This window comes from Gossypium hirsutum, chromosome A13 (assembly GCF_007990345.1).
Source record: "Gossypium hirsutum isolate 1008001.06 chromosome A13, Gossypium_hirsutum_v2.1, whole genome shotgun sequence".
In the NCBI taxonomy this organism is placed as follows: domain Eukaryota; kingdom Viridiplantae; phylum Streptophyta; class Magnoliopsida; order Malvales; family Malvaceae; genus Gossypium; species Gossypium hirsutum.
The window spans coordinates 15,100,608-15,172,696 of NC_053436.1; the positions used below are offsets into that span (position 1 = coordinate 15,100,608).

Below are 72,089 nucleotides of genomic sequence, written 5' to 3' on the forward strand. Positions count from 1 at the left end.
AGTTTGAATGAATTGAAGTAAAGATGTTATGAACTAGTTAACAATATTTGTACTAAAACAGTTTTTGGTAAGTAGCAGTAGTTTGACTTTGAAAATTCACCATAAATTGTAGAAATTGAGTTAAGGGCTGGAAAAAAAATGAGATTAAATCCTAATGAGTCTAGTTTCATATAGAGGAGACGGTGCATGCAATTGGATTTTATGTTATGAGATATTTAAATTGTGGTGAGACAGAGTCTGAATGACTTCGAGTTCCCCTGTTCTGATTTTAGAAAATCATTAAAAATTGCAAAAAAATAATTATGAGTCATACTGTATATTTATGGATTCCTCATTGGGTCTATTTTTAACAGAAACAAACGGCATGATTATTTGAACTTTTTACAGAGAGAAATTTGGTTCGTAGTGCACAGGGGTCAAAGTAGCCAAACCCTGAAACAGGGGAGGATTTAACTAATAAAATGTACTAATTGGACCAACCAAAAATTATAAAAAAAATTGGTAAGTAGATATATGAGTATAAATTCAGGGAAAATTTACGGATTTGGGTTTCGAGTTTTATAACTCGAGATACGAATTATTTAGCAACTATGACGCAGTTGGACAGCTTGTCTGAAAAGTATGATATAAATTATCTAAATTTGGTTAAGTGCTCAAATAAGTTTAGTAGTGCCTTGTGCTCGACTCCGGCAACGGTCTCGGTAAGAGGCGTTACATTTATTATTGAAATTAAAATTTATTGTTAAAATATGAAATTGAAATGAATGTTTAAATAAGTAGAACGCAAGATAGAGTACAATTGTTTTATAGTAAATGATGAATTGACGGATAAGACCATGGTTGGACAATGACAATGTTTATATATAAGACCATAGCTGGGCTATGATTTATATGTAAGACCATAGCTGGGCTATGGCAATAATGTAAAGGATGAATTGACGGATAAAACCATAATTGGGTTATGGCACTATGAATGTAAGACCATGGTGGACCATGGCAATGTTTATATGTAAGACCATAACTGGGCTATAACACTCTGATGATAAGACCATAACTGGGTTATGGCACTATGAATGTAAGACCTTGACTGAGCCATGGTAATGTATATGTAAGACCATAACTGGACTATGGCACAAAGAAAACGATGTACTCATATTCGTAAGTTGTTCCTCGATTTAGTAAGAATTGGTCAAATACCTATGTGAATGAATTGAAAGATATATTTATTATTAATGATACTGATTTGAAAAAAGTGTGTTCATTGACTTATGTTGTATTTGATAGGGAGAATGTATGATTTATTTAAATTTAATTTATTATATTAAGTTCGGAAAGGTAAGTGTTTAATCTATTGAACTTACTAAGCTTCATTAAGCTTACTCGTGTTGTTTTATGTTCTTGTAGATTAACGTGTAATCAGGAGATCAAATCAACACATCAAGCCACACTAACCAGTTTAATCCGGTAGTTTTTGAAATGTAAATTTTGGTTTATATGGCAAGTATAAGGTTGGATTGGCAATGAAATAGTTTGATTGTGGTTGTGAATCTTAAATATTTGTATGTGTGTAATTAGTAGTAGAATTTGATAAATCAATGAAATGAGTTAAATGGGTAAGTATAAATAATTGATATATATGTAATGTTATATTATATTAGAACATGTATTGGTTGGTTTTAATTGCTTGGTTGGGATATATTAGTGTGTTTAAATGTTGTGTGTAGGTTGATGTCAAAAAGGGTGAGAAAGTGGCCTTAAAATGGCCTATTTTCATCCACATGGGCAGAGATACGGGCGTATGTCTCAGCCGTATGTGACACACGGCCATGCACATGGGCGTGTAGTCTGGCCGTGTGTCCCCTGCACCTTAAAATTTTGAAACAAAATGCTCAGATTTTAGCACATGGGCTTGTGGCTTGGCCGTGTGACCTCTGTACTTTATACACGACCTAGCTCACGGGTGTGTGGTTGACCGTGTGACCCAAGTTAGAGAATTAAACGGGTAAGGACATGGTCGTGTGCCTCACATCGAATTCCCACACGGCCTGAGATACGAACGTGTCTCCTGGCCGTGTGAGGCACACAGGTGTGTGTCCCCTGCTCCTAAGAAAAATTTTAAGATTTAAAAAAAAAAAAGTTCCCTGAGTGTCTGGTTTAGTCCCGATTCACTTCTAAAGTGTATTTTGGGCCTTGCGGGCCCATCTAAAGGGCAATATGGGTGTTATATGATTGATTCTTGATTTGTATAATAAAGGCAATGAAATATTCGTAATTAGTCTATAAAGTCCGGTAATGCTTCGTAACTCTGTTTCGGCGTCCGATAAGTGTTAAAAGTGTTACATTTATCGTCGAGTTTCATCAATTTATGCAATAATTAAATTACTCGCTTAATTTACTCTTAAACCTATAGTGGAAACAACAACTCTAATTTTGATTTGAGATGAAAAAAATCAAAATTTTCAAAACTCCCTTGATTAAACTTGTTCTAGTAAAATTTGAGTCTAAGTTTCATATTAAATTTCATGCTTAAATTAAAATTTTTTAATACTTGTTATACCTACACCATAGACCTCCTTTGTCAGCATAGTTAACCGTTATAAAAATCTGGTGACATACAATGTCACAATAGCTTTGTCAAGAGAATTCAATCTCGTGGCCTTGCCTAAATGGCACATTTAACAACCCACACAATCTACAAAAGATATAATAGGAATGATCATTGACAACATCCATAATCCATCACATTTGACAAATAATATTTTAAATCGAATTGGTATAGATATCGGATCGATTCAAAATTTTACTTGCATGATAAGTACAAATACCTTGATAAATTCAATGGTTGGATTGTTAAAATATTAATTACGAAAGAGTTTTAAACTATTTAAATTTTACACTGATGCAAGTGGATATACTTGTTTGAGTGAAAAGTAGAAAAAAGAAATGAGAGAGTGAAAAAATGAAAAGAAATAATTTAATTAATTAATAACTCAAACTCAAATAAACTTATATATTTTTTAAAAATTGGTATTCGTTTGCACTCTTAATTAATTATTTTTATTTTGAACAATCTTATTATAAATTCTGATAATGTAAACTCTTTTTAATACAATATTTAAAACTACCCATAGTCCACCCTCAACCAATAAATAGGCGCTTCAGCACATTCAAACTCATGTACTCTAATATTGACAATAATACTATTTTTTTTTCAATGAAGAAAAACTCTTTCAAATAAAAAATTCTTTGCAATGTTTATTTCTACTAGTGCTAGCATACGTCACTAACATATGAACTAACGAAATAATAAAAGAGTCATATACAAAAATACAAATTAAGATTTGCATATTTTATTACCAAAAATAATTTTTAAAATTTTATAATAAAACAATTTAAAATTAAAAAAAAATTGCATTTGTTATTTATTTTTGAAATATAACTTACTAAATAACACATCTTAAAATAATTGCATGAATAAATAATTTAAACTCCAAATTATTTATACTACAATTTGCAGTAGCATCCACAGATTTAATATTCCATTGGCCTCTTGGAAGATGTTGGGAGGCAAAAACTCAAATTTGAAATTTTAAAAAAGGTTTAATTATGCTCCCAGTCCTTATAATTTTTGAACTTTTAAAATTTAATTTTTTATGTTTTTAATTTTAAAAATTTTAATATATCTACTTGTTTGATTTAAAAATAGAATCTAATTGAACACTTGTCAACTACTATTTTCTTTGAAAGGTAAATTCATTAATTCATTCAATGAATGGAACTATACAATTTAGAGGGGGAAAATAACAAATACTTGTCGTAAATGGTAAAGGACAAGCTCCATCAACACAACAAAGGCTCTAGCCTTAGCATCAATTGAACATCATGATACGTTGACAATTGGCTTTGTCACAACTCAAGCACGACATATCTGGAGTGATTGTAAACACTTAATACGATAAGGAAATCAACCTTGGATGGTCCAAAGCATCGAGCAAAAATCAACAAAAGAATCGATCATTCACCAAACTGGAGAGGACGACAACAAAATCATCGCTAAAATCACTTGTAAAACTAAGGTTACATGCATAAGTAAGACTAAAAAGCGTGCTACAAAAGCAGATTAAAACTTCTAAAACTAAAAACCTATTAAACAATGGAAAAACAAATAAAAAAATATATAAAACTTAAAACAACACGGGTCTAATCGACTCGTGAAGTCATTTATTATTCTGAAATACTCTCAAATCAGAAACATATTAAGAAGCTGGCGAAGAACCACCCACTTTTCAAGAAAAATTACTGGTGGCTAGTGGAGTTTTAACAAACGACAGGTGCTATTGTCTGTCCATCACAACTTGTGAAAACAACAAAGATTCTCACAAAATAGATTTACAAATTGAAAAGAGAGAAGCATATGGAGCGAATAAGAAAAAGAAAGAAAAAGTTGGTGGAAGGGAGAAAAAGACAAACGATAGACAGCCCGAAGATTGACACCGCCGCTGGACAAAACAAAAGATAAGAATCAAATGGCTTAGAGAAGAAAAGAGAAACTTTTTTAAGGTTTTTAGGTTTTGAAATTTTAAACATCGAGTTCGAGTTTCAAATTTATGCGTCTTTTCAACTACTATTTAATGAAACACTTATTTTTTATATATCTATAATGTATATATGTATAAGTTTAGAAATTTTTTTGAATAAATAAAGATATCCATTTTTTATCATATTATTAAATTTACATTTAAAAATAATCATCATAAATTAAAACAGTTGAAAAACTAGGTTACAATAGTTTTATTAAAAAGTATTGTATAATCATAATATAATCTAGAGAATAGATGGAGATAATTATACTGAAAAATAGATTAGGATAGTTATATTAAAAAAATTAATTGTGATAATTATAATATAATATAATATATATTTATATTTAGACTTAATAGCTAAAAAATTGTATACGATAATTATTTTAAATTATAATAAATTGAAAGGTTGAAAAAAATAAATAGATTATGGTAGTTTTATTTTTAAAAACAAATTGTGATGATTATAATATTATTTAAAATTATTATTTAAGAATTATATAAATATTTTTTTAAAGGTTAATTTTATTTAAAAAGTTGTGATAATTATGTTTTATTGATACAAAATAGAGTTATAATTTGAAAATTGCATAAACATAAAAAAAGAATCTATTAATTAGAGTTATATATCAATTAAAATTAAAATTTAAGCTTATAAATAGTATTTAGTAGTTATACATATTCAATAATATATATATTTTAAAATTATTAGTAAAAAAATAAATATTTTTAGCATTAATAATTTAGAAGTATGCATTAAATCAATAGTTTTTTGAAGAGAAAATATCGAATCATATTTGAACGATAATAACATCGGAGAATCGTATTTGAACAACAATGACAAAAGAAAAATCAAGACAAAAAAATGTAATTGATAACACTAGTAATGAAATTTCCTTAAATTTGAATTTTTGACATTTTAATATTAATTAACTTCTATTCAATTTAAATACATGATATTTTGATATTAAATGTTCATATTTAAAAATCAAAGTTCAATTGATGACATGAATCCAAGTTTAATAAAAGTCATTTTCTAGTGATATCGATTTGTATTTAATTTTTAAATCAAACAAGTAAAGAGATTAATTCCTAAAACTAAAATAAATAAAAAAAAGATTAAATTTTAAAAGTTACATGGACATGAAGCATAATTAAACATTATAAAAAATTGTACAAGGGAGCAATTTAGGCATTAAGAACTTTTTTGTTTTGAAACCTAATACAAATATAATGCAAACATAAGTATAATACGAGCCGATTACAAAGTAGAATTTAACCAATATAAAGTATAATGGACAAAACTCATTCATGCCATGCGCATGTGTTGGGATTGAACATCCACACCAGAGTTGTTGAAATTGGACAAAATAAATTGAGAATCACTTAGTATACAATTCAAACAAAAGATTTGAACCAACCTCTAAACAAATTGCTTAAAAGTGATACAACATCAAAAATTGATAGAAAAAATTATATTTGAATTGGTCAAATCGGTAAATAATTTTTTAATTAATTTTTATGAATATTATTAATTATTATTGCACCGACAATTAAATCGAAACCTAAGAATTTAACTAGTTTAACTAGTCATAGTGCGTCCTGTCAAATGTGTCATCATAATACGGAGGATTTACTTCATGTCCTTAGGGATTGCCCTGCTGCTAAGGATGTTTGGATGCGGATTGTTCTTGTAAGTCGTCCAATTCTTTTCTAGTAGTCTCTTACATTGGGTGGGGACAAATTTGTGTTCTTTTGTGTGGATGTCAAGTGTTGGGGTCCTCTAGTCTACTCTCTTTTGGTTTAATTGTTTGGCGTATATGGAAGAATAAAAACCTTTTTAGCTTTCAAAAAATAACATGGAGTTTTATGAAAACTATTCAGATATCATTGAGTTGGGCAAAACAGTATAACTCAGTCTATGCATGGGATCCGTCTAAGAGGCTTGATTTGGATCCTAAATGTCCTTTGACAAGGAATTGGGTGCACCTTATACTGATGGGTCTATTAAGAGAGTGGCTTTGTTTTTTTGGGGGAGGTTATATGTAGACAAAATGAAGAATAGATCATTGGATATAATCATTATTTGGGGAATTGTTTAGTTTTTTAAGCTAAACTTTAGGGAGTCATTGATGGTTTGACAATTATTCAAAAAAGGGGCATAAGAATATTTCGGTACACATGAATAGCTTGGAGTTCGTTAAAATGTTACAGACTAACCATTTGAAAAAGTCACTAAGAAGAATTCATTTAAATTTACAAACTGTTGAATAGTAGTGTTTCAAACATATTCCAATAATTAAGAATAAAGTTAGTGATAGAGTTATTAAGACAATTTCAGACAAAAGTACAGAGATACAAGTGCTAGATTTGGAATTGATAAAGTAGTTGAATTTTTTATTATAATTATTTAGTACACCAAAAAAATTATTACTTTATATAATACAATTATAGACGATGAGAACACCATAGTCAAAATTTAACCAACAAACAATGTGTTGGTTGCGGTTCCTGCTGACATGTCACCGCCTTACATTATTCGTGTCTACATCATTGGCTGATTCTAAATCAAGTTGAAGAATATTTTAAAAAATCTAGGAAATGACGTGCGACATTTTTGGTTGCTATCTTTTTTTAGTCTTTTAGTTACCAATACGACGACGTCATCAAGCACTTTCTTGAATAAATTATTTAAAGGAGTTGCTCCCCGCCCCACACAACTAACCAATTTTGATTAATCACTACTAATCATCTTTTTGTTTTCCTTTTTGCCAACCACACATTCATCATTATTTTTATTTTCTTTGAGTAAGACACCACATTTATTTTTATGTTTATTTATAAAGTTGAAAATTCAATCCGGGTTTTAAGTACATCGTAAATCTTATCATTAAATTGTTCACACAATATATGTAATAAGTATAGACTGAAAAAATAACTTCTCAAACACTACAAGTGTCATTATCATTTGAGTGTTTAGACTCAAAAAAGTATACATGTGACCTAAGTGTATAGTAAAAAAATTTTAATATAAAAAGAAAAATCATGTGGCAGTCTTTCAACTTTGGCTTGTGTTGGGAAAATATCTATTTGTAAAGTTAATAGCACCTTAAATATAAATAAATTTAAATTAAGGATTATTATTTAATATATTGGTAATGGAGTTTTTTTTAACTTTATAAATCCATTAATGTGTCATTCAGTGTCTTGTTTATCATTTTTTAAAAGGATAATATTTTGTTTAGTTGGCCGTAGAAATTTTTAATTTCACAAGTAGGGTTAATATTTTGTCACGTATTTTTAAGTTGTATTTAAAATATTTTAAAATCAATAGTATGACATGTGATAAAATTTTAACTTCGATTGTGGATATATCAAACAAGTACCTTTTTAAAAGGAAAAATATATGATACATTGCAATCAGAGTTTTTAAACTTCATAAGTAGGGTTAAGAGGTTGACAAGTGTACTATTGGAATATAGTAAGCTATTTTAAGAAAAAGAGACAAGTGACAACAATGTGCTTTTTATTTATTTATTTCATAAACAACCTTAAAAAATTGACATATGTCTGATTTTAAATATTTTATTGTACCCTTATAGGAAACTTGTCAACACTTTGACATTGTTTATGAAGTCTAAAAACTCTACTAACAATATACTAAATAATAGAATAAATTATATTAGCAGGATCTTGAAATATATAGTTTTTAGGCACTAATAATAAAATATCACATCGTCAATTTTTACGAATATAAAAATCTTATTATACATTCATCCATACTTAATATCTTTTTTAATTTAATTTAACTTCAATTAAATTACTTAACAAATTAAAATTTTAATAAATAAATAAACTTGTTTTCTTCTTTTATAATTTTTAAATCATTTTAATTTTTTAGAATTTAATCTTTTTTATTTCCTTTCTTTCAAATCAGGTTTTATTTTTATGCAAATAAATTTTTTTAATTTTTTTAAATTTTAGGCAGATAATTTTTTTAAAATTTTTAATCAAATTTCAAATTTTGATAAAATCATGGTGGCTATAATTTTCCAAATTTTGATTTTTACTAGTGTTTTTATTTTTTTAGATTTTTAATAGTTGATTTTAGGTTTTTTTTTTCAATTTGTGCTTATGATTTTTATGGGTTTTTTAATTTTTAATTATTGATTTAAGCATTTTCAAATTTTATTTATTTTTGGTTATGCTTTTTCCCGGCATATAGTTTCAATACTTTTCTCCCTAAAATTTAAATTAATTAGAAATAATATCATATTTGATTAAGTGTAGAATAATATTAGTACTTAAAAATTATATATTATAAAATTATTTTAATATAAATTATTTTCATTATTTATATATATACATAATAAATTTTTAAGTTCGCTTGTGGAGTAAAAAATTTCCATAAAAATGAAAGGTTTTATTTTCAAACTAATATTGTGAAGTCAAACCAGAATAACTCCAAATAATACCAACATATTATAAGATTTAAACCCGAATAAAGAGACACACAACACACATGGTTTACGTAAAACAAGAGTTAAACAGGAAACATCAAATTTTGGGTCTCATTCTTTGCAGACACTAATGGATTAATGTTTAGCCATTCTCAATTTGAAATGGGCCATTCATTATATAAGGACTAGAGTGAATATGCAATGAGAGCCTAATTTGAAAGGAGGGCCTCCATTCTCACCCAACACTTGCAAGCCTTGACTTTGGAGCTTAGATTTTTTTTTTAATTTCGATTCAATTAATTCAATTCGATTCTACCATAAAGTGATAATACTTCGATCTTGAAATGATTCAAATTTGAAGTGATTAAAATTAGAAATGATTTTAACCTGTTATGACCTAATTCAAAAAACCCAAGCCTCAAATAGGGCAAATGGTTAATTTGGTTAATTTAGTTTTTTTTTCTTAATTTAATCGATCATCATATATAATAGTCAAATTGAATGACTTGTATGATATAAACCGACATGCTATTTTTTTGAACAATCTCATTATAAGTTTTGATCAAATATGCTCTTTTTGATACAATATCTAGAACTACCCATAATCCCTCCTCGACATATAAGTAGGAGGATAATATGCTTCAGTACACTCAAGCCCACATCCTCTTATATTGACAACAATATCTCTACTAATAAAATTAAGACTCAATCGACAATAGTATAACTATATTTAAAATAATAAAAGATATAAATATTTAGACAGCTTAACCGATTTATATATTATAAGATATAATAAATACATTTAAAATAATAAAAAATATTAAAATAAAAGTCGACCAAGTTAATCTTTGGTTATGAAATCCAATAATTGATAAATTGATCGATAATCAAATAAACCAACTTTATAATCAATTTAAATGCTAAAACTACCTAAATTAAAATTGACTTAATCAAATTAGTTGGTTCAATTGATTTTAATCGAATAATTGATTTATACTCTTCCATTAATTTAAATAAAAAATTTATCAAAACATAAAATAATTTAAATTTAAAATTAACTTAGAAGAAAAATAATCTAAAACTAAAATTAAATCCAAAATATCAAAACTTTCAAAATTCAATTTGATTCTCCAAAACTATTATACTCCATGTGTTTCATAGGTCTAGGGAATTACATATAAAAGTTGACAAGTCTACTTCTAGTAAACTAGTATGAGGAATTACATTTTGGGGTAGTGGACTAAAAGAGTTAGTGAGTACCGGACGACCTGAAAATTATTATTAAGAGGGAAATTCAAAGTTCAAACTATCAAAATTAAGGTCAAGGAAAAATCTATATTTGCCCTTTTCCACAATTTTTACTTCCTGCCGTGTGCATTTTTAGGTTTGAATTAGATTTTCTCTTTACTCCCAACATCTTTTGCAACCATTCCCAATCTTTCACCCGAAGCTCCGACCGTATGTTGCACTTGATCGACTCTTCCTGTTGTCCATTGCATTCTTGCAATCCAACGAGTGTTACAAACAGACCCTAAACACCAATTTACTGATCAAGAACAACAAATTTATCGAATTTAATTACTCTAAAATCAATTTTTGATTCAAACCCTGACCGCTCCTTTTGGTTTTTGGGTTTTTAAACATAAATTTACTTTTTTGGGAAGCTTTTAATAAAAATTTCATATACCTTAGTTTATTTGGTTTTTGGTTAAAATCCTAAAACATCTCTCTTTTTTTACCCTGTTTATTGAGTGCTTCCATGAAATAAAATAGATTAAAAAATTGATTAAGATAATGTCACATCAAATTCCATTACTAAGAAAATGAATGAAGGATCAAAATAATAAATTATTGTAACGATAATTACCAAATTGAAATTTTTTTATTTGAGTAACTAAATGAAAATGCTTCAAAAGTTAAATAATTCCGTAAAGTACAAAGTAGCTTCTGTTATTATCTTTTTATTAGAATAATAAGATTTATTAAAACTATTAGTACATGTCATTACTGCCAGAACTTAACAGTACCAAAGTGATAGACCGAAAAATACCAAAAGTATTAAATGGACAAATTGAAAGTACAAGTACCATATTGAAAATTTTGGTAAAGTACAGGAGTAATTTCTGGAATTATCGGAAAAAATTTTGTGATCAAATATAATAATAATAATAATTTAATACTTGTAAAGGAATCGTGGGGCCAGTTAGTTGTTTGGTACGTGCGTCTTTCACCGGCTATATTTTATTACTGGTCAAATTATGGTATTAATGGTTGTATTATTATATAAATTGGGTATTTAATCTATTTACTTTAATTATAATTTCTGAATTTTGAAAATTTAGTTTTACCTAAACAGTAGTAGTTAATTTCATTAAATCAAATTGCTATTTTTCATGTACTATTCGTAAGTTGTGAATGTAGTTTATATTCTCTAATATGATCATTTTTAGTTTGTATACTTTTGAATTTTGAAATATTAATATTGACTCAAAATAATAGTAGTTAAATCTATTAACTAGAATGATATTATTTTTTTGTGAGTATTATCTAGAAATAGCAAGTTTATATGCAATTGCATATGTGATGACATGTTTGTTGTATAATATTTTGAAAATAACATTTTGAACTTAATAAAATTAATTACTACAACGGTCCAACAGTTTGAAATTAGTTTTTTAGCGGTCCAACAGGTTCTTGGTTCCAACATTGGAGTTTGAATTAGGTAATTGTTTCCACGTCGAGGCTTAAATTTTATTTTATCCAAGTTAATTTTTGAATTTGACAATTATTTTCACATTAGGACTTGAACTTAGCAATTGTTACCAGATTAGGCCTGAACGTTAAGGCTCTCAAGGAAATATCATAGACTAACTTGGACAAAAAAAAAAAGGTTCAAGCCTCAATGTGAGAACAATTGTCAAGTTGAGGGCCTAACTTGAAACAAAAAACATTTAAGCCCGAATATGAAAACAATTGCTAAATTTAAGCCTCAAAAAGTGATTTAACCTTTTTAATTTTGAAATAGTATATATAGTAATTAATTTTCGTTTTTTCCTTGCACATTATGGTGACTTTAATGGCGCGACTTTGACTTAGCCAACGAAATTATTAGAAACACACACATACTGACATTCATACATGCGTCTGTTGTTCCAATAGGGTCGGAAGCGTGTAAATTATTGTACTAAAAAATCACACAAAGTTCAATTCCCAGGGAAGAGAGGTGGATCACATGGATCTCTTAAATACCAAGTCTTTCCTTAGACAGAATATCCCTTCTATAGTAATTTAATAGCACAATTAAATACTACTATTATACCCTCAAATATTGAAAGAAAAATAGGACAAGAAAGAACACAAGAGATTTAACGAGGTTCGGTAAATTATACCTACGTCCTCGGGCACTAACACCAGATGATAACTTTACTATCTCCAAAGTATTACAAACAAATAGAATTCCTTAAGAATTCTCAAATGGGAGAAGAGAGAAAACTAAGAGAGAAAGATTGGTTGGGATGATAGAAATGAGAAATGAGAAGGCCTATTTATAGTTGAGGTTCAAGGACCAAACAATAAATAGCCCATTATCTCAAGGACCAAAAAAAAATTATCCCATGCCACTTTTTCAAAGTCAACTTTAGGGTGCTAAACTTGCACCACTTTGTATTGTTTGCCATTAATGTTGTCTCCCATTAATGTTAACAATCTCCACCTTGAAGATTTGATTAGGATAATCACATCTTCACACACTTCCTTCAACTCCCCAAATTCGATAAAGTTATCTTTTGTAGTGCCTACAAATGCACTCTCGAGCGCCATACACCTGAAGGTGCTCAAATTCTCAGGATGTTAATCAAGTTCAAACAATGATTAAACTTGATTGTTGTTACCACCTTGGTCATCATATCTGCGGGATTATCTGCTGTCGGAATCTTCTGAAGTAGAATTTTTCCTTTTTCAAAGACTTCCCGCACAAAGTGATATCTTACGTCGATATGCTTGGTTCTTGAATGATAGACTTGATTTTTCGCTAAATGAATAGCGCTCTGACTGTCACAATATAAACTTATGTGACTTTGAACAACTCCTAAGTCTTTCAACAATCCATTAAGCCAAATAGCCTCCTTAACAGCTTCTGTAACTGCCATATATTCTGCCTCTGTAGTAGACACAGCTACTGTAGACTGTAAGGTAGACTTCCAACTTACTGGGGCTTTCGCAAGAGTAAACAGATACCCCGTAGTTGAACGACGTTTATCTAAATCACCAGCAAAGTCGGAATCAACATATCCAACTACAAACTGACCAAGTGCTTCATCCTGTTCAAAAATTAAACCAACATCTACGGTTTTTCGAAGATACCGTAGAATCCATTTCACAGCTTGCCAATGTCCTTTTCCAGGATCATGCATATACCTGCTCACAACTCCAACATCTTGTGAAATGTCAGGCCTCGTACACACCATCGCATACATCAAACTCCCAACTGCATTAGCATATGGGACTTTCGCCATATATTCTCTTTCATCTTCAGTCTTCGGAGATAATTGAGCACTAAGTTTCAAATGAGAAGCAAGTGGGGTACTTACATGTTTTGTGTTTTCATTTACACCAAAACATTGTAATACCTTTTTCAGATATTGCTTCTGATTTAAACAGAGCTTGCCTCTCGGTCTATCTCTACTTATCTCCATGCCGAGAATCTTCTTGGCCTCACCTAGATCTTTCATCTCGAACTCTTGATTCAACTGAGCCTTCAGCTTATCTATCTCATTTTGGCTCTTCGAAGCGATTAACATATCATCAACATACAAGAGTAGATAAATGAAAGATCCGTCATGCAGCTTCTGCAAATATACACAATTGTCATATTTGCTTCTTGTGTACTTCTGCCTTCTCATAAAGCTATCAAATCGCTTGTACCACTGCCTCGGGGATTGCTTCAATCCATATAGCAATTTGTTAAGCTTACAAACCCAATTTCTACCACCAGCATCTGTGTATCCTTCTGGCTGAGTCATATAGATCTCCTCTTCTAACTCACCATGCAAGAAAGCCGTCTTAACATCAAGTTGAGCTAGCTCCAAATTCAACTGTGCTACCAAGGCCAACAAAATTCTAATGGAGGAATGCTTCACAACAGGGGAAAATACATCATTGTAGTCAATTCCCTCCTTCTGAGCGTAGCCTTTAGCTACCAATCTTGCCTTGTAGTGAATATCCTTCTTGCTAGGAGATCCATCTTTCTTTGCGAATACCCACTTGCATCCGATTGCCCTTTTACCTTTTGGTAATTGCGCCAACTCCCAAGTATTGTTCTTCCGGAGAGACTGCATTTCTTCATCCATGGCGCTTTTCCATTTATCACTTTCTAAGCTTTGCATTGCTTCTTGATAAGTGATAGGAATATCATCAACAACGGGAAGGGCGTAGGCCACCATATCAGTAAATCGAGCAGGTTTACGAATTTTTCTCCGTGGCCTTGCAACTGCAATTGGTTCTGGTGTACTTAGTGGTTCTTGGGTCAGAACCTCTTCAACCTCTAATTCCTCCATTGTGGCTGGAGAATTAGACTTATTAACTGGGCAAATCCCCATCTGCTCAAACTCCACCTGTTTTGGAGTACACTCCACCTGCTGTGGAGTATTGCTCGTCTGAATATCTTTATCTGCTACATTTTTCAATGTGGCAGATTCATCAAAGGTAACATCTCTGCTACAGATCATTTTCTTTGTGCTTAAGCACCAAAGACGAAATCCCTTCACTCCAGAAGTGATTCCCATAAAGAGAGCTTTCTTTGCCCTCGGATCTAACTTTGACTCCTTCACATGGTAATATGCAGTGGTTCCAAAGACATGTAAGGAATCATAATCTGTAGCCGGTTTTCCAGACCATACCTCCATAGGAGTTTTTCTTTCTAATGCAGATGATGGCAAACGATTAACAAGATGGCCAGCGTATGTCACAGCCTCAGCCCAAAATTGCTTGCCCAACCCAGCATTGGACAACATACATCGAACTTTCTCCAGCAATGTTCGATTCATACGCTCTGCCACTCCATTCTGTTGTGGTGTATCCCTAACTGTGAAGTGTCGAACAATACCATACTCTTGGCACATATCGAAGAACGGATCACTTTTATATTCCCCTCCATTGTTCGTCCTAAGCCGCTTGATTTTCTTGCCAGTCTGGTTTTCGATCATAGTTTTCCATTTAAGAAAAACTCCAAGCACTTCATCTTTAGTTTTCATGGTATACACCCAAACTCTTCTGGAAAAGTCATCAACAAAAGTAACAAAGTAGTGTTTTCCTCCCAACGAAGGTGTTTTGGAAGGCCCCCACACATCTGAGTGAATATATTCCAAAATACCTTTTGTATTATGGATAACAGTGCCGAATTTCACTCTCTTTTGCTTTCCCAGAACACAGTGCTCACAAAATTTTAATTTGCAAGCCTTTGCACCTTTCAACAATCCTTGCTTTGCCAGAATTTGCAAGGATTTTTCGCTGGCATGTCCCAACTTCATATGCCACAACTGCATTGAGTCCAAGTCTTTGTTACCGGAAGCTGCAGCGACTGCTCCAATAACTGTACTACCTTGGTAGTAATACAAGTTATTTTTCCTGATGCCCTTCAATATCACAAGTGCGCCAGATGTCACTTTCAAAACCCCATCTCTCATAGTAACAACTGAACCATTGGATTCCAAGGCTCCCAATGAGATGAGATTTTTCTTCAAACTGGGCACGTACCGAACATCAGTCAGAACTCTGGTTGATCCATCTTTATTCTTTAATTGGATTGAACCTATCCCAACAGTTTTACAGGCATTGTCATTGCCGATATAAACAACTCCTCCATTTAGTTCTACTAAATCAGAGAACCACTCCCGGTTAGGGGACATATGATAGGTACAACCCGAATCCAATATCCACTCTTCTGAATGGAACGACGATGATGATGCAACTAGTGATAGTTCAGAGTCACTAGTATCATGCTTAGCAACACAAGCATCTACAGCAGCTTTTCCCTTATTCTTCAGCTTTGGACAATTTTTCTTCCAGTGGCCTTTCTCATGACAAAAAGCACATTCATCTTTCCCGAGTCTGGACTTTGACTTTGATCTCCCTTTTTGAGTTTTCTTCCGAGTGTATGAACGACCTCGGACTACTAAAGCTTCTGTATCTCTGATTGAGTTTTTCTGTTTGTCCTTCTTTCTCTGTTCATAACTGTATAAGGCCGCACAGACTTCGCTCAGAGATATATCACTCCTGCCATGAAGTAGAGTAGTTTCTAGGAACTCAAACTCCTCAGGAAGTGACCCCAATAGCATCAAAGCCAAATCTTCATCTTTGAATGTCTCATCCATATTCAGCAAATCAGTGACTAACTGATTAAATTTGGTGATGTGATCATTCATTGTGGTACTTGGGACGTATGTGAAGCGAAACAGTCTTTTCTTCAAGTGGAGCTTATTTTGACTGTTTTTCTTCAAAAAATTTTCTTCAAGTGCCACCCACAACTTATTTGCAGAAGTCTCCTTTGAAAAAGTATACCTCTGCTCTCGAGAAAGGCATGATCGAATTGTGCCACATGCCAACCGATTGATCGCCTTCCAATCTTTCTCCTGTACATCATCTGGTTTCTCTTCATCAATGGCAATGTCTAGACCCTGCTGAAAAAGGGCATCTAGAACCTCACTTTGCCACATACCAAAATGGCCCGTGCCATCAAAGATCTCCACGGCCAATCTTGCATTTGCAATTGTCGGTCTTGTCCACATGGACGATGTTGAAGCTCCTACACCGACCGTTTTCTCCATAATCTTTCAATATACCTAAGGAAATCTTTTCTGATGTGGAAGATCAGTTCAAACTGCAACCACAGAGCATACTACGATTAACCTTCGGCTCTGATACCACTTGTTGTTCCAATAGGGTCGGAAGCGTGTAAATTATTGTACTAAAAAATCACACAAAGTTCAATTCCCAGGGAAGAGAGGTGGATCACATGGATCTCTTAAATACCAAGTCTTTCCTTAGACAGAATATCCCTTCTATAGTAATTTAATAGCACAATTAAATACTACTATTATACCCTCAAATACTGAAAGAAAAATAGGACAAGAAAGAACACAAGAGATTTAACGAGGTTCGGTAAATTATACCTACGTCCTCGGGCACTAACACCAGATGATAACTTTACTATCTCCAAAGTATTACAAACAAATAGAATTCCTTAAGAATTCTCAAATGGGAGAAGAGAGAAAACTAAGAGAGAAAGATTGGTTGGGATGATAGAAATGAGAAATGAGAAGGCCTATTTATAGTTGAGGTTCAAGGACCAAAAAAAAATTATCCCATGCCACTTTCTCATTTCTCATTTCTATCATCCCAACCAATCTTTCTCTCTTAGTTTTCTCTCTTATCCAATTTGAGAATTCTTAAGGAATTCTATTTGTTTGTAATACAAAGTGGCAAACAATACAAAGTGGTGCAAGTTCCAAATTTAGTGATCTTCAGAATGCAAATCTATCTGGTCAATTGGTTCCACAGCTCGGGCAGCTTCCAAATTTGCAATACTTGTAAGTTGCTAATTTTAGATCAGTAAAAGATAAATAAATGGAGGAAAAGCAGAAATTCAGCTTTCTTTGCCAAATACATAGTTATTGATGTTTTTGATTGGTTTGAATAAAAGTTTCTATAATGCCCAAGTTAAACTTAGGGTGAAATTTCCAGCATTCCACGTTAGAAAAAAAAGCAGCAGCAGAAATAGTTGTAAGTGCAGATGTTCTGTGCTTTTGTCACTGTTGGTTTTAATTTGTATGCCATCTTAACCCTCCATTGGGTTTTTGCATATTCATTCAATGATTAGTAATCTAATTCAAATTTTTGTGACAGGGAGCTTTCTGGTAGTAACATATCTGGGATAATCCCTGAGGAGCTTGGGAATTTGACGAACTTGGTGAGCTTGGATCTTTACTTGAATAATTTATCTGGAGGCATTCCAACTACCCTGGGCAAGCTTACAAAATTGCGTTTCCTGTACGAACATTTTAAAATTTTTATGTAGCTAACTTATTTAGTTTCACCGTGCTTTTGCTTTGTTGTGATGTTTGTTTTGATGTATCTGGAAGGCTTTTATGCATAGATATTGCTAGATGAACTAGACAGGTAAATGATATTGTTATTAGTGTATAAGCATTGACTTAGCTAATCATAATTGGATGAAGATTGCTAAAATGACTAGATTAGGAATAAGAACCTAGAACTACCAATGAGCCAATAACACTTTCCCTTAACTGAGAGGACATCTTGATTGTTCAAAACCCATTGTTTTTATCCAAAATGCTGACTCTTAGCAAACTTAGAAATGCCCATCATGGTACCAAAGGCTAGCTATGGTGCAAAACACTATGGTTGTTGGTGTTAATTCGCAAGTTCTGTATTATATTTCATTCTTGTTTTCTTTAATCATGATCTGGTTTGCACAGCAAGAGACTGATTGCTCATCAAATCTAATAATCAATGGGATGAAAATATTTTGCCTAGTGAATTTACCATGTATAATATATTCACATATATATGACTTTAGTATATATAGCATAATATACTAAAAATATTAGTATATTGTAGAAGGTAAAATAGCAGAGTGAGTTGGAGTGGAGCAAGATTATTAAGGGAGGCCAGTAGATGGTGCGGATTTGGGTATTTACAGATATCCGACTTGTTTTCGTATATTTGGATAATGCTTGGTTTCAGATTATCTAATTACTATTCATCGCAGATGCGGATAGTAACACTCGGATATTCATTATTTGAATTTATTTTACTTTTTCAAATAATGAATTTAGATGTAGATATCTGAATCCGTTATTTCGCTTTTATGTTTAATAAAAACTTGCTAATTGAGAATTTTTAGTGCATTTGAATAACCGATGAATAATTTAATTAATTTTGATTTTATTTGAATACTAATACTCAAATTTAATGCAAATATTAAATGTATTCATATTCAAATTTTATAGAAATTGCAAATATTAGATTTATTGCCATTCCTACCTCACTCCACGACTTGCATCCATCTTTTTGAAGAAAATCTCTGCATATGGAGCGTATCGGCACACAAATCCATAGAGCAGCTCGGAGTTTGCCATATCTAATTTTGATGTATGGTCTTGATAAGGATATGAAGAATTGAGTTGGTGTGATTGTGATACCCATCTCACATATGATACAATTGTGATTGTTAGGATCCATACCAGGGTCCACATCAACCATTATTGGCAATCATAAAAAACAGAATAGGATCAATCAGTCAGACTGGTTAACCGAAAATCAGAGGCTTATCTAATTCTTTGCAATATAAAGAGTTGGAAATAATTTGAGTTGGTCAAAACCAGTTCAATCGGAGATTACCACATTCATCTCGGCCTGCTCTTATGCGGTTCAATTTGATGTGAATGTGATTGTTATCTGTGCTCTAGTTATTTGCTAAACATATTTTTTTATGAATACATAACTAGTCATCTTATTAACGTGCAATATAATTGATGCCTTTCTTTCCGTGGAACAGGCGTCTCAACAACAACTCATTGACAGGTACAATTCCTGCGTCCTTAACTACTGTTATGACACTGCAAGTGCTGTGAGTGTTGCTATCAGAAATTCTTTTTCCTCACCTTAGCTTCAAGTACAATACATAATGGCGTGGGAATTTTATCATCTAATGCAGGGATCTTTCGAACAATCAGCTAGTAGGAGATATTCCTGTTAATGGTTCCTTTACGCTATTCCATTCGAGCAGGTTTCTCTTTTATGTTATCTCATTTCGCAATCACCCTCTTACTCCTAACTCCTGATCCACACCACCAATGTTTCCATTTTTCCGTATATAATATTCTTAGTCTAGTCACTTAAGTTGCTGCACCTTTTTCTCACAGTTTTAGTAATAATAAACTCAACAATCCTCCACCAGCTTCGCCAACTTCATCAGGTCTGATCTCGATTTTTTTTCTTATTATCACTGCTAGTAATTTCAAATTGTGTCTAACTTTGAGGCCTGCTTTCATTTTATTAGAGATAAATCTTAAAATTATACATAAATTTTAATTTAATGTATAATTGTATGCATAAATTTTAATTTGATGCAATTATACACATGAAACTTTGATTGTGATTTGAATATATAAATGAAATTTTAATTTTGGTTCAATCATATACATTTAAAGAAATAAATATATCAATTTATTTTTATATTGGATAAATATAATCACTTCTTATGCAATATATAAATATAAATTGATGTTATATCCATAACTGTGTTAATAATTTGTGAGAATTGAATCAAATTAAAATTTTATGTGTAAAATTGTAGAAAATTAAAATTCATATATACAATTACACATTAAATCAAAATTAATGTACAGTTTTGAAATATATCTATTATTATTATTATTATTATTATTATTATTATTCATTCTTTTCTTGAGATATTCCTTGCAATTTGTTTGCATTTGCAACTGTTTCTGGTGTTACCACATCCATATGTCTATAAAATGCAAAGAATTACGGTTAAATGGTAATTATTTTATATAAAAATAATTTAATTAACTTATCTAAAGCTTAATCTATATTGAATTAAGTATAAATTTAAAATACCTAATTTTACTTAAAATCAAATATAATTTAATCAGGATTTAATCATATACAGCTTTAATAAATTTTAAAGTAATTAAAGTTTCATTATTTTGTAATTAAAAATGGATGAAAATGAATTAATCAAATCGACAATACATTATAAATAATAACAAGGATATATTTGCATGTTTATTTAGAATTTACTCAATTTAGCATTGCTTAGTTTAGTTCAAGATTGTAATGTTTAACATTGTTCGCTTTTCAGAAGATAAAATATTTGTTTTAAACATGATGTTGTCAAGTAAAAATATTCAGTTAAATGATATTTAAATTTATTAATATATGATATATGAAATATATTAACTTAAATTATAATTAAAATATAAAAAAATATATTTTATTATAACTCATTATTAATATTTTGATATATAAATTAAAGCCCCATTCTTCATTGCATTTAGGGTTCTAAAAATACTTTTCCACCGTAGAAGCAATGAAAAAACATTTGGCTTTTGGGATCAAAACTGTGGTGGAAAAGTGTTTTTTCATCTAAAAGCAAAAGTTGAGATTTAAGTGTTTTTGACTTTTGAGTTTGGAAGTGAAAATTATCAAAATACTCTTATTTATGTTAACTATTTAAATGGTATATAACAAATTAAATTAATTTATATTTTATGTATTCTTAGTTTTAGAAGTAATTTATATTAATTATTTAAAAGTTATTTAAAATTTATACTTTACGCACCATTGTATTAAAATATTTAAATATCATATAACTTAATTAATTTTTAACTTTCCACTATTATGTTAAAAAAAAAGGACATTTTAACCTTCTTTCACAATTTTTTACAGCAGTGAAAAATACTAAAATTAGCAAATGTACTTTTTTACCATATTTTTGGAAAAACTTTTTTCTAAAGACACTTTTCAATCGCAATAGTAATGAAGAACTAACCCTAAATTTTAAGTAATTTTTAAGCAATGAATATAAATTGTTTGTAAAATTTAATTTGAATATACAAACTATATTTTAGATATTAAAATTATATAGAAATATACCCTTTGGCTATGATAAATGAGGTTGAATAGATAATTTATCTCAAAAGTGATTTCTAAAGGTCATAAGCTAGAAATTTTAACTTTTTAAAAATAAAAAGTCGATTGCCTATAACTTAAAAAGTGATTTCAACTTGAAATGTGCTTTTCAAAACAATGCTAAACACTACCTCATTTGATTTTCTTTAAACCTGAGTGAGTAATTAGGTATTTTAAATTTTAGGGATAAGTATATTTTACACTGAAATTTAGGGAGTTGGTGTCATTTTCTCTTATAAATATTAATGATACAGCTGTAGTAAGGGTATTTATATTTGTCTAACTTTGTACTGGCAGGTAATAGTGTCATTGGTGCTATTTTTGGAGGAGTTTTTGCTGGAGCTCTCCTGCTGTTTTCTGTTCCTGCAATTATATTTGCTCGGCGGCATAGTAGGAAACGACAGGATCTTTTATGTAATGTCCCTGGCTGGTGATTTTTAATAGATAGTTTTCGTTGATATTATGCCATTGCAGGCATGTACTCACTTTATCTAATTTTCTTTATAGCTAAGGACCCAGAATATCATTTGGGACAACTTAAAAGGTTTTCTTTGCATGAACTACAAGCGGCAACTGATTATTTTAGCAACAAACATGTTGTGGGTAGTGGTGGTTCTGGTAGAGTTTATAAAGGTCATTTAGTTGATGGATCTCTTGTGGCTATAAAAAGACTGAAACAGGGGTATACTCATGGTGGAATGCGGCAGTTCCAAACTGAGGTCGAAATGGTAAGTATGGCTGTGCATCGAAATCTACTACGTCTACGTGGCTTTTGCATGACCGCTACAGAACGGTTGCTTGTCTATCCCTTTATGGTTAATGGTAGTGTTAGATCCTGTTTAAGAGGTACTGGCTATTCTCTCTTTGCTCATCCATACAGTCATATATTTCTTATTCCTCCAATGCTGTCCTATTTTGTTTTATATATGTCCTTCTGGTTACGAATTTAGTTCAATTATTTAAGCTTGTGTGAGCTTCAATTATCAGTATTGATTTCTAATTTTGTGAATAAATTTTGAACTACTGATCATGTATCTTTATCTTGTTTTAAGATGTCTTGATTTTCTTTTAGTGCATATATTTGGTAAATGCGGATTGTCCTTAATTCCAAGTTGAGAAATTCATAGAATCCAAATAATTTGTGAGCTCTTCTTATTACAATGAATCATCTATTGATCTGTCCTTTTACCTTCTCTAGAGCGTCCAGAGTCTCAAGCACCACTTGACTGGGGTGTAAGAAAACGGATTGCACTGGGGGCTGCGAGGGGGATTGCATATTTTCATGATCATTGTAACCCCAAGATTATACACCGTGATTTGAAGGCTGCAGATATATTGTTGGATGAAGAATTTGAAGCAGTTGTTGGAGACTTTGGGCTGGCCAAATTGATGGACTACAAAAATACTCATGTCACAACTGCTGTTCGTGGCACAATGGGTCATATAGCCCCTGAATACCTGTCAAGTGGAAGGGCATCAGAGAAAACTGATGTTTTTGGGTATGGTATTATGCTTCTTGAACTCATTACAGGACAAAAGGCTGTTGATCTTGCTAGACTTGCAAATGATGATGTCATGTTGCTTGATTGGGTATGTGCTATCTTCCTATCATGCATAAACCTAATGGTGATGCATTGCATTCCAAAGTTTAACTTTATGATTATTGTCTAGTGTTGAAATCATGATATTCGTGCTTTGCTTGGTTGGCCAAAAGCAAGACACTAAGTACACTATTGCAGAAATACATTATTTTCCTTACAAGGTTAAGAAGGTTCATTAATTTTGAGAATGTAACAAATGTCATCGTATTTGTCAGCTTCAACTACATTAAGTTCAAGTACAGCTTAGAACTGGTATGAGCTGTTTTTTGTTTCACGTTTTATCTTCAACTTGATAGCAATGCTGACATTTTAGGTAGAAGGGCTTCTGAAAGGCAAGAAGTTGGAAACGCTGGTTGACTCTGATCTTCAAGGTAATTACATAAAGGAAGAAGTGGAACAGCTAATCCGGGTGGCTCTTTTATGCACTCAAAGCACCCCAGTGGGAAGGCCTAAGATGGCCGAAGTGGTCAGAATGCTGGATGGTGATGGCTTGGCTGAAAGATGGGAAGATTGGCAGAAAAAGAAAATGTTCCACCAAGAGTTTAGCAATACCCGCCACCCCAATGTGAATTGGATTATCACAGATTCCACTTCTCGCATCCTTCCAGATGAACTGTCAGGTCCTAGGTGACCACTTCTCTAAATATAGTAAGTCTTCTGGCAGAGCTGGTTTTGTATTTAAGATTTATGCATTGTTCACATTTGTGCCTATAATTTTTCTTCCTTTTCGTTTATTGTTCTCATTTTGGCCCCATTTATCTTGTTGTTGCAGTTGTTATCACATATTGTGCGGAGTTGTTTGGTTGTTGCTGTAATCTTTATAGGGTTGCCAATGCCAATTGCAGTCGTGAAATCAATAGGTTCTATTGAAAAACATGTAAGACCTAAGAAGGGCGATCAAAGAAGCATCCATGTTATTCTGATATACCCAAAAGATACGTATGTTACTCAAAATTGTTACATCAATAAATTATTCATCACATTAAACTTTTTTGCATAATTTCTATCATTCTCCTGATTCTCTTTTCTTGTAAATTGACACTAGAGACATTTGTTCAATATTTATGTTGGACATATATTTGGATATGCTGTATGAAAAACTTAGAAAATGTTGAACATACTCGTATTGAATATGTATACACCCAGATCCGACATTTATCCGAATCCATTTAACATAGTTGATGGCTATTCGTTTCTTTACAGCTCAAATTCACTCTGTGGAAAACTGCATTATGGTAAATAGGATAATGTGATGTGTCTAGCTAATCTTCCATAAAGCATTTCCCTGGTTTTTTTACTGTTATAGCCTTATGACATCCAAATTAGGTTCTTCATCCTACAACTCCCTAACCAGCATTTCATTTTTATACAAAAGAAGTTGTTTGGGGGATATAAAAATAGTTACAGATGTTGGGATTCGAATTCAGACACATTGCATACCACCTGTTAAGGTTTGCTATATAAACTTTTTGAAGCCTTTATATAAATATATATATTTAGAGGATCATATCTTCACACTCGTGTTTGTTTAAACGGTCATCAATGCTTTAAGGAAAAAAAAAAAAAGAATCCGAGTATTCAAATGCGAGTGTTTTTCTTGCCTCAGTTCTTCTCGGTATATTGTTTGACAGAAATAATCTTATGGGAAAGTTTCCGTTGTTTGGAGTTCAATGATTATCATTACTTGAATTGTGGAAAGCTTTCCTTTGCCACTACATTTATTTTCTAAATCAAGCTGCTTATTTACATAGAATTGTGATTGTTAAGTTTAACAAGTCTACTCGGAGATGTGGTTCTTTTTGTAACTGCTCAAATACTAAGTTTGGCTGTGGGCATGAGGCCTTAGCTTAGTGGTAAGGAGGAGACCTCTAAGCATTGAGATTTCAGGTTGGTCCAGATTTATTCTGTGAGTCGTCCTTATATATTTTGGTTTGTCACTTTGACTTTAATTGTTATAATGTTATTTAATACTTTAAAAGTGTGGTGATCTGATTGTAGCTCCTCTTATAGTTATTACTTCAACTTCAAATATATAAATAAAGTCTGGATGCTAAATTAGTGTTTTGGAAAATCTCAGGCCAGCTGTTCAATTATTGACTGATTGGTAGATGCTTTCGCCTCTCTTGGTCTAAAGGTCTGTGGTGGTTAAAAGTTAATGGCCCCATACTGAGTGCATTTTCCTGGTTCTAACACAGAAAGTCTTGAGAAGACGCGTATAATAAGTTGTTAACCGGTTCAACTCAACTCGAGGGCTAAATTGAGTGAGTATTTGTACAGTTTGTCATTTTTCCTTTGAAATTTAGAAGTCTTTATGAAGACTTTGAGTTAGCCAAAATTATCATTAGTTAGCCAAAATTATCATTTAAAAGAATAAAAGAAAGGGGGAAAAAACAGCTCTCTCAGTCTGTTTCTCACCGGTCACTTCCGACTAACCAAACATAGAGAAAGTGCCATTTTTTCTTGAATATTGAATCGAACTTTTTTATTTTTGGGCTTTAGTAATAGACTTTGGATCAGTCAAAGTGGATGATTGGCGACGATCTGTGGGTGTTTGGCCCTTTAAATCAAAGTAACAACAACAACGACAACAACAAAAAGAAAGGAGCTGTTCATCTCTGTTTGTTTATGGTTGATTTTGGCGTTGCACTTGGGTCTCCGAGTTGCCGGCAATGTGGAAGGTTCTTTACTGTTATTTTTCCCCCCATTTTGGCCTTTTCTTTTTGTATTCCGATTTCCTTTAATGCACTTTTTAAAAATGAAACTATCTATTATTTAACGAAAGCTTTAGGATTTAAATCAGAATAATAATTTATTAGTTAATTGTCCGTACTTGTCTCTTGCATGTTTGGTCTGGATTTGAAGTTTGGTGAAATTATCAATGCTTTATCTTCATCAATGTCTCAAGTCACGTTTCATCAAGGTATATAGGACTTATTTAGAAGGTTTGCAGTGGTCTACATTAGAAACTCACTTAGGTTTCAATCATACTTCTAGCAGATTCATATTTTTTTCAATTTCTAACTTCACATGCATACATACCACTCATTATCTTATTCTTACAACACATCATATACCCCATTCGCAAACATATAAGACCTTACGATGCTTTCACACATACATACACTCATCAATTACACGAGAAGACATCAACATACCCTAACCATTCATTTTTAACATTCATGAGTCAAGTTAAAGACTCATCTGAAACTCATATTTACTAAAACACAAAGGTTTTGTTTTGATGATCCTACCCAAACCAGCAGCAGCAACTATTTAAAAGATTATAAACTTCCATTAAAACTTCATTTACAGATAGTTTACCAACATCACAATTTCAGACGACTCTCATGCAGAACCCCTAATTCACACCCTACTATTAATATACTTCTTAACATCCTCACTCTTACAAAATGATAATAAGCAGAGTTATCAAATTTACCAGAAGGTTGAAACATCCACTGATTAACCTAAAAACCTTACCTTCCAGCTTAGCGAAGAAGAAAAGAATATTAAAATTTAAAAAGAGTCTAGAATTTGGAACAAAAAGAAAGAAAAGACCTTCTGAATGAACCCTTCTTGTAACACCCCCTTACCCGTATTCGACATCGAACAGGGTATGAGGCATTAATGGACTTAAACACAATCAAACACATAAAACCGAACCATAAAATTTCATTCCAATTAAAATCATTCATTCATATTCTTAACGTTCCTTATACGACTTACGAGGCCTACAATATACATTAGGGATGGTTCGGGGCTAAACCGAAAACATTCGGAGCTTTTTGGAAAACTTAGAAAAATTTCATCATGAAACAGGGCTACATGCCCATGTGGGTAGGCCGTGTGGTCACACACAGCCGTGTCCCTAGCCCGTGGAGCTCTCTGACTTACATTCAAGAAGAAACTTGAGTCACACGGCCTGAGCACACGCCCGTGTTGCTAGGCAGTGTGGTAATTAAAATTTCACATTTTAAGTGCAGACTTCACACGGCCATGTTAGAGCCCATGTGTGTCAAACGGCTAAGCCACACACCCGTGTGCTAGGCCTTATGTCTAAACCTGGACATTCTGTTTCTTAATTTTAAGATGTAGGAGACACACTGCCCTAACACATGCTCATATGGCATACACGGCCTAGACACACGCCCGTGTGGACGAAAATAGGACTCTTAAGGCCACTTTTCTCACCCTTATACTATCCTCCTGCACAAAAACACATTTATATACTAAGTAAGTCCAACCAATCAACCATTTCAAGCTAAAACATGTATATTTCATTATCTAACACAACCATCACATTCATTTTACTTTACATATTTAATCATTTATACTTTTATATTATCATTTCAACCCCCTATACATGCCATATAAATCAAAAAGTTGTTTACAAAATCTACTAGAGTAAATCTGGATAGTGTGATCCTCGATGTAGATCCAATCCTCCGAATGTATATACGTCAATCTACAAAAATAGTAAACATACACAAGTAAGCTTATAGAAGCTTAGTAAGCTCATAGGCATAGAAAATAAATCTTATCGAACATTTTATAACAATCATGTAATATACGATTTCACTAATTCCTCCTGTCAATCACAAAATCAGCGATAAGTTCACTTGATTAAATTCAATGTCACTTATTAACTAATTTTAATTTCTCGGGCCCATTTATCATTTACCTTTCTTAATCAAATTAGAGAACGATTATGGAATTGAGTACTTCATTTTCATAATGACATAGCAAAACTATAGTCTTGCACATAGTCACATATCACATACAGAAGCCATAGCCCAGCCATAGTCTTACACGGATCACATATCACATTGATACCATATTCCAGATATGGTCTTACACAGAAGCACATATGTCACTGATGTCATATCCTAGATATGGTCTTATACGGAAATCACATATCACATATTGCCATGATTCAACCATGGTCTTTTTTGTCAATTCGTCTTAGCCATTGAACGAAAGTACTCAAATCCATCGTTCCAACTAATTTGTACTTTTTTTAACTCAAACATTATTTCATAATTATCACAATTTAATAACATTTATTTAAAATAATATACTATAGCATTCATGAATTTTTTATAAAAAAAATTTAATTTAGCCATATGAACTTACCTGCCTAATTTGCAAAAGTTGTAAAAATTTCAGGGACTATTCTGGCAATTTTTCCTTTCCACGATTTGCTTTGGGTTCTTGATCTATAATTATAAGATCATTCAATTATTAGCATTTATCACAATTTTACTCTATTTCATACTTTATGCACTTTAATTTTTGAAATTAGACTTTTACCCTAAACTTTTTAGTTTTTACAATTTGGTTCTTGCTCAATTTATTCATCAATTGGACTAATTCCTCTCAAATAACACTTTATCTATACATTATAAACTACTTCATATCCTTTGACATTCAAAAATTTCAACAAAAAACCCTAATTACAACAACTTCACAATTAGGTCCTAAAATTAAATTCCTATTAAAATCTCTTCATAAAATCATCATATAACAAAATTAAAACCCCAATTCCATGCTAAATCATCATTCATAAAAGCAAAAACTAATGAATAGATAATAGGATCTAGTTGTAAAAGTCTCAAAATCACAAAAATTACAAGAAATAATCAAGAATTGAGCTTACATATAGTAAAATATGAAAAACCAGCTTAAGAAAACCCTTCAATGGTGTTTTTGGCCGGAGAGAATGAAGAAAAATGAAGAGAATTCTAGATATTCTAATTTAATCTAATTTCTAACTATTCAATTTTAACTTAATTACCATTTTGCCTTTAGTTCACACTATTTCTTAGCTATTCACTTACCTAACCCTCTAGCCCAGTTTATTTTAGGTCAAATTGCTCTTTAAGTCCCTCTTATTTATTGTTTAAGCCATTTAATCACTTTTCACAGTTTTACATCTTATTTAATTTAGTCCTTTTCATTCAATTGATTGCCGAAATGTTAAAATTTCCCAACGAAACTATAATACTAACTTATTAACATTCCATAATATTTCTAAATTTTTTTTTAGCTTGATTTATGAATTCGAGGTCTCGATACCTCGTTATTGACCCAATTACCTAATACTTTTCCTTTTAAACACAAAATTCACTAAAAAATTATTTCTAAAATCACACCTAATTTTCACTTGTTAATTTATTAATTACTAAACTCATATGTTGGATTTAGTGATTTTGAATCACTGTTCCGACATCACTGAAATTGGGCCGTTGCACTTCTTACCATATATATACCTAGTTTCTGTTAGTGAAATTTGACAAGTATCCAATACATTATGTAAATTGTCCTTTTTAAGTGTTCTATGAAACTAGGAGAAATAATAAAGAATTTCTGAGAAAATGCTCTTTGAGTAGTCAATCCATTTAGTTGATTCCCAGCAAATCCTATTACAGGAACAAATTGGATAGTGCTCAAACAACTAAGTGTCCTCCACCTTAACAAGGATTCACGTTTAGCGATGTCATATGGACAATTAGGTCTCATACAGTTTATTGTCGTAACTCTGAGATGTAATCTGCCATTGCTTAAAATATTCCGAACCAAAACCTTAGATATCGTTAACGGGTGGATACTTAAGTGCCAAACATTAGTTCACTAGAAGCATGAGAATTGGCAAATTATACAGTTTTAGTGCTCTGAAACAGGTTCACATATCTCTACATACCTTTTTAGATCCGTCAAATTTGGGGTGTGACACCATTAAACTTGTCCTATACCTTGCCTAATAGTTGCTCACAAATTGCGCTCTAATTGCCAACGCCCACTACCCCTGTAATAACTACCCTATCCATCGGTAAACCGAGTTGAAAAATTACATCATCAAGTATTATTGTACACTCACTGCATGAAAGATGTAATGTATGTGTTTCAGGTCTCCATCTTTCTACCAAAGTGCTGATAAGTGCAGGATCCAATTTAGTCCCCTCGAGCATATGAGACACATACAAGAATCTCACCTCTTACAAGTGTTGTTCAATAACATACGATGCCCTATCACTTAAATTGTGTATGTACATGTCCAAAATTCGATCTTCGGATTATTAAACATAAAAATTTATAAAATTAATAATGTTAACAACTTAATAATTAAATTTATTAAAATTAAAAATAATAATATTTTCTTACCATTTGCAATTAAATGTCGAAAATGTGTTTATCACCCAAACAAATAAGCGACATTGACATTTTTAAAAATATAAATTTCAAATAAAATAAAAAAACTTACGAAATATAAAATTAAAACAACTAGAATTTGAGAGAAATTGAATGAAAAATTAAGAACTAAATAATTAAGAGAATTGAGAGAATGAATGAATTGAGAAAATTGAGATAATAGAATTTGAATGCAAAAGAAAAAGAATGAGTTGGATTTATATAGCAAATAAATTGGCCGTTAAAAATTTTTAGCCGTTTGAAAAAAATCATTGGAAATTAGCCATTGGATTTTTTGACTGTTGGGAAAAGTTATCGTTTGACGAAAACGTGTTTTTTTCAACTGAGATGGCAACAAAGACACTGAAAGAGTGTCTTACAGGGCACACTTTTTGCCACCTTAGCTGAAAGCACGTCCTGCTGGACGCTTTTTCAGATTCTCTCTCCAAAATCAACCTATATTCCTAAATTTGAGAAAATACGACTTATTTTGCTAAATAAGTTTTAAAATTGCATATTTATCTAATTAACCCTCAAAATAAGAGGTATAAACATCAGGTCAACTAGGAGTGAGCGAAAAGTTGTTCCATCTTATTACCATTCCTTGAGAAACACAATTCTTTTTTTTTAGGGTCATGAGAAGCACACCTTATTACCTCTAATTTCGTCTTGCTTCCTCCCTTGTTCCAGCCCACATATCGTCTGTAACGACCCATATTACACAGGCACCGAAAAAGTGAATTTAGGGCCTCCGTCTTAGGAAAACGAGTCTGTAAATATTTATTAAAAATATTTATGAAGTTAGTTATGGGTTGAATTAGATTTTGATTAGGTGAAATTTAGTTTAATTAGAAGTAATTATTAAAAAGGACTAAATTGAATAGAGCGTAAAAGATAAATTTTATAATAGAGAAAGGATAAAGGACTAAACTAGTAATTAAACCAAATTAGTGACATGTGTAAGATAGAGAATAAATACATGTGTTTTTAAATTATTAGTACAAATGTATGTTATATATATATTTACTTATTTATTAAGTTAAAGATATTTATTATTATTATTATTATTATTATCTATTAATGGAGATAATTACAAATGTATGGTGTGGGATTAACACATGTGTACATGTGTATAAAGACACATTTATCATTTTTATTTGTTATTATATAGATATTTTATAATTAAATATTAATTAAGTAAATAAAATGAAATAAAGAATAATAAAATAAAGAAACAAAAGAAAAAGAATAGAAAGTTATAGAGAAAGAAACATGAAAGAGAGAAAGAAAGAAAAAAGGAAAAAGAAAAAGGGAAAATTGAAGGTTAAGGGCTTAAAGCTTGATTGGTAAGTTGATTTAGTTCTTTTTCTTGTGATTTTTATGTGTATGGAATCCTAATTCAAAGTTCTACATGTATGAGGTTAATATGAAGAAAAATAATGAATTTTTAGATGTTTATTTAGATGAATAATTTGAGGATTTATGGGTTAATTTGATAGAAATTTAAGTTAGAAGTGAAAAATGAGTGAATTGTTAAAAGAATTTTAAGTTAGGTTTAAGTATGGACTAAATTGAAATGAGCTCAAAAGTTATGTTTTATGATGAATTTTATGAGCTAGGATTTATTAATGAAATGATTAAATGAAAATATGAAGATTAAGTTAAAGAAAAAGATTGGTTATGGAAAAAGAACGAAATTGAATTTTTTGTAAAAGTTTGATAGAAAGTGAAATGTGATTTATGAATTAGTGTATCGATAAATTTTAATTGTATAATTGTTCGTAGCTAACGTAGCACCGGAACCGTTGTTGAATGAGAAGGGAAAAGAAAAAGTGATGGAGGAATAGCTCGAGAAAAAAATATCGGTTTGTATTATCATAATTCAAGTTATTTCTTATTAAATGTTTAATTTTAATATATGTGTATGGAATTTGAATGAGAGGTAAGTAGTGATATTTGAATTGGATTTGATTGATGAATGTATACATGTGTGAAATTGAATTGTATAATGATGGTGAGTTTGAGATTGTGATTGAATCGTTATTGCGATGGATTTGAATTCGAGTGATTACGATCAACTGAAAGTGAAAGTAATATGAATATGTAATTTTGATTCCCTATTAACTAGTTGGGCTAGGGTGGATATAGTTGGCATGCCATAGGATAGGAAGAATTCAGGGATTTTTCGATCTCGAGTCGATGAGACACTTAGTGTGTCATATTTACTTCGGATAGATTCGATGAGGCGTTGGTCGCCACTTTGCTTCGGCTTAGCCGATGAGACGTTGGTCGTCACTTTTTGGCTTCGAACTATCCGATGAAGCGTTGGTCGCCATTCTGATGTGTTTGGGTGGATCCGTGTATCCGCCAAAGTCTGAGTCATGTTAATAGGGGAAAATAAGTGAAATAATAAAATCAAATGAATTTGATTAATTGAGCTATCGAATAAAATGAGAAAGTGATATTGTAAGATGGAATATGAGATGAAGTTTGTAAAGAGATTGAAGGCATGAACCAAAGATTTATGAAGTGTTTATATTTGAAATGGGAATTGAATAATTATATGTGGTTAAGAGATGAATCAAAGGTTCATGAGTTAATTGAAATTCCATTGATGATTTATTGGATCTAACCTTTAAAAATGATATAATAGAAATATGATAGTTTGGTATGAATTTATATGTATGATTTGTATGTATGATTTGCTAATTATCTATGTATGTTATGATATTTTATTGTTGTTATAATTTGAATTATGATAATACCATTGAGTATTTCCAATATTCAGTGTATGGTTGTTTTTCATGCGCAGGTTAGGTAAAGTTGAAGTTCAGTCAAGCATCCGAGTCAATCCCGACCTCAGCTCAATTTTGGTGATACATCTATCTTTTAGAAATGTGGCATGTACTAGGTTTGGTGTTTGTCACTTGTAAATGTTTTATATTTTAAATGTAAATGTGGTATGTAACGCCCCAATTTTCGGGAATTTTGTGAATGTTAGCAAAATTTCATGCTTTGATTTTGTCATTTGTGAGTGAAATTATGAAATAGGACCTATGTAAAAATGTTTGAAAATGTTATAGGCTAATTTGTAGTGGCCAAATAAATAGTAGTGCAAAATAGGAGGATTTGCATGTCAAACCTCCCATTTTACATGAAGTGGCCGCCATCATGTTGTTGTAGACAAAATGTGCACTTGATATCCATAATTTATGGTACAAATTGATACAAATTGATTATAGGTTAGATAAATGTTCCATGATAATGAGTTAGGTAAATGTTTCATGATAATGGGTTAGGTAAATGTTCCATGATAATGGGTTAGGTAAATGTTCCATGATGGGAATTTCATGTCTTTTGTATTAAAGAATTAAATGGATGAAATATGAAATTTTATTAAAAAAAAGGGGTGAAAAGAACAAAGTTTTATCCATCTTTGTTCATCATAGCCTAAAGTTAGAGAAGAGAAAAGAGAGGAGAAAGCTCTTGAATGTTCGGTCACTTGGGGAAGAAAATTGAAGGTAAATTCAAGGTAGTTTGCTTTTATTTTGAGGTTCATGAGTTCTTCTTGATTCTACCTTAACTCTTGAAGCATATTTTGGTTTTTAGTTGTGTTGTGAGCATTTAGTCATGAATTAAAATGAAGGAAATGGTTGTTGTTTCATGTTCTTTTGATGAAAAATGGAAGATAGGTGAAGTTGAGCCAAACAAATGAGCATGCATGTGCCTTAGATGTTAAAGGGAAAAATCGGCTAACATGTTGTGCTTTAAAATGATGAAATGGAGATTATACTTAAGTAAAATCATAGATATGTGATGATTGATTGGTGATATACATGTTTAAATAACATGCATGCAAGTTATGTGTGAAAGAGTGATTTGGTAATAAATCTGCTTGGGACAGCAGCAGTAACGTGACTTTGGAAAATCACCATAAATTGTGAGAGATAAGTTAGAAGGTGAATAAATTATGTAATTAAATCTTAATGAGTCTAGTTTCAAATGAAATAAACGAGAACATATTTTGAATTCTGTACAATGAGAAATTTGATTCGTAATGAAGAGCGGTCAGATCAGTCAAACAGTGAAACATGGGAAACTTTAAGAAAAATCTGGTATTGATTGGCCCAACCAAAAATTCTGAAACTTTTATGGATAGAAGATATATGAGTCTATTTTCAGGGAAAATTAATGGCACTTGATTTGGAGTTTCGTAGCTCCAGTTATAAATGATTTAGTGACTATTTCTCAGGAAGACAGCTTACAGTGAAATTATGATTATATGGTAAACATTGACAAAAATTTGTTAATGAGTTGCTTATTGATTTCTTATAAGCTTACTATGATCTGTAGGTGTGGTTGGCCGAATATTGTAAGGGGTTAATACGTAGTTCGTATTTGAATAGTTAGATTAACGTGTTAGTAATCCAATTGTAGGCAGTTCGTGTGTGGATCTCGTCAGCATATCGTCGCAAACAGGTGTGTAACTAACACCCTCTTATAGACTAGATCGGCACAAGCCGAAAAGCCGAAATGCCGAAAAGCCGGTATTTTGAGATCTTGCGAGTGTGTGAATGCCCATGAGATTAATAGTTTGATGTATATGGTAAATTAAAGTGATAAGACTGCAGAGTGCGCGATTCCGTGCATTTCGATATTTTTGGGCTTAATGGGCCAAAAAACGGGATAATGGGCCAACGGGTCCAAGTTGGTAAGAAAACGTAGTAAGTATTTCTAATCGTACGTAAATGGCTATATTATGTATGAAAACCTTAAGAATAGTGAAATTTCTTGAACACCACTATTATGCAAAATTACCGTTATACCCCTAGGGTTATTTTTTTTTAAAAGCATGATGTTCTGTTTCTGTATACGTATGCCATGACATATTATTTCTGTTGCATGGGGACATGGGTTATATTATGGAGGATGCGTCCTGGTGGCTATGCCACAAATATCTAATCTGGTGGCTCTGCCACATATATCTGTTCTGGTGGCTCTGCGATGATTATCTGTATCTGGTGACTCTGTCATATTATCTGTTCTGGCAGCCATGCTGCAAATTCTGTGGTGTGTAGCGGTTGGGTGGGTCGAGTTGTCTCCCCACACGGTGTAAGGTTGGTACGGGGGTGTATACGGTTGGATATGGTTGGGTTTCTACATAAATATGTAATATCTGTTCTGTTCTGTTATGGGCCTATGGGCTTTATTCTGAATTCTGTTCTGGGCTAAGGCCAACTTATTCTATTTCTGTAGTTTGAGCTGATATAGGCTATGGTTGGGTTAATTTACACACTGAGTTTCCCCAAACTCACCCCTTTTATTTTCATCCACGTAGATAATCCCCAACCATAGTGGGCTTAGAGCTGTGAGGGAATTCGGAGTGGCCACCCGTTCTGAAAGTTTGATTTTCTTCTGGTGAACTGGACATCCTTTTATTTACGTTTGAAGTTTTGGGTTTTTAAATGTAATAAGGCCGCTTAATTATTTTTGATGGTTTTAATATGTATTACTAAGATAGGTATTACTTATTTTAACTGTTGAAATTGGATAGCTTTAGGGCGCGTTTTCAAAAACAACAATTGATTTCAAAATAAACACGACAACAAGCAAAGCTTCCGCAATGAAAGTATTTTCCAAAATTAATCACTTTTCCTAAAAAAATAGTTAATCAAATCGGTTTCCTAGAAATATCCATGACGTTAAGGTGTGGCAATGGCTGTATGCATGTCTAGGATTGGATCTGAAGGGAGTTTGGTACTTAAGCAGTCCGATGGACTCACCTCCTCTTTTCCGATTTCCTACCTGGTGCACAGCTTCCATTCACTTTAACCTATAATGAAATTATCTTTTAAAACACTAAGTAAGTTTTTCTGGATCAACAATATAAAATGTTTTGAACGCTTCTATGTGGCATGTCGGATCTGGCCATAACGTCTGGGCCGGGTTTGGGGTGTTACATTTAGTGGTATCAAAGCCTAGGTTGCAACAACTCGGCTGTGGAATGGGTTTACAAAAACAAAGATTTTTGAAAGCGAAAATTTTATAAAGAATGCGAAAAACTCGATTTTCAAAATTTAGATCTTTAGAAGGTGGCATTCCGAATCTCCGCCCCAAGCCTGTAAGTATTACTCTGAACTTTTCTGAATATTTTCCTGAATTATCTATCTGTACTGAAACCCTATTAGGATACTCTAGATAGGATGATACTGAAACCATAGGAAAATCTGATAAGAGACTGAAACTGTAGCTAGACTTCGATTCTACGAAAACAAACTTTGAACTACTATCTGATTCATAAACATCTGTAATAAACACTGGAATATTAATTGATGCATAAAAATTCGTAATCAAGATAATACGATATGAGTACAAGAGGCCGTGGAGGGAGCCGAGGAAGTGCTCGAGCGAGATCTTCGTCTTCGAGACATATGTTGGCGGTGGATGCACCGGTACCACCGGCGACAGAGGTAGAGTCTCATGATCGCGGTGTCGAGGATGATGCCTTGTCACAGGCAATGTGCATAAGGCGACCCTGGATTGTGCTGCTAAACGAATGGTGTTAAGGACCACAAAGGATGAGGAGGTTATAGTGATAGGTGAGCGAAGGGATTATTTGTCCAATGTGGTGTCGGCATTAAGAGCCGAGAGTGGATTCGGAAGGGTTGTGAGGCCTATTTGGCATTGGTAAGTCAGTCGGAAGAGGAGGGACTGAAAGTGGATAAGGTTAGGACTGTAAAGGAGTTCCAAGATGTTTTTCCGGAGGAGCTTCCAAGATTGCCTCCGAACCGAGAAGTAGAGTTTGGAATCGACTTATTACCTGGAACGGCACCAGTGTCTATCGCACCGTATAGAATGGCACCGAAGGAGTTGGTGGAGCTAAAGGCACAAATTCAAGAGTTGTTGGATAGGGGCTTCATTAGGCCAAGCGTGTCTCCATGGGGAGCACCGGTGCTATTCGTGAAAAAGAAGGATGGTACAATGCGGATGTGCATTGATTATCGCCAGTTGAACAAACTGACAATTAAGAATAAGTATCCACTGTCAAGGATTGACGATCTGTTTAACCAGCTTAGAGGAGCTTCTGTATTTTCCAAGATCGACCTTCAATCTGGATATCATCAGTTAAGAGTCAAGGAGGCAGATATCCATAAGACGACATTCAGGATTAGGTATGGTCATTACGAGTTTCTGGTTATGCCATTTGGACTGACGAACGCTCTTGCAGCATTTATGGATCTAATGAATCGTGTGTTCCAACCATTTTTTTATCAGTTCGTAGTTGTCTTTATTAACGATATCCTGGTATATTCTGAAACTGAAGCAAAACATGATGAGCATCTCCGTATAATGCTGCAAGTGTTAAGGGAGAAGGAACTCTTTGTGAAGTTCAGCAAGTCTGAACTTTGGTTGAGGGAGGTAACCTTCTTAGGACATGCGGTCTCTGCTGAGGGGATTAAGGTGGACCATTGGAAAATTGAAGCGATTTTGGAGTGGAAGCTGCCTAGGTTAGTGTCAGAAATACGGAGTTTCCTAGGAGTGGCAGGATACTACAGAAGGTTTGTGGAAGGTTTTTCTGTGATGGCAGCACCTTTGACAAAACTCATAAGGAAAGAAGTACCATTTGTATGGACTAAGAAGCAGCAGGAAGCTTTTGAAAAGTTGAAGAAAGTTCTGACTGAAGCACCTGTGTTAATTCAGCCGGAGTCTGGGAAGGATTTTACTGTGTACAGTGACGCATCACACGTGGGTTTGGGCTGCGTGTTAATGCAGGATGGTAAGGTGGTTGCATATGCATTACGACAGCTTAAACCTCACGAAGAGAACTATCCTACTCATGATTTGGAGTTGGCGGCAGTGATATTTGCACTTAAGATTTGGAGACATTACTTGTACGGGGAGAGGTGTATTATATACACAGACCACAAGAGTCTTAAGTATTTGTTGACTCAGAAGAAGCTGAACCTTAGGCAAAGGAAATGGATTGAGTTGCGTAAGGATTATGACTGTTCGATCGAGTATCACCCAGGCAAGGCTAATGTGGTAGCTGATGCTTTAAGTCGTAGAACCGTATCTGATCTAAGAGCAATGTTTGCTCATTTGAGTCTGTATGATGATGGCAGTTTGTTGTCTGAATTGCAAGTAAGGCCAAACTGGGTGGACCAGATTAAAGAAAAGCAGTTGGAAGATGAGTCTTTGGTTGCTCATTTTCAACAAGTTAAGGAAGGGGAAACTTCTAAGTTCGGTTTAAATGGTGATGAAGTTCTGTGTTTCCGAGGAAGAATTTGTGTTCCGAGGGACTCTGATTTAAGGCAGACAATATTGAAGGAAGCTCATGGGGGATTATGTGCCATGCATCCTGGAGGGAATAAGTTGTATCACGACTTGCGAGAATTGTACTGGTGGCCTGGACTTAAGCGAGAAGTAACGGAGTTTGTAAGAAAATGTCTGACATGTCAACAAGTGAAAGCTGAGCATCAATTACCTTCTAGACTGTTACAGCCGGTGAAGATACCACTTTGGAAGTGGGAGAGGGTAACCATGGACTTTGTGAGTGGGTTGCCTTTGACACCATCAAAGAAAGACTCGGTGTGGGTGATTGTGGATAGGTTGACCAAATCAGCCCATTTCATACCTGTACGTACTGACTTTTCACTTCAAAAGTTAGCCAAGCTGTATGTGGCGGAGATTGTACGACTTCATGAAGTCCCAGTTTCAATTGTCTCTGACCGGGATCCCAGATTCACATCTTGGTTTTGGCAAAAGTTGCATGAGGCGTTGGGGACGCGATTGAACTTTAGTACGGCTTTCCATCCCCAAACTACTGGACAGTCAGAGAGGGTTATTCAGATTCTGGAGGACACGTTGAGGGGATGCGTGATTGACTTTCGAGGTAGTTGGGAGGATTACTTGCCGTTGGCAGAATTTGCGTACAATAACAGTTACCAGGCGAGTATTCGAATGGCACCGTATGAAGCATTGTATGGACGAAGGTGTCGTACACCTAGTTGTTGGACTGAACTAGGAGAGCGACAAATTCTTGGACCAAAGTTGGTAGCTGATACTGAGGATAAGGTCAGAATAATTAGGGACCGGTTAAAAGAATCATCTGATAGGCAAAAGTCGTATGCAGATTTGAAGCATAAGGAGATTGAGTACTCAGTAGGTGATATGGTCTTCTTAAAGGTTTCTCCTTGGAAGAAGATATTAAAGTTCGGTAAGAAGGGCAAGTTGAGTCCGCGGCTCATTGGGCCTTATCGGGTTTTGAAGCGAGTAGGCCCATGGCTTATCAATTGGAATTGCCTCCAAAGTTAGACAGGATTCACGATGTTTTTCACATCTCCATGTTAAGGCGTTATCGTTCTGACCCTGCTCATGTCCTGCCAGTTGCAGAAATTGAAGTTCAGACTGATTTGACCTTTAAGGAGGAGCCTGTGCAAATATTGGCTCGAGATGTTAAGGTTCTTAGAAAGAAATCTGTCCCGTTAGTGAAAGTACTTTGGCGTAATCATGGAAGGGAAGAAGCTACTTGGGAATCAGAAGAGACTATGCATCAACAATACCCTCAACTATTTGGATCAGGTAAATTTCGAGGCTGAAATTTCTTTAAGGGGGTAGAGTTGTAACGCCCCAATTTTCGGGAATTCTGTGAATGTTGGCAAAATTTCATGCTTTGATTTTGTCATTTGTGAGTGAAATTATGAAATAGGACCTATGTGAAAATGTTTGAAAATACTATAGGCTAATTTGTAGTGGCCAAATAAATAGTAGTACAAAATAGGAGGATTTGCATGTCAAACCTCCCATTTTACATGAAGTGGCCGGCCATCATGTTGTTGTAGACAAAATGCGCACTTGATATCCATAATTTATGGTACAAATTGATACAAATTGATAATAGGTTAGGTAAATGTTCCATAATAATGGGTTAGGTAAATGTTTCATGATAATGGGTTAGGTAAATGTTCCATGATAATGGTTAGGTAAATGTTCCATGATGGGAATTTCATGTCTTTTGTATTAAAGAATTAAATAGATGAAATATGAAATTTTATTTAAAAAAAAGGGTGAAAAGAACAAAGTTTTGTCCATCTTTGTTCATCATAGCCTAAAGTTAGAGAAGAGAAAGGAGAGGAGAAAGCTCTTGAATGTTCGGTCACTTGGGGAAGAAAATTGAAGGTAAATTCATGGTAGTTTGCTTTTATTTTGAGGTTCATGAGTTCTTCTTGATTCTACCTTAACTCTTGAAGCATATTTTGGTTTTTAGTTGTGTTGTGAGCATTTAGTCATGAATTAAAATGAAGGAAATGGTTGTTGTTTCATGTTCTTTTGATGAAAAATAGAAGATAGGTGAAGTTGAGCCAAACAAATGAGCATGCATGTGCCTTAGATGTTAAAGGGAAAAATTGACTAACATGTTGTGCTTTAAAATGATGAAATGGAGATTATACTTAAGTAAAATCATAGATATGTGATGATTGATTGGTGATATACATGTTTAAATAACATGCATGCAAGTTATGTGTGAAAGAGTGATTTGGTAATAAATCTGCTTGGGACAGCAGCAGTAACGTGACTTTGGAAAATTACCATAAATTGTGAGAGATAAGTTAGAAGGTGAATAAATTATGTAATTAAAGCTTAATGAGTCTAGTTTCAAATGAAATAAACGAGAACATATTTTGAATTCTGTACAATGAGAAATTTGATTCGTAATGAAGAGTGGTCAGATCAGTCAAACAGTGAAACATGGGAAACTTTAAGAAAAATCTGGTATTGATTGGCCAAACCAAAAATTCTGAAAATTTTATGGATAGAAGATATATGAGTCTATTTTCAGGGAAAATTAACACCACTTGATTTGGAGTTTCGTAGCTCCAGTTATAAATGATTTAGTGACTGTTGCTCAGGAAGACAGCTTACAGTGAAATTATGATTATGTGGGAAACATTGACAAAAATTTGTTAATGAGTTGCTTATTGATTTCTTATAAGCTTACTATGATCTGTAGGTGTGGTTGGCCGAATATTGTAAGGGGTTAATACATAGTTCGTATTTGAATAGTTAGATTAACGTGTTAGTAATCCAATTGTAGGCAGTTCGTGTGTGGATCTCGTTAGCATATCGTCGCAAACAGGTGTGTAACTAACACCCTCTTATAGACTAGATCGGCACAAGCCGAAAAGCCGAAATGTCGAAAAGCCGGTATTTTGAGATCTTGCGAGTGTGTGAATGCTTATGAGATTAATAGTTTGATGTATATGGTAAATTAAAGTGATAAGATTGCAGAGTGCGCGATTCCGTGCATTTCGATATTTTTGGGCTTAATGGGCCAAAAAACGGGATAATGGGCCAACGGGTCCAAGTTGGTAAGAAAACGCAGTAAGTATTTCTGATCGTACGTAAATGACTATATTATGTATGAAAACCTTAAGAATAGTGAAATTACTTGAACACCCCTATGTATGCAAAATTACCGTTATACCCCTAGGGTTATTTTTTTTTAAAAGCATGATGTTCTGTTTCTGTATACGTATGCCATGACATATTATTTCTGTTGCATGGGGACATGGGTTATATTATGGAGGAAGCGTCCTGGTGGCTATGCCACAAATATCTGATCTGGTGGCTCCGCCACATATATCTGTTCTGGTGGCTCTGCGACGATTATCTGTATCTGGTGACTCTGTCACATTATCTGTTATGGCAGCCATGCTGCAAATTCTGTGGTGTGTAGCGGTTGGGTGGGTCGAGTTGTCTCCCCACACGGTGTAAGGTTGGTACGGGGGTGTATACGGTTGGATATGGTTGGGTTTCTGCATAAATATGTAATATCTGTTCTGTTCTGTTATGGGCCTATGGGCTTTATTCTGAATTCTGTTCTGGGCTAAGGCCAACTTATTCTATTTCTGTAGTTTAAGCTGATATAGGCTATGGTTGGGTTAATTTACACACTGAGTTTCCCCAAACTCACCCCTTTTATTTTCATCCACGTAGATAATCCCCAACCATAGTGGGCTTAGAGCTGTGAGGGAATTCGGAGTGGCCATCCGTTCTGAAAGTTTGATTTTCTTCTGGTGAACTGGACATCCTTTTATTTACGTTTGAAGTTTTGGGTTTTTAAATGTAATAAGGCCGCTTAATTATTTTTGATGGTTTTAATATGTATTACTAAGATAGGTATTACTTATTTTAACTGTTGAAATTGGATAGCTTTAGGGCGCGTTTTCAAAAACAACAATTGATTTCAAAATAAACACGACAACAAGCAAAGCTTCCGCAATGAAAGTATTTTCCAAAATTAATCACTTTTCCTAAAAAATACTTAATCAAATCGGTTTCCTAGAAATATCCATGACGTTAAAGTGTGGCAATGGCGGTATGCATGTCTAGGATTGGATCTGAAGGGAGTTTGGTACTTAAGCAGTCGAGATGGACTCACCTCCTCTTTTCCGATTTCCTACCTGGTGCACAGCTTCCATTCACTTTAACCTATAATGAAATTATCTTTTAAAACACTAAGTAAGTTTTTCTGGATCAACAATATAAAATGTTTTGAACGCTTTGATGTGACATGTCGGATCTGGCCATAACGTCTGGACCGGGTTTGGGGTGTTACATGGTACATAATCTTCAAGAGGTAATGAAATGGATGAATGAGAATTTGCTAAGTTTGAAAGATTTGATGAATGTTATTTGATCAAGATATATAAGTAAATGTTTTGGGCATGAATAGGGTGTGTTGAGTATGTGAAAATAACTTTAAAATGGTCAAAAATTATGTTTTCACACAACCAAGTCACATGGGCGTGTGCCCAGGCCGTGTGGAAAAGTCAGAATCTGCCCATGGGCAGGCCACACGGGCATGTTCCAGGCCACACGGGCGTGTCCCAGGCCACACGGGTGTGTGCCCCTATCTTCAAGGAATAATTTCTAAAGTTTTCAATTTAGTTCCGAATCACTTCTAAAACATATGTTGGGCCCCGTAGGCCCATATTAAGGATTTTAAGATGAAATTTGATAAGAATTGATCTGGAATGTAAAGTTATGACTCGGTTTTGTATAAATGTTAGTGTATAAGTCTGGTAATGCCTCGTAGTCCTATTCCGGTGACGGCTTGGGGTTAGGGGGTGTTACATCGTCAACCTTATGGTAGGCGCTAGTCACCCTTCTTTTTTTCTTTTCTCCTTTTTGGCTTTCCTTTTCCTACCTACTAGCTCCCCCGCTCTTTCTTCCTTTTCTCCTCTTTGCTACCTCCCATGGTTATTTTCGATATGGTTTTTGATTGGGTGACCATTGTGGACCTTGCTAGAAATAACCACCCTTTCATCCCTTTTCCTTGCCCCTCTTCTTTCCTCTTCCATGCCCACCTTTCCCTTATCGGTTTCCTTTTGTCTTCCCAACAAGTTTTTGTAGAATAATAAAGCTGGCCTTGGGCTTTTCAATTGGCTCCTCTTGTGCAGTGGCGAAGCTAGGGGGTTGGTAGGGCCCCGACCTCCCTAAAATAAAAATTTTTCCATTTAAGTCTCTTTATAATTTATAAAATTTTAAATTAATAAAATTACACTTTAACCCTCAAAATGATAAGAATTTAATTTAATTTTTAAATTATAAAAATATAGGTTATTAAAATGGTGAAATTACATTTTTATTATCATAAAAACATACCATTTAATTCTACCTAAAAAAAATTTGTGGCTTCACCCCTAATCTCTCTTTGTACTCATTTTTTGCTCCACCCTTTGGTGGTGGTTTTCTTGAGCTGCCCAGATTTAGTGAAATATGCTAGCTTGGAACAAGTCCATTATAATAGGGCAAGGGCAGACTTTTTTATAAAAATAACCTAAAAAAGTAATTAATTACATAAATGACCCATATTTTTAATTAAACACGTAAATGACCTAAAATTTACAGTAAAGTTTGGTGAAGCCAAAGAGTTTGATGCCACCAACATGCCACGTTAGCAACCAAGAAAAAAAATTAATTTTTTGGTGAAGCCATGTAAAATGGCGCCACCTGTATAAATACCAAGAAAATACTACAATTTTTGAAAATATGGGAGACTTTAAAAAAAATTTCCATTTTTTGGTAGAGGCAATTAATTTGGCGCCACTAGATTCGCCTGACACACCCACCTTGTTACTTTCTTTTTTTACTTTTGTCCTATTCTTTTTTTTTACTCTTTTTAAGTTTTGTCTTTATCTTTATTTATTTATTTTATTAATTTTAAAAAACTTGAAATGTATATATGAAATGTTTTATAATATATATTTTTTAAAATTTTAAATATGTATTTTTGAAATTATTTTTTTAAATATTAAATATATTTTTTAATAATATAAAATATTTAAATAATTTAAAGATATAACCTTTCAAATTTATTATTAGTTTTATAATATTTTAAATGTATATTTTAAATTTTAAATATTTCTAATTTGTTTTATAATATTTTAAATTATGATTTTTAAATTATTTAAAATATATTATTTTTAAAGATATGACCTTTTAAATTTATTATTATTTTTATAATATTTTAAATATATATTTTAAATATTAAATATAATTTTTATAAATTATTAATTTTAAAATTAACTTTAAAGATATTCAAATGTTTTTTAAATTAAATTTAAAATTTTAAAAATTAATATTTTATTTGGTGGAGCCATTTTAAAGGTCATATCTTTAAAATATTTAAATGTTTTATATTATTAAAAAATATATTTAATATTTTAAAAATAATATTTAAAATTTTAAAAAATAATTTAAAAAATAATATTTAAAATTTAACAAAATAATTTCAAATATATATTTAATATTCAAAAATATATATATTATAAGACATTTCAAATATACATTTCAAGTTTTTTAAAATTAATAATAAATAAAATAAATAAGGATAAAGACAAAATTTTAAAAAATAAAAAAATAAAAAGAATAGGAAAAAGTTAAAAAAAAGTAAACAAAAAAAAAACCAAAGAAAGTAACAAGTTGGGTGTGTGAGGAGAACTTGATTGTGCCAAATTAATTTGCTCCAAAAAAAATGAAATTTTTTTCAAAAGTTTTTTATATTTTCAAAAATTATAATATTTTTCTGATATTTATACATGTAGCATTATTCTATATGGCTCTATCAAAAAATTAATTTTTTTCTTTATTGCTGATGTGGCATGTTGATAGCGCCAAACTCTTTAGCTCCATCAACTTTTATTGTAGATTTTAAATTATTTACGTGTTTAATTAAAAACATAAATTATTTATGTAATTAATTAATCTTTTTTTGTTATTTTTATAAAAAAGCCGGGCATGATGAGGCTCTAAATATCATGGCGACTTCTTCACTCTGACGGCTGAACGCCAAACCTTTGCTTCCTTTAAATAGGCAATGACTACCTGGTTCATGAATATGCTCTTTTCTAGAATTTGATTTGTTGACCTTTGGTCTTGACTTGTTCTATTATCAGTCTTTGTCTGTATGTATATGTAGTCTTGTGCTTTGTCTGTATGTATATGTAGTCTTGTACAGATTGTAGATTTGCTGAGGGCTTTCCCTTCCTGTGCATGGTTTTCCCGCGTCCAGAAAAAGATCCACTTTGACTTGACTGAAAAAATTTCACTAAAAAAAAACAAAAAGAGAAACGAAATCACCTTTCTCAAGTCTCACTGGTCAATACCGAATACTTTCCACCTTTTTTCTATCTTCTTTCCCGCTTGCCAAACATAAAAATGTTCGCTAAATTTTCTTGAATATTCAATCAAGCTTTATATATATACAAGCTTTAGTACAGAGAATAGTGTTTTGGAAGTTCAATATTTTCGTTTTCCTCTCAACGACCAATACTTGAGTGACTTTGGATCCATCAAAGTCGAAGGATTGGCGACGCTGTGGAGACTTGGCTCTTTACATCAAAGCAACCAAAAGGAAAAAAAGATGGAGCGGGTCATCCCTGTTTGTTTATGGTTGATTTTGGCGTTGCATTTGGTTCTTGGAGTTGCCGGCAATGCAGAAGGTTCTTTACCCTTTTTTTATTTCACTTTTTAAAATGGAATTATTATTATTTAACTAAACTTATAGAATTCGAATTAACAACCAGAAAATAGAATAATTTATTAGTTATTGGATTGGGTTACTCGTATTGATCAATTTTTGGGAAAATTTTAGATGCCATTTACATTTAATTCTCGATTTGGAGTTGAAAAAAATGATTTTTGTTCTATCATATTTTAGATTCAAAAACTCTTTTACTCTCCCACATAAAAATTATTAATGGTTTTTCTTTTTTCTTTCGTCAAAGTCGGAAGCCTGTTGATAAGTTATGGTACGACGAATGTTATTCGAATTAGATCCGTCGGCTGATTTGATTGGTTTCAAAATTAATGGGTATATCAATCCAAACAAGGGGTTAGATTAGAAATCGATGATCTGCCGATACCGACCAAAATTTAAAAACATTGGATATTATAGTCTTTTTTTTATCTAGTTAATGACTGGACCATGATAAGAGGTATAAAAATCAGGTCAGCTTGGGGCGAGCAAAAAGCTGTCCCACCCTATTACCATCCTTGAGAAACACAATTCTCTTGTTTGCAAGAAGTGACATCAATTATTCAAGCTTTTGTAGTTCTTTGCACTTTAAAGATATGTATGCAGGTTCGTGACTGCTGAGACTGATGTTTTGCAATTATCCATAATAAATTGTTCTCTTGTGGTATTAAACAGGCGACGCTTTGCATGCATTGAAGAACAATTTGGCTGACCATAATAACGTCCTTCAAAGTTGGGATCCAACCCTTGACAACCCTTGCCGATGGTTCAATGTTACATGTAATAATGAATATAGTGTGACAAGAGTGTAAGTTTAGTTATATATGATCTTTTTGCTATTTCAGTTGCCATTTTCTAGTTTGATGTGATAATTTCTTTTTATTGTTAATTTAGTGAAGTTGGGAATGCAAATCTATCTGGTAAATTGGTTCCAGACCTGGGTCTTCTTACGAATTTGCAGTACTTGTAAGTTGATAATTTTAGATCTGGTAATTACTGTTTGCCCACACATTTTTATTGTGCACTGTGCAGTAAAAGATAAACATATGGAGGAGAAACAGAAAACCTGGGTCTTCTGTGCTTCTGTCACTTCGCACCGGGTTTTCTTTGTAATGCCATCTTACCCTTGAAGATGGTTGTATATCCATTGGGTTTTTGCAGATTCAGTCAAAGATGCTTAGTAAACTTTTTTGCAGATTCAGTCAAAGATGCTTAGTAAACTGAGTTAAAATTTTCCTTTTTTATGACAGGGCGCTAGTTGGTAATAACATATCCGGGGTAATCCCAGAGGAACTTGGAAATTTGACCAACTTGGTGTGCTTGAATCTTAGCCTCAATGCTTTAACCGGACACATTCCAACCACTCTGGGCAAGCTTGCAAAACTGCGTTTTCTGTAAGAACACTTTCTTTTCTTCATTTTTTTTGTGTGGCTAATATACTTAGTTCCATTGTGCTTTTGCTCTGTTGTCATGTTTGTTTTGGTATATTTGGAAGACTTTCATGCATTGATATATTGCTAGCTGAACTGGGATGGGTCTTACAATCACACTGCTTTTCACGTGGAGTTCCTTTCAATTTGTGAATAGTGAGTGGCCTTGATAAGGATATGAAGAATTGAGTTGGTGGGATTGTGATAGAATACAAGCGTGATTGTAAGACCTATGTCAACCATTATTAGCAAGAATGAAAAATTAGAATAGGATCTAGGGGTTGGACTTATCTAGCCTGTTGCTATATAAAGAATTGTACTTTGAGTAGGTGAACAGTTGAATCGGAGATTACCTCGTTCATCACTGCAACTCTTATATGGTTCAATCTGTGCTCTATTTATTTACCGATTAAGCTTATTTTTGTATGAATACATAACTAGTCATCTTATCAATGTGCAATATAATTGATGCTTTAATTTTGTGGAACAGGCGTCTCAACAACAACTCGTTGACAGGTCAAATTCCTATGGCCTTAACTACTATTGCTACACTGCAAGTGCTGTGAGTGTTGCTATCTCATGTATATAATATTTTTCATGTTAGCTGTTTTAGCTTAGCTTCAGGAACAATACATAATGGCATGGGATATTGTATCATCTGATGCAGGGATCTTTCAAACAATCGGCTAGAAGGAAACATCCCAAATAATGGTTCCTTTTCAGTGTTTACTCCTATCAGGTTTTTCTTACTCCCATTTTTTAAATAATACAAGACTCTTAGTGTAGGAGTCTCTTAAGTTGGTGCACCTCTTTTCCACAGTTTTGTTAATAATCTACTCAATTATATTCCTCCTACCCCATTGCTTCCTGTTTCACCAACAGCTCCAACTTCATCAGGTTGGTCTCGATTCTGTTCTTATCATCACTGCTAATAATACTAAACTGTCTTGAGATATTCCTTGCAATTTTGTTTGTATTTGCAACTGTTTTCTTAATTTACTTGTCATCCTTTTTTATCTTCATTTTTTTCATTCAATATTTTTTATTTTAAAATAATAAAAATATGCTTGGTTATAGAATTATTTAGTTATTATTAAATTGAATTATAAATTATATAATATTCTAATATAAGCATATAAAGATAATTACTTTTAATTAATATATTTAAGTTATTTTTTAAATAAATTGTCATGAATAATAATTGGATTTTTTTTTCTGTCTATTCTTTTAGTTTTTGGGGAGGTATACACTTACATTAGTGCAAAACTAAAGTGGTTTTACATCTTCCAAAATTTTTTATAGGATTAATATTTTAACAATCTAGCCATTATATTTTGACGCTTTATTCATGTAGATCATGCATGTCAAGTTTGACGTAAATTAAATTTTTTTAACTATTTGATTTATGTAAAATACTATCAAATGCTAAATATATTGATATAGAAAATATTTTAGACCGATATGATAGAGATATTAAATTAATAAAAAATTTACATACATAACAAGTGCAAATGCCTTGATAAATTTAATGGTTGGATTGTTAAAATATTAATCATATAAAAAGTTATGGAAGAATATAAAACTGATTTAGTTTTACACAAATGTAAGTGGATTCTTCTCCTTTACTTTTTGTTTTTAAATAATTTTTTTATGCAAATGCATTTTAAATATTTTAACTTAATTTCAATTTAACTATATATTAAATTATTTTTATTTAAGATAATTTAATTAATTCATGTCAACGTTAATATCAGTTCGAATGCAAGTTTAAAAATACTAAATTTTAATCTAAGTAAAATATAATTAAATCAAAATTTAATTTTATATTATTTAAAAAATTAAAGTAATTAAGTTTTTAACTAAAAATGTAGGAAATGAATAGAAATTGCATGATGAATAATAACAAGGGTATAATGATTCTTTTATTTAAAATTGACACGTCTTTTCTAACCTTCAACTTTATAAAAAAAATCATTTTAACTTTTCATTTAATTTTTTTTCATTCTTTTTAACATTTAGATTTTTTTTTGTCAAATCACTCAAAAATTGATGAAAAAATTCACAGTTGTTACTTTTACTAAAGTGGCATATACATGGATGACATGTCAAAATTTAATTAATTTTTTAAATTTTAAATAATATTAAAATTTTTATAGTTTTAATAATTTTAATGATTTTAAATTTTTTAATTTTTTAAAAAATTATAAATTTTTTAAATTCTTAAAATTTAAAAAAATTAATTAAATATTGATGTGTCAACCACATGATAATCCACGTGTATGTTACTCCAGTAAAGTTAAAAAATGTTAATTTTTTCATGCGCTTTGGGATGATTTGATAAAAAGGTAAGTTTAACGACTAAAAAAGATAGAAAAATTAAATGAATGATTAAAATGAGTTTTTTTTTTTAAATTGAAGGTGCTTTTAAAATTGACTTAGTAAATAGATGTTTTAGGATATGTGATTTTCTTCAAAATTGAGAAGTAAGTGCCTAAGTGGGATTTTTCAAATTACAAGGGCAAGTATACATAAAATCTCAAAGGAATATATGCATTTTACACCAAACTTTAGTGGATAAGTGTTTTTCACCTGAATATTTATATTTATAGAACTTTGTATTTACAGCTGTCAGTGGCGGTGGCGGTGCTGTTGCTGTTATTGTTGGAGTTGTTCCTATAGCTGTCTTCTCGGTTTGTGCTCCTGTGATTATATATGTTTTGTGGCGTAATAGGAAACGGCAGCATCTTTCCATTAACCGACCTGGTTAGTTTTTATTTAAGGCTAAAGGGTTAATGGTCAAATAGTCCATTAATGGAAGGGGTTGAGAAATGCTCAATGTGGTGCAAATTGGTTCTAGGGATTTAATTCATTTTTCTTTTTCTAAAAGAAAGTTTTAGTTGATAGTATCCCATTGAAGGCATATATTCACTTCATCTAATATTCTTTGTAGCTAGGCGCCCAGAATTTCACTTGGGACAACTTAAATGGTTTTCTTTACGTGAACTACAAGAGGCAACAGATTTTTTTAGTGAGAAAAATGTGGTGGGTAGTGGTGGTTCTGGTAGAGTTTATAAAGGTCGCTTAGATGATGGTTCTGTTGTGGCAATAAAAAGACTGAAACAGAGGCGTACTCAAGGTGGATTGCAGCAGTTCCAAACAGAGGTCGAAATGGTAAGTATGGCTGTGCATCGGAATCTACTACGTCTACGTGGCTTTTGCTTGACCCCTACAGAACGGCTGCTTGTCTATCCCTTTATGCTTAATGGTAGTGTTAGATCCTGTTTAAGAGGTACTGGCTGTTCGGTCTTTGCTTATCTATTTAGACATGTTTTATATATGTTTGGCAAATGAGGATTGTCCTTTAAATCCAAGTACTTAGTGAGCTCTTCTTCTTACAGTGAATCATTTATTGATTTGATTTTTACATTCTCTAATCTCTAGAGCGTCCAGAGTCTCAAGCACCACTTGATTGGGGTGTAAGAAAACGGATTGCACTGGGGGCTGCGAGGGGGCTTGAATATTTGCACGATCATTGTAACCCCAAGATTATACACCGTGACTTGAAGGCTGCAGATATATTGTTGGATGAGAATTTTGACGCAGTTGTTGGAGGCTTTGGGCTGGCCAAACTGATGGCCTACAAAGATACTCATGTCATAACTGCTGTTCGTGGCACAATTGGTCATATAGCCCCTGAATACCTGTCAAGTGGAAGGGCATCAGAGAAAACTGATGTTTTTGGGTATGGTATTATGCTTCTGGAACTCATTACAGGACAAAAGGCTGTTGATATTGCTCGGTTTGCAAATGATGATGATGTCATGTTGCTTGATTGGGTATGTACTGTCTTCCTATCATGCATAATCTCAATGGTGATACATTCCAAAATTTCAACTTTATGATTCTTGTCTAGTGTTGAAATCATCATATTCTTGCTTCAATTTGTTGGCCAAAAGCAAGACGCTAGGAACACTATTGCAGAAATTCACAAGTTTAAGAAGGTCAATTAATTTTGAGAATGTAACAAATGACATCAATTTTTGTCAGTTGCAATTACATTAAGTTCAAGTAGAGCTTGGAAACTGTTATGAGTGGTTTTTTGGTTTCACATTTTAGCTTCAACTTGGTAGCAATGCTTACATTTCAGGTAGAAGGGCTACTGAAAGAAAAGAAGTTGGAAATGCTGGTCGACTCTGATCTTCAGGGTAATTACATAGAGGAAGAAGTGGAACAGCTAATGCAGGTGGCTCTTTTATGCACTCAAAGCACCCCAATGGGAAGGCCTAAGATGGGTGAAGTGGTGAGAATGGTGGAGGGTGATGGCTTGGCTGAAAGATGGGAAGATTGGCAGAAAAGGAAAATGTTCCATCAAGAGTTTAACAATACCCACCACCCCAATGTGAAATGGTTTATCCCAGACTCCACTTCTCGCATCCTTCCAGATGACTTATCTGGTCCTAGATGACCACTTCTACAAATAGTAAGTCTTTTGGCCGAGCTGGTTTTGTACTTCAGATGAACCACTTCTCACTTGCTTGTTACTGTAACTTTTATAGGGTTATACCAATGCCAACAACAGTGGTGAAAACAGTAGGTTCTATAGGAAAAGAACAGCATAAGAACTAAGAAGGGCGATCAAAGAAGCATCCACGTACGTTAGTATAAACTGCTATATTGTTTATTACATTAAACTTTTATGCATCCTTTCTATCATTCTCCTGCTTTCCTGACTATAACTCATTTCCAAAAGTGTCATTTCTTTTCCTGTAAAATGACACTAGAGGCTGATGTTAAATATTTGGATATGCCGTATGAAAAACTTAGAAAAAGTTAAATATACCTGTATCGAATACATATCCAAATGCTTATGACATGGCTGATGGCTATTTGTTTATTTGCAGATGAAATTTTCCATGGAAACCGTGATTATAGTAAATAGGATAATGCGATGTTTCTAGCTAATATTCCATAAAAAATTTCCAGGGATTTTATTGTTATGCGATGGCCACCTTGTCTCAAGACCTAAATGGGATTGTCTCAATAACAATAAGATAAATTTTGTTCTAATGATCTTGAGACATGTTCATGTTCTTCCTATTTCGAGACTGAATAGAAAATCGACCTAAAATACACATTTTCAACCATACAAACCACTCCTAATTGTAACTAAAACTTGCCCAAACATTTCACCAATGTAATTTCGTAAATTCATCTCATGCAAACCTCACCAAACGCCATCAACTCATAGCAACCAATACATCAAGGCTTATCCTCCTAGTTAACTCATTCAAGGATAAAATTATTATAGGCCAAACACCAAGGGTACCAAAATACCAATTTAAACACTAAACCAAACAACCTAATGTCATATCAAACAAACATATATATATATATGCACACACAAAATAGGCAACAACTTGTTTTCAAGCTGAGCGGGATGCTTGACGACTTCTCATTTACTGCAACTCTCATTCAAAACCTGTGCACATAAACAAACATAATCGGTGGCTAAGTGTTAAATAATCAGTAGTGTTAATATAATTTAAATTCAATAAATTAATGCACAATAATTATTACTTTTCACTCTTTTCTTATTTATCAAAAGTCTATAATCATATATTTCTCCAACTTTTTTGATTCTCTCTCTTTATGCGTATTCAATTTTTCATAATTTCATGTCATAATATATCTGATACTCAACATGTCATTTCTTAATCGAGGATAGACATCAAAACAAATTTTTAGATCTATATAACGAGTAGGCCCATGAACATCTGAAAGTTGAGGCTACTAAATCTAAATGTCAATATATGTCCACAACCCTCTAAAAATTAAGATTACCCACGACCTTCTAGAAATTGGATTACTCATGACCTCTGAAAATTAGAGCTAATAAATCATTGATATTAGTAACTGTATGACATACTAACTATACTTAAACTGCGTTTACCATCATTTAATGGGACATTTACAACATAATTATCATTATAACACATATCATCATAGTATCAAGATTTCAATACTTATATACATAAAGCACGATTTCAACTATTCATTACTTGATTTAACTACCACAATGTTGAATTCATCATTTGGAGTTTGAAAGGAAAGATACCATTACCTCGACATGTATTCATATTCGTTAATAATGACTAGCTAATCTACGAATGCATAATTCAAAGTGAACTATAATAGCACAAACCAAAAACGACTATCCATCAACAACTTTGATTTTCCCTTTGTCCCAAGATAGTTCTACGCTGTCTTTAGCTATAAAATAAACTTGAATACAAAAATTCATTAATCACATAATTCGAAACATAAATCAACACAATTTATATATGGATGCGTATTATTTATTTTAGACCTGATAAGCTCTAATATTTGAAATGCTTGTATTCTCTATTCTCTTTATCAAATTTAAAACCGATTTCATATTTCTTCATTAGGAACCTCTAATTTTTAATCCATAACATGATTTTCTAATAACTTTCAATTTATTTAATTAAGTCACTAATATCATAAAATTAACTATAGAAATTAATTGGATTTTTAATAAAATCCAACACTTTTCTCTACTTTCCAATTTAGTATTAGCATAATCTAATCTCTTTATTCATAAACCCATCTCTACCGAGCTTAATTTCATTAATAGTCATTAATGACAACTTGATTGAAACTTAACAATGAAAAATCGAACACATTTGCATGAATTATCAAACTTAGATGATCAAAATCCTATAAAAGAACATAAAAGGAAACCTTTCTCATCTTCATTAATTTGGACCGAATGCAAAATGGAAGTTTTCTTCTTTATTTTGCTACGGTTTGGAGAGAAAGGGAATAAAAAATAATGTTTATTTTCTCTATCCCACTAAAGGTTATATATATATGTATGATTAGTGATTTAATTAAATTAATGAATCACTAATCTATCACTAATCATGTCTTGTAATGTCGACTAATGAATAATAGTGGTGAAAGCCATGGAATTTCACTACCATAATATTAATTATGGAATATTTATTTCCAAGTACTTGGTTATTAGCTTATTAAGGACTTGTAAAATTTCTAATCAATTTTGTATTCATTTTAATCACTATCCAATTTAATATTTGCACCATTTATACTAACTTAATTGATTTAATTATTAACTAATTATGTTTCTCAATCCCGTATTCAATTCATAATTTTCTCGATTTAACTTTTCGAATAGCTCGAATTAAAATTTTCGTTCCAAAATTTATTATTCTTTAACACTTATGAAAATTGGATCGTTAGAAATAACAGAATTTAAACTATAATAATATAATAATAATATTGTAATTGTTATAAAATAAATAGACAAAGAATAAACAATAAAAAATGAGAGAATAAGGAAAAAAATATATTTTATTGATCAATCGAATTATTTACGAAACTTCTCCAAAACTTCTATTTATAAACATAATAAATATAAATAAATTAAATATCTATTACTAATTACTATTAGAATTGAAACAACATCAAATCTTATATTAATATTGATGGGCATTAACAGTAATTAATTATTATTCCCTCAAAGTATTAATGAAGCACTGTAAAACAATTTTACCTGTAAAAATGACTCTTATTGAGTATATTTTCTCCATTTTCGCATCTCAATAATCCTTTGCAGGTCCTTGTACTTTTCTCTCTTATTTTGCAATCTCGTGGTAAGCTTTTGTTGCGCCAGCCCTCCGGTTTTGTTCTGCTTCCTTCCCTGTTCCAGCCCACCGACCGTCGACATTATGGTAGGCGGCAGTCACCCCTGTTTCCTTCTCCTCTTCTCCTTTCTGCCTTTTCTTTTCCCACTCACGAGCTCTCCCCCTCCTCTTTCTCCCTTTTTTCCTCCTTGCTGCCTTCCATGGTTGTTTCAGGCGAGGCCCCTGATTGGGTGACCGTTGCTGACCTTGCCAAAAACAGCCACCCTGTCATCTCTTTTCCCCACCTCCCATCTTTCCCCCTCCATGCCCACCTTTCTCTTGTCGGTTTCCTCCTGTCTTCCCAACAAGTTCTTGCAGAATAATAAAGCTGGCCTTGGGCCTTTCATGTGACTCCTCCCTTGTGGGAGGTCTCTCTTTTTTGGCTCCACCCTTCGGTGGTGGTTTTCTTGAGCTGCCCTCGTTTAGTGGAACATGCTAGCTTGAAGCAGGTCCATTGCAATGGGGGTAAGAGCATGATGGGGCTCTACACATCATGGCAACTTCTCCACCTTGATGGCAGTCCACCAGCGTATATAGGTGTTGGTATTCGCTTTTGCTTCCTGTTGATACCGTATCAACAGAAGTCAAGATAGAGGGGATAGTGTTCTCCTTCAGAAAACAGGGTAGAAGCTCCTCTAAAGGGAGTGTTTGGAATTACTTTCGGATCGGATAATTGGGTGGAATTTCGAATTGAATTATTATATATTTTATTATAATTGTATAACACTTGGTTTGAATAGTCAATGGGGGCTTGGTTCATGAGTATGCTCTTTCCTGAAATTTGGTTTGTTGACCTTTGGATTTTGGGCTTGTTCTTGCTGTATGATTTATATCAGACTTATCCATATGTATACGTAGTCTTGTACTGATTGTAATTTGCTGAGGGCTTTCCTTGCCTATGTATGGTTTCCTCACGTCCAAAAAAAGATCCACTTTGACTTGGCCAAAAGAATTTCACTAAAAAAACAAAAAGAGAAACGAAATCACCTTTCTCAAGTCTCACCGGTCACTTCCGAATACTTTCCACCTTTTTTCTCTCTTCTTTCCCGCTTGCCAAACATAAAAATGAGTGCCAAATTTTCTTGAATATTCAATCAAGCTTTATATATATATATATAGGCTTTAGTTCAGAGAATAGCGTTTTGGAAGTTCATTATTTTCGTTTTCCTCTCAACGACCAATACTTGAGTGACTTTGGATCCATCAAAGTCGAAGGATTGGCGACGCTGTGGAGACTTGGCTCTTTACATCAAAGCAACCAAAACGAAAAAAAGATGGAGCGGCTAATCTCTGTTTGTTTATGGTTGATTTTGGCGTTGCATTTGGTTCTTGGAGTTGCCGGCAATGCAGAAGGTTCTTTACCCTTTTTCTTATTTGCGGCTCATCTCATATTATATCATATTTTTATTTAATCTTGTAAAAATTCATATAATATATATATTTCAATATTTCGAAGCGGGTTAAGAATTTGATTTTTTTTTTATTTTTTTTCTAAGTTGGGTTTAGGATATTAAATTTTAGATAAAATGAAATTTGAGAATTAATAAGGGTATTGATTGGATGAAAAGTAAAAAATTGATTAATCGAATCAATACAAAGAGATTAAATCAAATAGAAAAATCAATTGAATCAACAATTAAACTAACTCTTATAAATCATTAATGCTTTTTGATTTTTCAAATGCCAATTAAATTAGTCAAACCAATTGAACTAAAAATCGAACTTTCAATCCTAGTCTATTCCATTATACAAACTTAGTGGGGTTTTTTATTTTTGAGTGATGTAATGAAATATATGTTTTTTTTTTTAATCCTCCATTTTCACAAATAGAGAAATAAAATTCTCTGAATTGCAATCATCCATAATAGATTGGTTTTGTGATGGTAATAAACAGGTGATGCTTTGAATGCATTGAAGAACAATTTGACTGACCCTAATAACCTGCTTCAAGATTGGGATCCAACCGATACCAACCCTTGCCAATGGTACAATATTACCTGTAATAGTGAAAATAGTGTGACATGAATGTAAGTTCACTTGTCTTTTTTGCTATTTCAGTTTCCATTTTCTGGTTTGATGTCTTAATTTCTAGTTTTCTTTTTTTTTTATTGTTAATTTAGTGATCTTGGGAATGCAAATCTATCTGGGAAATTGGTTCCAGACCTGGGGATGCTTTCCAATTTGCAGTACTTGTAACTTTATAATTTTAGATCTGGTGATTACTATTCTCCCACATTGTTTTATCCTTTGAATTTTTTGCTATGTTTTATATACACTTATTATCACTCCAATTTTTTTTCTGGAATTTTTAAATTCTATTAATAGTGTATCAAATATTTTCTTATAAATTATTAATAAATTTTAAATTTTTTAAAAAGAATTTTAAGTAATGTTATGGTACAATTTCAAAGTATCAATTCATTACTGTTTAAGGAAATCCATGTTCAGAGACTAAATTGAGAAAAATCTCAAATCCTAAGATTAATTGAATAAAAAAATTAGAGTTCAAAGTGGAAAAAGTTTTCGAGTTTAAGTACTAAATATTGATTTATCCCTTAGAATTACTGTGCAATGAAAGATAATTAAAATAGAAATTTTGGGTTTTTTTAATGCATTTGTCACCGTACACTGATTTTAATTTATACCGTACATCGATTTTTTAGGAAAAAATTAACAAAGTGTCATCCGTTGGAAGTTGATAAACACAACAATTTACAAATCTTTTTCTAAAGACCCCAACAATATTCATTAAGATTTTACAAATTCAGTAAAAGATAGTTAATACTGTAAGTAAATGTATTTTATATGACAGGGAGCTTTATAGCAATAACATATCCAGGGAAATCCCAGAGGAAATTGGAAATTTGACAAACTTGGTGAGCTTAGATCTTTACTTGAATGTTTTAACTGTTGGGAAGAAACCGAACAACCGAAACAAAGCGAAAGCATAATCGATGTTCTTTCTCTCCCTATAACTCCTGTCAAAAATTATGGCAAGCACAATAGCACAAAAAATGTTCTCTAAGAACCTTAATCAATCATAAATCAACTAATGCAACCACGACAAAAATAAATAGAGACACCGGTATTTTTACGTGGAAAACCCCTCTAAATCAAGGGTAAAAACTATGGGACTTTAGAGTCCGATCAAGAGCTCCACTATCATCAAACGTTCAACTACAAGATCACAATATCAAGCCTACAACAAGCATTCAACTCCAACAAGGCTAACAATATGTAATCTTTAGCAAAAGAGAGAAATATGAGAGAACATCACCAAAAATGCAGCTGCTAAAAAACGGGTATTTCCGACGCTACAAGACTCGGATGAAAAATCCGACCGTCCAAAGTCAAGAACACCTTATCGCCTAGCTGCTGTCCAAAAATCAGCTCAATCAAACCACGGATGGACCTTCGATCGAAGAGTTGATCACTGCTGCACTAAACATTAAAAACTGAAATTTCTCTTCTCTCTTTTCTCTCTGTTTTAATTTGAGATTTTTTTTTTGGCTCTCACACTTTCTGCCCACACCACCCGTAAAAGCCAAAATGAATGGCTCTCTTTTTTTTTTGACAAATCCAAGAAGACAGAGACACTAAATATGTGGCAGAAAATATGGGTTTCCCACATAATGGGACCCACACCTAACAAATCTTCCCCTCCAACTATGTGGGGAATGCCTCCATGTCGGAGGTCAAACAACATGCTTCAAACTTTCCTCTTGGTAAGACCTTCGTCAACATATCAGCACCATTATCATTAGTGTGTATCTTTTCAAGCTCTAATAGCTTAGCTTCAAGAACATCTCGTATCCAATGGTACCTCACATCAATATGCTTAGATCTAGCATGAAAAGTTGAGTTCTTACCAAGATGAATAGCACTCTGGCTATCACAGTACAGAACATACTTCTCCTGAGTAAAACCAAGCTCATGCACAAACTTCTTCATCCAAAGCATCTCTTTACACGCTTCGGTTGTTGCAATGAACTCTGATTCGATGGTGGACAATGCAACACACTTTTGCAGTCTCGATTGCAATGCCACAGCTCCCCCTGCATAAGTGATTAAGTAACCTGAAGTAAATCTCCTCGAGTCAATGTCTCCGGCCATGTCTGAAATCTGTATACCCAACAAGAAGAGGTTTCTCATTGCCGAAACAAAGTTTCATGTTGGAAGTGCCACGAAGATATCTCATAATCCACTTCACTACATTCCAATGCTCTCTGCCTGGATTAGAAAGAAACCGACTAACTATACCAACGGCATAAGCCAAGTCTGGTCTCGTGCAAACCATTGCGTACATCAAACTACCCACGGCTGAAGAGTAAGGAATTTTCTGCATCTCTTCCTTCTCCTTTTCTATGGAAGGACTATGCTTAACACTCAATCTAAAGTGCATAGCAAAGGGAGTATTCACCGCTTTAGCTTTGTCCATACTAAACCTTTGAAATACTTTCTCAATATACCTCTCTTGTGATAACCATAATTTCTTGGCCTTTCTATCACGTGTCAATCTTATGCCAATAATTTGCTTTGCTGGCCCCAAATCCTTCATTGCAAAGGATTTACTCAACTCTTGTTTCAACTTCTCAATTCTAGAAGCATTCTGACCAACAATAAGCATATCATCAACATAGAGCAAAAGAATAATAAAATCATCACCAGAGAATCTCTTAACAAACACACAATGATCAGAAGTAGTCTTCTTGTAGCCTTGCTCCCTCATAACAGACTCAAACTTCTTGTACCATTGCCTTGGAGCTTGCTTCAAATCATACAAGCTCTTCTTCAATCTGCACACATAATCCTCTTTCCCTTGTGCAACAAAACCCTCTGGCTGCTCCATGTAAAGCTATTCTTCCAAGTCACTATGAAGAAAAACAGTTTTCACATCCATTTGTTCAACCTCTAAGTCATAACAAGCTGCCAAACTCAGTATAGTTCTGATAGAGGACATCTTCACAACCGGAGAAAATATTTCTTCAAAATCAACCCCCTTTTTCTGAGTATAACCCTTGACGACCAATTTAGCTTTGTATCGTGGAGATGAAGACTTCTCTTCTTGCTTCAACCTGTAAACCCACCGATTCTTCAAAGCTCTTTTGCCCTTAGGCAGCTTCACCAATTCAAAGGTATGGTTTTCATGCAAGGATTGAAGTTCGTCTTTCATCGCTTCAACCCACTGATCTTTGCATTCACTCTCCATAGCCTCTTCATAACATTCAGGTTCTCCCCCGTCAGTTAAAAGAACATATTCATCAGGAGAATACCTGACAGAAGATCGTCGATCTCTGGAAGACCTTCGAAGTGGAACTGCTGGTGGAGCTATAGGTGCTTGTTGTTGATCATTCACAGCATCATCCATGGGAGTATCAAAGTCACCTATAGTCTGATGGTCACCACTAACATCACCATGCACATCATCTTGGATAGGATCTGGTGAAGAGTCTAGAGGAACCGGATTCACATCGATCAAGTCACCACTACCTTGTGAATCCACTTTCTCCGTCTTATCAATATCATCAATAGTCTGATCCTCAATGAAGACAACATCTCTGCTTCTCACGAGTTTCTTCTGAACTGGATCATAGAGTCTATAACCAAACTTACCATCTAGACTATAACCAATAAAAATGCATTGTCGAGTATTGGCATCCAACTTGGATCTTTCATCCTTTGAAACATGAACAAATGCTTTACAACTGAACACACGTAGGTGATCATATGACACGTCTTTACCAAACCAAACTCTATCTGGCACATCACCTTTCAAATGAACACTAGGAGACAGATTTATCACATGTGTCACTGTATTCAAAGCTTCAGCCCAAAACGATCTTGGCAACTTTGCATCTGACAACAAACATCTGACTCTCTCAATCAATGTTCGGTTCATTCTTTCAGCTAACCCATTTAACTGTGGAGTCTTTGGTGGTATTTTCTGATGTCTGATTCCCTGTCGCAGACAATACTCATGAAACGACCCTGTGTACTCACCACCACAATCAGTACGAATGCACTTCAACTTCTTCCCTGTTTCCCTTTCAACTGATGCTTGAAATTGTTTAAACACCTCAAAGACTTGATTTTTAGACTTTAAAGTGTAAACCCATAGCTTTCTTGAACAATCATCAATGAAAGTTACAAAATAAAGTGCACCACCATGTGATCTTACTTTTATCGGACCACAAACATCTGAATGGATCAACTCTAGCAACTCTGATTTTCTATGAGGAGGACGGCTTCTAAATGAAACTCTTCTCTGCTTTCCTGTTAGACAATGAGCACAATTCTTCAGTGTAGCATTCTTTAAAGTCGAAAGTTGATTCTTCTTCACTAAACAGTTAAGCCCCTTCTCACTCATGTGACTGAGTCGTTTATGCCACAACTCAGTTGAGCTGTCATTCACTGTCACATTCACCGTCTCTCGAGAAGTCAAAGCTTGCATCAAGTACAAATTTGAGCTCTTCTTTCCTCGAGCCACAACCAAGGAGCCTTTAGTCAGCTTCCACTGCCCTTCACTGAAGGTGTTACAGAATCCCTCATCATCAAGCTTTCCTGTAGAAATTAAATTCAAACGGATATCCGGTGCATGTCTGACATCCTTGAGAGTTAACTTTGTTCTATTATTACTCACCAAGCTAACATCTCCCATACCAATAACCGAAACCAAACCGTCATTACCCATCTTCAATACCCCAAAATCACCAGGAGTATAAGATGTGAAGAACTCCTTCCTCGACGTGACATGAAGTGATGCACCAGTATCAATCACCCAACTAGTCTCGTCGCATGCTAGGTTGACCAAATTCTCATCACAAATAACTAATAGATCTTTACGAGCAACAGTAGCAACACGCTCGGATTTTTCATCGTCATTCCGATCGTGTTTATCACCACTACCTTTGTTCTCTTTCTTCCACTTGAAGCAATATTTCTTGATATGACCTTTCTTACCACAATGATGACACTCAAGATTCTTGTATCTCGATCTTGACTTGCTTCGGCTTTTATCTCTACCTTTTCCATCTTTGTCTCTGTTTCTCCCCCTGTTCTCGATAACCAACACTTCGGACTGTGATGTAGAACCCTGAGATCTTCTTCTAACCTCTTCATTCAACACACCACTCTTAGCCAAATCCAAAGTAATAATACCCTGTGGGGCAGAATTATGAGCGAGACCCGAAAGGTCTCCCAAGAGTTTGGTAGAGTAGCAAGCAACCAAAGTCCTAAAATCTCGTCATCAAATTTGACACCCATACCAAGCAACTGATTCATCACACTCTGAAATTCACTAACATGGTCAGCTATAGACATTCATTCTTTATATTTCAGCGCCATCATTTTCTTCAGCAAAAACAACTTGTTATTGCCCGACCTCGAAGCATACAAGCTTTCAAGCTTCTCCCACAATGTTCGAGCATGTGTCTCCTGATCAATGTGGTTGTAAACATTTTCTTCAACAAATTGCCGAATAAAGCCACACACTTGTTGATGCTCTAATTCCTATTCTTCATCACTTTTCGAATCGGGTTTTTAAGTAGTAAAGACCGGAAGATGCAAAGCCTTCACAAACAACAAATCCTTCATTTTATTCCGCCAAAGTTGATAATTTGTGCCATTCAACATAATCATCTTGCTCGTATTAATTTCCATAATTATCTGACACAATAACCAAGCTCTGGTACCAGTTTGTTGGGAAGAAACCGAACAACCGAAACAAAGCGAAAGCACAATCGATGCTCTTTCTCTCCCTATAACTCCTGTCAAAAATTATGGCAAGCACAATAGCACAAAATATGTTCTCTAGGAACCTTAATCAATCATAAATCAACTAATGCAACCACCACAAAAATAAATAGAGACACCGGTATTTTTACGTGGAAAACCCCTCTAAATCAAGGGTAAAAACCACGGGACTTTAGAGTCTGATCAAGAGCTCCACTATTATCAAATGTTCAACTACAAGATCACAATATCAAGCCTACAACAAGCATTCAACTCCAACAAGGCTAACAATATGTAATCTTTAGTAAAAGAGAGAAAAATGAGAGAATATCACCAAAAATGCAGCTGCTGAAAAATGGGTATTTCCGACGCTACAAGGCTCGGATGAAAAATCCGACCGTACAAAGTTAAGAACACCTTATCGCCTAGCTGCTGTTCAAAAATCAGCTCAATCAAACCACGGATGGACCTTCGATCGAAGAGTTGATCACTGCTGCACCAAACATTAAAAACTGAAATTTCTCTTCTCTCTTTTCTCTCTGTTTTAATTTGAGATTTTTTTTTTAGCTCTCACACTTTCTGCCCACACCACCCGTAAAAGCCAAAATGAATGGCTCTCTTTTTTTTTTTTTGACAAATCCAAGAAGACAAAGACACTAAATATGTGGCAGAAAATATGGGTTTCTCACATAGTGGGACCCACACCTAACATTAACCGGCCACATTCCGGCTACTCTGGGCAACCTTAGAAAACTGCATTTCCTGTAAGGACACATTTTTTTATGTACCAAATTTATTTAGTTTCATTGTGCTTTTGCTTTGTTGTAATGGTTGTTTTGGTATATGTATAAGCCTTTTTATGCATTGATATATTGCTAGCTAAAACTAGATAGGTAAATGGTATTGTTGTCATTAAGGTTCATCTAGCATTTCTTTTTAAAACCATTTTTGAGATAAAAGTATTACTAAATGATATATTTTAAGCTTTTCAAAAGTGTTTTTGAGAGACAAAAAATACTTTACAAAAATATATTTTTTTGTCAAAAGTAGAAGCAGAAAATTTTAGTTTTTACTCAAAAATATTTTTTTAACCCAAAAGTACTTATAAAAAGTAATGCTAAACTAGCCTTAAATTAGATAAACTCGATCGCTTGAATTCTTGTTAAATTTTAATCAATTCGATCACTATTTTTTCTTTTACTTCTAGTTTTTATTACTTCACAATTTATTTTATTTTCGATTATATACTACCAATTATACTGGTTGGTGGGTCTTAGAAGAGTTGGTGCTATTGCTTGTGCTAGCCTAGTATAATATCAACATGTATATTAAATTTAAAAATTTTATATAAAAATTAATTAATATTTTGATTATTATAATAAAATTAATTGTTTATTATATGTAGTGTTTTGAGTTTAAATATTATTATAATCAAATTTTTATTAATTTATTATATATAAAATAATAAAAAATTCTCATAAATGTATAACTTAATTTTTATATGAAATAATATTTTAATAATTTTATAATTAGTTTAATCGAAAATGGAAGGTTTATATGAAAAATAGAAAATAATTTGTGTCGGTCAAAATCAATTTAATTGAAGATTTCCTCGTTCATTTCTGCCAATTTTTAGATGGTTCAATGTATCTGTAAAAATTGGATGAATTTGAATACATGTTACATATATGTCACATCATCTGTTGATGTATTTGTTTTGTATAATAATTTGATTGGTTCGCGTCTATATAATTTTAATCGAGATATAAAATATGGGTTTAGAAGATATGAAGAAAATTAAATTCAGGTATTAATTTAAAAAAAATTAAAGATTCGAATTTAAAAATAAAAATAAAAATATTTAATTTTGGTTTGAATACATAATGTGCCATATAATTGATGCTTTCTTTTTGTGGAACAGGCGTCTCAACAACTCCTTGACAGGTCAAATTCCTATGGCCTTAACTACTATTGATACACTGCAAGTGCTGTGAGTGTTGCTATCTCACATATATATATATATATCATGGGATATTTTAATCAATACTTTTGGGTATTTTACTTTAGACAATATAAAAAATTAATTACATAAATAAGACAAATTATAAATTATTTATGAAAATAATATACTTTTTATAATAAAATTAAGTGTGGTCAATATATTAAGCTGTACTCATTTAAAAAATTCTTATTATTATCCAATCGAAAAAAAATTATCTTTTAAGTGGTACTGTCACATTATAAGCAACACAAAAAAATATAAATATATATTTTTTAAAAAACTGAATAAATATTATATGAATAAAAAAATATATTTTTAAAGTGATGCGGCCTGATATATTCATTGCATCAAAAGTCAAAACGTTTGACTGGAGAAAGGGTTTTTATTGAGGTTTATTTCTGCTTTTAGTTCCTCTACTTTCTTAATTTCTAAAATTTATATTTTCTACCTTTATTTTGAGAAGTTTAATTTAAGAAAGTTGCATTTTAATGTTTAAATATTTCATTCAAAAATTAAAAATCAATTGATCCATTTGGATTCCAATTTTTAAATCAGAAGTAAATAGAATTTTGAAATTAAAAGTAGAGGGATTGGGAGTTGAATTAGACCATTGAATGTATTTCTTTAGGTATAATGACTTATTTGGCCCTCCAAGTTACAAATATATATATGTTTTAGTTCTTTATTTAATTTTTCACCTTTTAGTTCTTAAACTTGCGTTTCTTGTCAAATCATTTTAAAATAAATAAAAAAATTATTTTTTTAAACTATAAAAACTAAAATAGATGATAGTGATTTGGCCCTCCAACTTTGGAAGGGCTAAAATAATTTTTTTCTTTGTAAAATTAGAAGGTTAAATAAATCATTATTGCCTAAAGGAAAATAGGAATTCAAAGTTTTAATTTAACTCCTAATCCCTCTACTTTTATTTTCAAAAATCTATTTACTCATTTAATTTAAAAATTGAAATCCAAATGAATCAATTGATTTTTTATTTTTGAATCAGATATTTGAATATTAAAATACAACATTTTTAAATTAAAATTTTCAAAATAAAGATAAAAAAAAGTAAATTTAAAAAAATTAAGTAAAGGGTCTGAAAGCAGAAATAAACCCAAATAAAAACCTTTTTTCCTACCCAAGAGGTTTGGTCTGAATATCCCTTTCAGATAAGCACAAAATTTTAATTACATTCGGTCAATGTATGAGGTGGTATCCTTTTAAAAAGATAACTTTCTTTTATATTTGTATGGTATTTAAAGAAAATATATGTATATTTTTGGGGATACTATTTAAAAAATACTTTTTTTCCAACTAAAATAATTGAGTAATGATGGGTTTTATTTGAGCTAGTGTCGCGACATCACTTAATTTTATTGTATAAAACATATCATTCTTTTAAATAATTTACAACATATCTCATTTTCATAATTTTCTTTTTTGTATTATTTAGGTAAAAAAATCTGGATATTATTTTTAGTTTGACCAATTCAAAGCAAAATATTAAAAAAATAATTAAAATTTATAAAATTCGGTTCAATCTATATGTACCAGCCCGTGAATCAACCGATTTTTTGTCACTCCCTGGATCAATACTCCAATTAATTTTTTTTATCTAATTAGCGAATTCAGTTGAGACAATACTGATTTTAATCATCTGATGCAGGGATGTTTCAAACAATCAACTAGAAGGAGATATTCCAGTTAATGGTTCCTTTTCACTATTTCAGCCTATCAGGTTTTTCTTTTATGCTTATCTCAGTTTTGCTCTCACTCTCTTACCCGTAATTAAAATGGTCAGTCTTGCAGTGATGATCACATTATTTTTTCTGATATTCATATAAGCCAGAATTTTCATGGATGCGATTCTATTTTTCTACTGGAATAGTGCGCACTAATCGAAATGAAACTAACTACATTGCTCGTAACTCATGACCCTAACCTCCAGTGCCTGTTGTTGCACCTCTTTTTCACAGTTTCAGAAATAATCGACTCAATTATCCTCCTTTTGCTCCACCACCACCTCCTATGCCATCTACAGCTTCAACTTCGTCAGGTTTGGTCTCCATTTTATTCTTATATATGAACTTTTATATGATATATAATATAATACATGGATTTGATTGCGCAATTGGATAAATATAATTGTTTATATATTGCATATATAAACATAAATTAGTGATACATAAATAACAATGTTAGTGGTTTGTGAAAATTGAATCTCGTCAAATTGTCATGTATACAATTGTATAGAATCAAAATTCATGTAACATATTGTATATTAAATCTAAAGTTCATTTGTAATTTTTTGACTAACTTTAAGGCTTAAATTTGAGATTTAGTAGCAAAAGTTAAATCCACCTTTTTATATGGATAAACTACAAAAATAGTCACTTTTGTTTGTCTTAGATTACATTTTAGTCACTTATGTTTGAAATGTTACGTTTTATTTATTTATGTTATCGTTTTGTTACGAAGTGGTCACTTTACTGCTAAACTCCATTACTTCCATAACGGCAGTCCTATATCACAGTCCAAATGGATTTTAAGTGCCAACTTGGATGTCCAGTTGTTGAGATAAAATTAGATTTTAAATTAAATAAATTTAATTTGGATTGTCACGTAAGACATCCAAGTTAGCATTTTAAAACTCATTTGGACTGCCACATAGAACTGCCGTTAGGAAGGTAACGGAACTTAATGGTAGAGTAACTACTTCATAACAAAATGATAACGTAATGACAAAAATGTAACATTTCAAATATAAGTGACTAAAATGTAATCTGAAATAAACAAAAATACCTATTTTTATAATTTACCCTTTTTTATATTTAAAATTCTAATTCAGCCATTGACAACATTAGATTTGTTTATTCTAAAGGTAATATAATTTCTTAATTAAATTAAATTTTTTAAAATAATAAAATTAAGTAAGAGGAGTGGAGTAAATCCCGAAGATCTGACCGTCGGCATATTTTGTTAAAATGTAATCTTTGTGTTGGCAGGTAATAGTGCCGTTGGTGCTATTGTGGGAGTTGTTGCTGTATCTGTTGTGTTGTTTTCTGCTCCTGCAATTATATTTGCTTAAAACGACAGCGTCTTTCCTTTAGTGTAATTGGATTAGTGATTTTTTGGGTGTAATTACATTTAATATAAATTTAAATTACTGTTTTGCATAATGATAGATATTCAAGAGTCCAGTGTAATTACACAGTCATCGTAATTACATGTCAAATTTAAATATGTCCTTTGTTGAATTTACGTTCACTTTTTAAATTTTTTTAATTTATCAAAATAATTTTTCTAAAGCCAAAAACAGATACAGACCAGACCAGACATTGTTATGCTTTTGAATACTAAAATAAAGCAACATCTCCTCTGTTTCTAAACAGCAAAGTATACACTTTAAAACCAAGCATAAAGGAGAACAAGAATTAAAATTAAAAAATTGTAGGTAGATAGCATGGTAAATGTAATTCTCAGAACACAGCTCATATCGAGATAACAGTACTGTTCCTTGAGGTTAGAAAATTAGCCAATTCAACAAGTCTATAAAAACAAGTATATTTGGAGAATTTCATTTCTTTACATTATATACAAGGATATAATATCGATATTTCTGGTAAAATAATGAAGTGCAATAGACATACAATAGAGTATTGTGTTAACCAATACTTAGAAAGTTAATGCTAAATCAGATCCCTATGTATGTTGATGATGGAACTAGATATTAAGGACTTGACAACTTACTAGTTCAGAAGATCCGGCCGTCCTTGCCGCTATAACCCTCCAAGGATTTATTTGGAATGCTGCAGCAGATTCCACAGGCTCAGCATGCAGACTGGAGGAGTTATCTGGTGAAGATGACGAAGCTGATGGTCGTGAAGTTAAATGGTTTTGCACATCAGTTTGCAGGACTGAGATATTGTTGTTGGAATCTTTAGTAATTACATGAAGCTTTCCGAGTAAACCGGCAAGCAAATATGGAGTCTCCGAATCTGTGAAGTTTGGAATGGGGACTTCTCCTACGACAACTTTCCAAGCATCATCTTGGTAATCATATACCTTGATGGTAGCACTTTGAAGAGAACTAGATGGATCAAGGGCATACAACTCACCGCCCAAGATGACACTGAATTTTGTTCCTGCCTGTTTTGCAGGCCAACCGTCGCCCATGCCGACTGGCATTTCAGCCCATGAATTTAGTTCAGGATCGTATACTTCCCCTCCAACATCGACAAAAAAAGGCCAGCAATATAAACTCTGAGGCACAAACAACCTTCCCTTATATGATGTCATACCTGTGGCGATGGGTTTGAGTAGATCAGCCAGAAAGGCAGTAGGTAGAACCTGAGCTTTCGAAAATGGCATGCTCGGTATTTGGGACCATATACTGGTATGAGGATCAAATACCTCGGCGGACTGAACTGGAGTTAATCCACCACGACTAGTAACGCCTCCAACAACATAAAGCTTATTATTTAAGATACCAGTCTTACAGTAGGCTCTACCAGTCAACATTGGACTTACTTCACTCCACGAGTTTAGAACTGGATTATACTGCCAAACACACCTCAAAGCTGAAGCTTTAGAGAATCCTCCTAACACATAGAGGCAGCCATCAACAGCACCAATGGAGCACCCACAGAATCGCATCCTGTCCAAGCCATCCTTCCTCCCAAGCCAACCCCTTATGACATCCGCAATTTTTATGCTCGATCCCACTACGTTCCACATCCGAAGGCTAGCTAGACCTTTCTTGGATTCATCTTCAAAAGCAACATTTGGCATTGGAGGCAACCTCTGCCATCTTCTAGACAAAGGGTCCAAACCATACCACAAAAGCTTGTCACCTTCAATCTTAGTCAACAAATAGAGCCATTCCTCTGTTGTTCCAATTTCTTTCCTTATACTGAAAAGTTCAGAACTTGTGATGGCAGCTTTCCAGGCCCTTGACACTAACCTTACATTTAAGTAATTAATCCTTGGAATTCTGGCAAGAATCTGATAGGATATCTCATCAGGAAGGCTAGGAATCAACCTAGGGTTCTCCTCACAAAGACATGATGACAACTTCTGCCTCTTGCATGTTTCATCACGTGAATCAAAGGGGTCACTCATTCCAGCCCTAGAACTATTTAGGCTTAACAATGCCCCCATTAATATCTTACTGCTTGCAATATATTAATATATCAATGCCAGGCAAATCTAACCAAGCTTTGATGGCTAGAGATTTTAACCAACACTGAAATATCCAATTTTCTACGTGAACCTGCTCTAAACTGCCAGCACTCTATCTCGTATCTGAGGTAAAACGATCTATTTGAAGGAAGATCGTCCAAAAATAATCTGAACCACCAACTGAAAAGAATTAGAATTTAACTATCATCTGTAGAATGGAAGCTCAAAAGAAGGGAAAGATACCATCCCCTTTACGAATTATATAAGGTGCAAAGGAACTCGAATTATGTGCAATTGGAAAGTTTTCTAAGCAAGCAGATGAACAAAAAGAGATCCTCTTTTTCCGTAAAACTGAGAATTGAAATAGTATCATTCTCAAGTTAAAATTAGATAACTAAGGGCAGCAAAAAATTCTCAGCTTAATTTATCACAATAAAAGCGGTCTGATTTCAATCTCTCTCAATGCATTTGCAATTGCAACCTATTGTACCACTAGCATCAAGCAACCCCAGAAGGAAAGATTGTCATTTGAAGTACAACAACAGTGAAAATGAATGAGCAAATAACATCTTAAGCTTCTTAGAGCTCTCAGAGACCACAAAAAATGGTACCCAATTTCTTAATTTTGCCAATATAAAAGCCAATTAGACTCAATGTTGTGCTAACCCAGGCAAGTGCATAACATTTTTCTCCCTATATGTTAACCAAAATCAGAATAATAGCGAAAGAAAATATTATGAATTTACTACTTAAGTAATCACCAAAAAAGAAAAACCCAAATTCCCAATTACAACAATTCAACAACAGTTCACAAGAATTTCTCAATTAATTAAAAGAAAGGGAAGAAAATCAGGTAAACGGAAGTAAACTACAATTATCCACAATCATTTGAACACCCATGAAACAAAATGAAAAAAATAAATAAATGAAACGATCACAGTAGTTCTTTCGACAAATTACTAATAAAACCGCTTGAAAATTCATATAAACATAAAACCCAGAAAACCAAAACTGAAAGATAAAATTTTCTTAAAATTTGAAAGAAAAAAAACCACCTTAATCGTTGCGGGAAGAGGAGACGCCAAAAGACGATTTGTTGAGGAATTTCACGCCATCAATTCGCAATTATTCGATAAAAAGAACCAAAATTCCTTTTTTTTCCCTTTCCATTTTAATATAAGATTCGATTCTTTCTTTAATAAAATTGCATTCAGCTAAGAATAATTCTTTTTTTCTTTCTTTTAACAAACGGTAAAGGCTTTTGGTAAGTTAATTAGGGATCGAAACTTGAAAACTCAACTTATTAATTAATAATGAATTTTTATTTATTTTATTTTAATTATAGAAAGTTTTAAAAGAATGATTTAGGCCTAAAATATTAAATTTTTCTTTATTTTATATCTATTCTTTTAGTA

At 32.8% G+C, this 72,089-nt stretch overlaps 4 protein-coding genes and 1 long non-coding RNA gene across 8 annotated transcripts; 4 read left to right on the forward strand and 1 right to left on the reverse strand.

Moving 5' to 3' along the window:
* The first annotated feature begins 17,727 nt into the window (after positions 1 to 17,727).
* LOC107894629 (BRASSINOSTEROID INSENSITIVE 1-associated receptor kinase 1) lies at positions 17,728 to 33,525 on the forward strand. Of its 2 annotated transcripts, XR_005907509.1 has the most exons (13): positions 17,728 to 17,818; positions 17,942 to 18,085; positions 19,617 to 19,688; positions 19,776 to 19,847; positions 19,984 to 20,036; positions 22,073 to 22,189; positions 22,283 to 22,621; positions 22,974 to 23,365; positions 23,690 to 24,024; positions 24,149 to 24,315; positions 25,454 to 25,637; positions 25,876 to 26,054; positions 33,377 to 33,525. XR_005907509.1 is itself a non-coding variant. In XM_041084978.1 (10 exons), exons 3-9 carry the CDS (start codon positions 19,672 to 19,674, stop codon positions 24,005 to 24,007), a joined length of 1,308 nt encoding a protein of 435 aa, XP_040940912.1. In that variant the 5' UTR covers positions 17,728 to 17,818; positions 17,942 to 18,085; positions 19,617 to 19,671; the 3' UTR covers positions 24,008 to 24,024; positions 24,149 to 24,376. The 2 variants fall into 2 exon arrangements, 1 of the variants encoding a protein (XP_040940912.1); XM_041084978.1 differs by lacking the exons at positions 25,454 to 25,637; positions 25,876 to 26,054; positions 33,377 to 33,525 and having other exon boundaries at positions 24,149 to 24,376.
* Positions 33,526 to 46,218: 12,693 nt separating this feature from the next.
* LOC107893994 (BRASSINOSTEROID INSENSITIVE 1-associated receptor kinase 1) lies at positions 46,219 to 53,078 on the forward strand. 2 transcript variants are annotated; one of them, XR_001683101.2, is made up of 13 exons: positions 46,219 to 46,571; positions 47,282 to 47,414; positions 47,501 to 47,572; positions 47,857 to 48,000; positions 48,527 to 48,598; positions 48,704 to 48,775; positions 48,857 to 48,933; positions 50,662 to 50,799; positions 50,987 to 51,325; positions 51,478 to 51,872; positions 52,184 to 52,516; positions 52,593 to 52,687; positions 52,938 to 53,078. XR_001683101.2 is itself a non-coding variant. In XM_016819160.2 (12 exons), the coding sequence occupies exons 1-11, from the start codon at positions 46,493 to 46,495 to the stop codon at positions 52,499 to 52,501; spliced, it is 1,839 nt and encodes a 612-aa protein (XP_016674649.2). In that variant the 5' UTR covers positions 46,219 to 46,492; the 3' UTR covers positions 52,502 to 52,516; positions 52,593 to 52,873. The 2 variants fall into 2 exon arrangements, 1 of the variants encoding a protein (XP_016674649.2); XM_016819160.2 differs by lacking the exon at positions 52,938 to 53,078 and having other exon boundaries at positions 52,593 to 52,873.
* Positions 53,079 to 56,916: 3,838 nt separating this feature from the next.
* LOC107893996 (uncharacterized) lies at positions 56,917 to 58,051 on the forward strand. The gene is made up of 2 exons (XR_001683102.2): positions 56,917 to 57,113; positions 57,655 to 58,051. It is a non-coding gene; the product is annotated as an uncharacterized lncRNA (long non-coding RNA).
* Positions 58,052 to 62,934: 4,883 nt separating this feature from the next.
* On the forward strand, positions 62,935 to 68,784 carry LOC121212279 (BRASSINOSTEROID INSENSITIVE 1-associated receptor kinase 1-like). The gene is made up of 6 exons (XM_041084730.1): positions 62,935 to 62,952; positions 64,185 to 64,255; positions 65,413 to 65,481; positions 67,160 to 67,231; positions 67,470 to 67,549; positions 68,499 to 68,784. Exons 1-6 carry the CDS (start codon positions 62,935 to 62,937, stop codon positions 68,579 to 68,581), a joined length of 393 nt encoding a protein of 130 aa, XP_040940664.1. The 3' UTR covers positions 68,582 to 68,784.
* Positions 68,785 to 68,927: 143 nt separating this feature from the next.
* On the reverse strand, positions 68,928 to 71,954 carry LOC107893995 (F-box/kelch-repeat protein At1g22040). Of its 2 annotated transcripts, none has more exons than XM_016819162.2 (2): positions 71,730 to 71,954; positions 68,928 to 70,842 (listed from the first exon to the last, which is right to left on the reverse strand). In XM_016819162.2, exon 2 carries the CDS (start codon positions 70,651 to 70,653, stop codon positions 69,217 to 69,219), a length of 1,437 nt encoding a protein of 478 aa, XP_016674651.1. In that variant the 5' UTR covers positions 70,654 to 70,842; positions 71,730 to 71,954; the 3' UTR covers positions 68,928 to 69,216. The 2 variants fall into 2 exon arrangements, with proteins under 2 accessions (XP_016674651.1, XP_016674652.1); XM_016819163.2 differs by having other exon boundaries at positions 68,928 to 70,854.
* Between the last annotated feature and the right edge of the window lie 135 nt (positions 71,955 to 72,089).

Bases quoted from the DNA above. Each gene is read 5' to 3' on its own strand.
- LOC107894629 (XM_041084978.1), top strand. The intron at 22,622-22,973 runs GTACTGGCTATT...TACCTTCTCTAG, and splicing joins TGTTAGATCCTGTTTAAGAG to AGCGTCCAGAGTCTCAAGCA. The intron at 23,366-23,689 runs GTATGTGCTATC...CTGACATTTTAG, and splicing joins ATGTCATGTTGCTTGATTGG to GTAGAAGGGCTTCTGAAAGG.
- LOC107893994 (XM_016819160.2), top strand. From the start codon at position 46,493: ATGGAGCGGGTCATCCCTGTTTGTTTATGGTTGATTTTGGCGTTGCAT. The intron at 47,573-47,856 runs GTAAGTTGATAA...TTTTTATGACAG, and splicing joins CTTACGAATTTGCAGTACTT to GGCGCTAGTTGGTAATAACA. The intron at 48,776-48,856 runs GTTTTTCTTACT...TCTTTTCCACAG, and splicing joins TCAGTGTTTACTCCTATCAG to TTTTGTTAATAATCTACTCA.
- LOC107893995 (XM_016819162.2), bottom strand. From the start codon at position 70,653: ATGGGGGCATTGTTAAGCCTAAATAGTTCTAGGGCTGGAATGAGTGAC.
- LOC121212279 (XM_041084730.1), top strand. The intron at 64,256-65,412 runs GTAAGGACACAT...TTTGTGGAACAG, and splicing joins CTTAGAAAACTGCATTTCCT to GCGTCTCAACAACTCCTTGA. The intron at 65,482-67,159 runs GTGAGTGTTGCT...CATCTGATGCAG, and splicing joins ATTGATACACTGCAAGTGCT to GGATGTTTCAAACAATCAAC.